The 72,089-nt window shown below is 46.2% G+C and overlaps 2 protein-coding genes and 1 pseudogene across 4 annotated transcripts; 1 reads left to right on the top strand and 2 right to left on the bottom strand.

The window, feature by feature from the left end:
• Positions 1-12,880: 12,880 nt before the first annotated feature.
• Positions 12,881-15,337, bottom strand: LOC146178101 (uncharacterized; annotated as a pseudogene).
• Positions 15,338-21,643: 6,306 nt separating this feature from the next.
• On the bottom strand, positions 21,644-22,920 carry LOC146178100 (uncharacterized). Its single transcript, XM_084579633.1, has 2 exons — positions 21,820-22,920; positions 21,644-21,758 (listed from the first exon to the last, which is right to left on the bottom strand). The coding sequence occupies exons 1-2, from the start codon at positions 22,752-22,754 to the stop codon at positions 21,644-21,646; spliced, it is 1,050 nt and encodes a 349-aa protein (XP_084435759.1). The 5' UTR covers positions 22,755-22,920.
• A 7,836-nt stretch (positions 22,921-30,756) lies between these two features.
• Positions 30,757-66,337, top strand: LOC146178099 (calcium-activated chloride channel regulator 4A-like). Of its 3 annotated transcripts, XM_084577933.1 has the most exons (14): positions 30,757-31,009; positions 31,156-31,232; positions 34,241-34,541; positions 36,929-37,035; positions 38,127-38,300; positions 41,198-41,325; positions 42,942-43,050; positions 45,175-45,402; positions 52,487-52,786; positions 58,475-58,687; positions 62,360-62,630; positions 63,301-63,477; positions 64,474-64,761; positions 65,598-66,337. In XM_084577933.1, exons 1-14 carry the CDS (start codon positions 30,961-30,963, stop codon positions 66,023-66,025), a joined length of 2,850 nt encoding a protein of 949 aa, XP_084434059.1. In that variant the 5' UTR covers positions 30,757-30,960; the 3' UTR covers positions 66,026-66,337. The 3 variants fall into 3 exon arrangements, with proteins under 3 accessions (XP_084434059.1, XP_084434058.1, XP_084434060.1); XM_084577932.1 differs by having other exon boundaries at positions 30,758-31,232; XM_084577934.1 differs by lacking the exon at positions 65,598-66,337 and having other exon boundaries at positions 30,758-31,232; positions 64,451-64,594.
• The last annotated feature ends 5,752 nt before the right edge of the window (positions 66,338-72,089 follow it).

Genomic DNA, 72,089 nt, shown 5'->3' with positions numbered 1-72,089 from the left:
GGGCACTATCTTCGGCGTCGATCGCGAGGTCCGGGAACAGGACATTGCCGAGGGCATTGAGGCTGATGTTGAGATACTCGGCGTCCGTCGTCGAGGCCACCCTGTCTCCGTCCGCTTCGCTGCCCCTCCACCTAACCATGTCTACATCAACGGGATGAAGTTTGCTGTTCGACCACTGAAAGCTCGTCCCCTCCAGTGCGCCCGCTGCGGAGCCTTTAATCATGTCTCCGCCGCTTGCACCAGGCCTGATCGCTGCTCCATCTGCGGCGGATCACACCACACTCGGAAGTGCACTTCTAGCACTCCCAAGTGTTTTCATTGCGGAGGTCGGCACCGGGCTGCTGATCCCTCGTGTCCCAAGTGGCGACACCAACAGCAGCTAACCACGGCTCTCCGCAAGACAACAACACCTGAAGATCGGCGGCAAGTGCTCAACGAGCTCCGCCCTCTTCAGCCCACTGGGTCTGGGTCTACCCAGTTCGAATCCTACTCAAAGGCCCTCCAGTCACGGAGTCCCAAGCACCCCAGTGTACCAGCTAGGGAGCCCCCTCAGCAACCTGTGGCGGTGGATATCCAAGCCACACTCACTTCGGTAACCGAAGCGCTACGACTTGCTGTCCAAGCGCTCATGACCCAGCTCCCACCCAACTCTGGCGCTCGCCGATTGGGAGAAGCTGCTGCTCTCATTACTGGGAGCCCTACCACTCGCCATCATGGCCAGACGTAGGAACAGACGCAACCCTGTTCCCAGGAGACCGCGTGTCTTGCAGTGGAATACCAACTCCCTGCGAGTACGACACGCGGACCTCAAAGATCTAATCCTCCAGAAATCTCTGGAGTTTGATGTCTTTGCTTTACAGGAGACCCGAGTCCCAGCGGAGAACCTCCGACTACCAGGATTCACCGGGTACTCTGGCCGTTCATGCTGCTCCAACCAGGACTGCAATGATGCCCCCTGCCTGGATCCTTCGCATCCACAACACAGGCCCCGCACAGCCATCTATGTGAGGAGTGACATACCCCACACACTGATGGATGTTGCCCAACCTGACCTAGGACAACTGGAGATCTGTGCCGTGCGCGTCCGTATGGGTGACACGGACACTACAGTTGCTTCAGTATATGTCCCTCCAGGAGTTCCTTGGGACCCCTCCTGCCTCATTGCCCTTCATTCCCGTCTAGGTAAGGATGTCCTTATCTGCGGGGATTTCAACTCCCACCACAGGGCATGGGGCAACCAGTCCAGCACCACCCGAGGCAAAAAGCTCTTGGACGCCATCAACGCGGCTGGCCTTCGTTTCCTACAGCCTACCTCCCCAACCTTCATTCGGCCAGGACGATCTTCTTTCATCGCCCTGGCTCTCATCTCTGATGCCTGCCACTATTCGTGGGCCAGAGCTCCTGACTCTTTGGGCTCGGATCATTTTCCCATCTTCCTTAACCCCTCTATGAGGGGTAGGAGGAGGGAAAAGCTCTACCCCATTACCAAATGGGCCGAGTTCAGAGAACGAGTGAAAGACATCCCACTTGCAGGTGACTTCCTGGATTTTCTTGGACGCTGCGCCAGGAACTCCACAATCACCTGCGCAGTACCACTACATGCACCAGTCCCGGACCTACGTCTACTCGGACTTAGGGCCTCCAGACGAAGGGCTGAGCGAGTGGCCGAGCGCACCCACCATCCAGAACATTGGAAGGCCTTCCGCAGGATCGATGCTTGCTGCCGTCGGCAGGCCAATCGTCGTTCCCGGGAAAGCTGGGCCAGCATTTGCCAGTCCATACAGTCAGCCAGACAGTCCTCTGCTGCCTGGCGCATCCTCAAATCCCTTTTGCAGGTTGCCTCCAATCGACAACCTGTCCTGGGAGCAGCCATCGCAAGAGGCATTTCCTTTCAAGACTTGGCAGAGCAACTTGCCGACTTCCTTTCCAAGTCAGCCACGCCCCCCCCCCCATCCGCTGGACTTCCAGTGGCGAATCCCCCTTCGCCCCTTCGGTCTACCCCTTCACCACCAGCAGCTTTGGCACAGACCATCTCTGCCCTCTGCAATGAACCCATTGCCCCTCATGAGCTTCAACGTGCCCTCAACCGCTCGAAGAAGAAATCAGCTCCTGGCGCTGACGGACTTACACTCCAGATGCTCCGTAATCTGGATGCCCCGGAGAAGAAGCGCCTCCTCGCAGTCTTCAACGACACATGGGACAGCAGCATACTACCGGACAACTGGAGAAATGCCATCGTTGTTCCCATCCTTAAGCCCCGTAAGCCGGCTAAACAACTATCCTCCTACCGTCCTGTATCTCTCACATCTGCTGCCTGCAAGACCATGGAGTTCATTGCCCTGGAACGACTCACATGGATCGCCAGAGCAACCAACTTCCTTCCAGAGATGCAGACAGGATTTCGGAAGCACCGCTGTACTGCAGACTCTATAGCAGATGTGGTCTCCACCCTTGAGGAAGCCAAATATGCGGGCGATGTTGTCTTCCTGGTCCTTCTGGATGTCCAGTCCGCTTTTGACAACCTGCCCCATACCATCATTGAGCAGGCTCTGGATGCCCTTGGAGTGACTGGGAAACTGCGTGGCTTTGTCTCGGCATTCCTCTCCAATCGCACCTTCCAAGTTCGAGTTGGGCAAACACTTAGCTCTCCTCGTCCTGTCACATCTGGGGTTCCCCAAGGATCAGTCCTCAGTCCTTGGCTGTTCAACCTCGTCCTAGCTGGCCTGCCAAAGTTCGTTCAGCAGATCAGAATCCACAAAGTTTCCTGCTCCATCTATGCAGATGACATAGCCCTCTGGATCCGAGCTCCAAAGAGACGTATTGTCTCCGCTAGAAAGGCTATGCAACAGGCACTGGACGGCGTCCAGTACTTCCTATCATCTAAGGGATTGGCCCTCTCGGCTACTAAGTCTGAGGCCCTCGTCTACCATCCCAGAGGAGCACGGAGTTCCCGCCGTCTTGCAACTTTGCATATCGAAGGAACCCCTCTTCCATGGAAACGCCAGGTGAAATACCTAGGTCTCACAATTGACGACCGTCTCACCTGGATCCCAGCTGACAAAGCCCTCATTCCCCATCTTGATCGTGTGGGAAGAGCAGTCCAGCGTCTCCTTGCAAATGGCAATGGTTGCTCCTCCACTTGGGCAATCAAGCTCTTCGAGGCAGCGGCGACTTCGGTCATCCTATATGCCCTTCCCTTCGTCTCCCTTCGGTCGACTCGAGTCATTCGTCTCGACACGATTCGAAGGCGTTGGATTAGAAGATTCCTCGGAGTCCCTCAATCCTCACAGATTCCCGCTACCCTTGCGGAAGCTGGTATCTACCCTCTGGATCTTCTCCTCGCCCAGAGGGGACTGACTCACATTGATCGTCTCAGCCATGCTCCAGATGGTGCCTCACTCCTAGCACGGCTGCACAGCAAATCCCATTCTCGTATGGGTAAGCTGTATACAGTGTACAGAGAAATCATCGGTCCTGTCCCAGGTTTCTCAGTCCTACCTCCTCCACCCAATCGACCCCCAATTCCTGTCTTTTTGGATACGGATGGTCACACCAAGCGTCACACCCCTGTAGCTGCCTTCCAGCAGACAACTGCAGCCCTCCTTGAGGAGTGTAGAGAATCTACACTCCTCTTTACGGATGGCTCGGTTCGACCCGCTACCTTGCAAGCAGCTGCTGCCATGACAGCACCGCAGCTAGACCAGTCTAGGTCCTGCCGCCTGTCATTCCCTGCCAGTTCAACAGCTGCTGAGCTGGCCGGTCTACACCTAGCCGCACAGTTCATCGCTTCCAGTGTCCCTCCTGGACCTGTGAATGTTCTGTGCGACTCCAGATCTGCTCTGCAGCTCCTGACTATCTACCACGGCACCAACCTCTCGGCGAACATTCTCCGAGCCCGTCTCCTAGCACTTCAGGACTCGGGGTATCAACTGGCCCTACATTGGGTTCCAGGACATACTGGAGTCCAGGGCAATGAAGAGGCGGATGTCTTGGCCAAAGCGGCGCACGACAACGGCGCCCCAGTCACTGAGGCTGTCACACCTTTTGACTTTTCAAGACCCCTCTTGAGAAGGTCGATAAGGTCTTTCCATCCTGACCGTCGTATTGCCGCTGGTGAGCATCTCCAACGGCTCTCTGACAAACTTTCACGGAAGGACAAATCCCTCCTCCTACGACTTCGAATAGGCTGCACGTGGACTCCGACCCGCATGTATGCCTGTGGCCGAGCTCCCAGCCCAGCCTGTCCCTCTTGCGGCAATACTGGCACACTGGGACACTTGCTCCTCGTGTGTCCAGCCTCCGCTGGCCATCGCCAGAAACTTCTGAATGGCTATCGGAATCTTGGTCTCCCTGCTGATACGGAAGGGCAATTGCTCTTCCCAGCTCGGAACCAACTTTCTGCTCACCGGCTCCTCCTGATTTTTCTGGAGGAGTCTGGCCTCAGCTCTGTTCTGTAGGCCTGCATGGGCCCATAGTGCTTCGTGCGGAAATGGCGGCGACATAGGCGGCGCCAGCAACCTTCCCCTCCCCAACCTTCCCCTAATCCCAACTTCCCCTTCCCCCTGGTCACCAAGAGTGATGCCACAAAGATGGCTAACATAAGACGTGACCAGTACCCCCTCCCCAAAAATAAACCATGGTCACCACCACCACCACTGAGTAGTTGTACAAGGCGTCGGTGGAGTGGTGTGCTGCGCGCAAACGCCGGCGCGCTGCCGAGGAGACAGATGAAGAAAAACAAGAGCGGTTGGCTAAACAACGCGCCTATGCCGCAGAATGGCGAGCCCGGCGGCGTTCTACAAGTTCAGTGAGCGAGCCAGTGTTCAGACCAAGAGTCACTACTTTACGGACTACCAAAGTGTGTTCATTGGAATAAACAAACAGCAAAAACCACGTTGTGTCCAGAGTAAATCCTTTAGCTGCACAAAAGGTGAAGCCCTGCCAAACCACCAGCATAGCCAAGCGCAGCCAGGGAGGTATTGTTTTCACAATCTTTCAGGCTTAACCAGAGCTAAGCCACAGCTAATTCTTTACTTTCTTCTGTCCGCACAGGGCCCCGCCGGGGTGGTGCAGTGGTAAGACGCTCGACTACTGTGCCGGAGTACCCGGGTTCGAACCCGCCCTCGGCGGCTGCGTTTCGATGGAGGCGAAACGAAGAGGCGTCCGTGGGCTGTGCAATATTGTTGCTGTGGCTGTAGGAAGAAGGAATAGAAAATGCACGGGCCTGCTACTGGCTCGCTGAGCTACCTGATTTATTTATAGGAAGGGAAAGGCGCGGTAACTGTCTCACTTGTTTTCTTTGGACACCGCAACCGCGCCGTAAGGGAAGGGAGGAAGGTGGGAGTGAAAGTGGAAAGAGAGAAAGAGGAGCCGTAGTGGAGGGCTACGGAGTAATTTCGACCACCTGGGGATCTTTAACGTGCGCTGACATCGCACAGCACACGGACGCCTCTTCGTTTCGCCTCCATCGAAACGCAGCCGCCGAGGTCGGGTTCGAACCCGGGTACTCCGGCACAGTAGTCGGGCGTCTCACCACTGCACCACCCCGGCTGAGCTACCTCAGTTGCCTCGTGCGGACAGAAAAGAAAATAAGAAAGAAAAGGAAGAGGGAGAGAAAGGAAGAAAGAAAGAGGAACGCGCCGCAACAACAGCCGTCTTCCACCACCGGAGCGGGGGCGGGTGCAAAGACGGCCTACAATAGATAAAAATTCTGTGGCAGGCAAGCCCCCGCGGCGCACTTTAAAGATCCCCAGGTGGTAGAAATTACTCCGCAGCTCTTCACTACGACTCCGCTTTCTCTCTTTTCACTTTCACTACCGCCTTCCTCCCTTCCCTTAAGGCGCGGTTGAGGTGTCCACATGAAACAAGTGAGACAGTTACCGTGCTTTTCCCTTCCTGTAGCAGTAGCAGTAGCCAGTAGCAGGTCCGTGCATTTTTTTTCCTTCTTCTTACAGCCACAACAACAACAACGGACACAGCACAGCATATGGACGCCTCCGTTTTATCCTCATCGAAACGAAACGAAGAGGCGTCCGAGTGCTGAGCTGTGTCAGTGCACGTTACAGATCCCCAGGTGGCCGAAATTACTTTGAAGCCCTCCACGATGGCACCCCTTTTTCTCTTTCCGCTTTCACTACAACCTTCCTCCATTCGCTTACGGCGCGGTTCAGGTATCCACAGAGCAATTGCAACAGATACGGCGCCTTTCCTTTCCTGTGAATCATTTATTAATATTATTATTATTAGTATTTTTATTACCTTCGTTAAAACGAAGCAGCCGGAAGATTGAACTCTTGTACTAAGGTACTGTAGTCGCTGTAGTCGGGCATCTTAACCACTGTTCCACCGCACCCGAGCAAAGAAAACGAAAATTAAAGAGCACTGCAGAGTCTGCGTTGGAGTACTGCAAAAGCACGGATGCTGCTGTTGGTTGCATTTGGTTGTTTCTAGTTGCTTAATTCACTTCTTGTTCGCCCATTTTAGTCTTCGATACTTTAAAATTGCGCGCCAATCCCTTCCTATGTCCTATTCCGTCTTGACTTCCGCTTGCGTGACGTCACATCCTCTACCTCACAATAATTCACTTGTTTACCCAATTTAGTCTTTGGTACTTTCAAATTGCGCGCCAATCCCTTCCTATGCCTTTGTTGGGTTCTAGGTCCGGTTGTGTGACGTCACATCCTTGAGGGCATATCCACTACGGTACCCCTTACTTTCCAGTTTCACTCCCACCTTCCTCCCTTCCCTTACGGTTCGGTTCAGGTGTCCACAAAACAAGTGTGGCAGATACTGCATCTTTCCTTTTTGTGAACCAGTTGTTCCAAATAATTACCTAACTTATCGGCCTAAATATGTTTTCGGACACATTACGTCACCCTCTACAATTGACACCACTCATTAACCTCTATAACTTTTCAATTACGTAACTGTTGCGGACACGTTCTACGGACACGGTCCGCGGACGCGGTCTGCGGACAGAAATCTGTGAACATAGCGAAGTATGTATGTATGTATGTATGTATGTATGTATGTATGTATGTATGTATGTATGTATGTATGTATGTATGTATGTATGTATGTATGTATGTATGTATGTATGTATGTATGTATGTATGTATGTATGCATGCATGCATGCATGCATGCATGCATGCATGTATGTATGTATGTATGTATGTATGTATGTATGTATGTATGTATGTATGTATGTATGTATGTATGTATGTATGTATGTATGTATGTACGTACGTACGTACGTACGTACGTACGTACGTACGTACGTATGTATGTATGTATGTATGTATGTATGTATGTATGTATGTATGTATGTATGTATGTATGTATGTATGTATGTATGTATGTATGTATGTATGTATGTATGTATGTATGTATGTATGAACTCTATTCGGGAGTGGCAAACTTAAAGCGTCGTGACGCTGGCCAAGCGTCGACCCGGGGTTATGCCCTACTCTGCACTACCTCCTTTGGCCCGTTTGTGGTGGGTTGTGAGGCTTGTGCTTTTCGAGCGCACCCCGGACCTGCTTTACGGTCCATAGTTGAATGTCCTTGTCTGTATTTTGCTCAGCACTTTGAAGTTCCGGCGGGTATGTCCTGGATGCAGCTTCGGTCGGGAACCTGGCACAGTCCCACATGATGTGCCATTGGTCCGCCTGACCCACTTGACATACACTGCACATATCACTCGTGTAGATGTCTGGGTGGAGAACGTGTAGCACTGCCAGGGCTATGAGTGACCCGGTTTGCATTTGCCTTAGAATGACCGCCTCCTCCCGACTAAGAGCCGGGTTAGGCGGTGGCATTGTCCGTCGAGCTAGGCGGTAAAATTTAGTCACTTCCTTGTAACTGGTCATTTGGTCTTTTGTTTCAAATCAATACTCGGAACGGTCCCTCTCGGGGGCGCGGAAGGTAAGCGCTCGCGCCGCCGAATGGGTCGTGTCGTTGTGATTTGCTGAGGAGGCACAATCTCCCGCGTGCGCCGGGAACCACTTAATGCGGATAGTGTTGCCGTGGTCTTGGAGCTGGAGCTTACTGTTGATGGTGGCCGCCGGCGCGCACACTCGCCTTTTGGCAAAGTTGCGCACAGCGTTCCTCGAAATGCTGAGCACGGTGCGACACTCGGCCTCCGAGATCGCCAGAGCGATGGCAGCCTCCTTGGCGTCTGTGGCGTCCGTGCACGGCACGCTCGCTGCCGTTGTCTCGATGCCGGTAGTCGCCGCAACGTCCACTGCCACGAATCCTCGCTTTTATTCTGCTGCGTCCACGAACCGGGAGTGCGCGCCCTGGGCGTGTTGCTCGACGAGGACTTTGGCCTGCGCCTGCCGCCGTTCTTGGTTGTACTCGGTGTGCATGTTTTTCGGGATGGGGTCCACGTGGATGTGGGCCCACGCCTCATCGCTGATCTCGCACGATTGCCGACTGGGAGCTCGGGGGCGAAGTAATGCCTTCGAATTAAATCGAATGCTTGCTCCGCGTCTGCGCAGACACGAAGTTGGCGGTAGCTCACCTTGTCTGCACGTGACTGCTTGCTACTAACATAAATGTTTGAGTAGGTCCGTTCGTTTCACCTGCACTACGTGAACTAGTTCACGTGGTGCTGCACTTCACGATTCGTTTCAGTGATGCATGATGGCGCCCTCTGCACCACGCCGCTCGTTTCATAAAGTGCAGACGTCGTTCAGGTCCAGTTCACGAAAAGTTCAGCAAAACTCTGCACCTCCTCAGCGGTCCGTGCCGAAATGGTGCAGCTGCAGTGGCCGCATGAAAACAGACGACAGCTTGCGCGACGATGGCTTGCGTGTTGTGATAAACAGTGAAGCGACCCTTATTATACCACACGTCAACGAGAACGGTGCCCGTGTTTGCCAAACGACGACACGTGCTTCAAAACAAGTAAGCACGTGCATGCTGACTTCAATCGTGATCGAAGTTTGCGCTTCGTGCCAGCTACCACATGGTGCATGCGCATACGTATATATTGAGGCTGGCTCGTGTCAACGCTTCATTGCGATGTGCTGTTTGAAAATTGATCTTATTCGGCATGTTGGTGCCGGTTGATGTGAGTGGAAATTTAATTCACAGATAGCCGACAACATGCTGTCAGCGTTTGTACATATATGCATCGCATATTCATGAATGAATGAATCCTATCGCCTGTGTACATGCCGGTCAGATCAACGGCGCTAATCATCCCAAACATGAAGATTTGCAAATAGATCACATTAACTGTGCAAATATATATATATATATATATATATATATATATATATATATATATATATATATATATATATATATATATATATATCTATATATATATAGGGAGGGGGTTGAAGCTCGAATGGGTCCGGTAGGCCATAAACTTGAAGTAGGTGACACACGGTGGAAAAAACAACACTTTAATCCGACGTTTCAGCCGGGGTCCGGCCTTTGTCAAGGAATGTGACATTCCTTTGCAAAGGCCGGACCCCGGCCGAAACGTCGGATTAAAGTGTTGTTTTTTCCACCGTGTGTCACCTACTTCAAGCTTATATATATATATATATATAGCATAAGTAAATAGACGTACTTGGTTGCTAGAGGGTACATACAAGTGAAAAATTGCTTCATACTGTTTCCAAGTTTATTTATAGTCGACGTTTCGGCAGGAGCCCTACCTTTCTCAAGACTGAGGGTACATGATTCTTGTTCGTCTTCTTATATAAGAAGACGAACAAGAATCATGTACCCTCAGTCTTGAGAAAGGCAGGGCCCCTCAAACTTACGCCCGGGGCAGGCTCAGAGTCCAGAAACAGCGTTAGAGCTCAGTCTTGGTGCTAGTGAACTTCTTCGTTCTGTAACACCACTGCGCGTCTTTTTCGTCAGCGCATGAAACATTAGCACTTTCCCTCCTCCGTTAGAGGAAAGCATCGGCCCGATGCTAAATTGAAGTGGAGGCAGAATTAGTATAGTCACTGTTGTCTGGCATGAAAAGGCTTCAGGCGGGCCTCGTGGACCACCTCAGAACGCTTGGGACGTCGTGGTTCTGATTCCTCATGAGGAACGACTCCATAGTCCAGATCACCAACGCGTCGAAGAACGCGGTAGGGACCGAAATAACGGCGCAAGAGTTTTTAACTCAGTCCGCTTCGTCGAATAGGGTACCAAAGCCAGACAAGGTCACCTGGAAGATAATCTTCCGTCTGTAATCAGGACCTGTGGTTCTCCATGTTACAGGAGAATTTGAAGAACGAAAAATTTCCCAACTTCAAAGGCGGTAGCACAAGGAATAGCAGCGGTTTCCGCGTAGCGGATCAGTAGCTATTATAATGCTCTTGTTCCCACAGGTGGAAGTAGGGAACGGTCTAAGAAAGTCCATCCCTATTAGCTGGAATGGTCTGAACGGTGGTGTAATGGGTTTTAAACGACCGGCTGGCTTCAGAGGAGGAACCTTTCGGCGCTCGTAGTCATGGTAAGTTCGAACATAATGTGTGACATCGCTTGACAAACGAGGCCAATAATACCGTGCTTTAATTCTGGATAGCTTCCGAGTGACTTCCAGGTGGCCGGATGTGGGTTCATTGTGACAGACTTGAAAAATTTCGTCCGATAAGCTTGCTGGTACAACAAGTAGGTATTGGCGACTGTTGGTGGTAAAATGTTTCTTGACGAGAACGCCGTCGCGTAAACACAGAGAGGACAAAGTGCGATAAAAAGATTTAGGGACCATGCTACCGCTACCCTGAAGAAAGTCAATTACCTGGCGAAGTTCAGGATTATTGCGTTGACTATCGGCGAAGTTGGCTGAACTGATTGCATTCAGAAATGCGTCGCCATCATCACTTGCGTCTGAAGCTGGTTGCACAGGAGCACGAGACCGGCAATCCGCGTCTAAATGCTTACGACCTGACTTGTAGGTTACAGTGATGTCATACTCTTGAAGTTGTAGGCTCCATCTTGCGAGACATGCAGAAGGGTCTTTGAGGGTTGTCAGCCAACAAAGCGTGTGATGGTCGGTCACCACTTTAAAGGGTCTGCCGTATAGGTATGGTCGGAACTTCGAAATAGACCATACGATGGCAACGCATTCTTTCTCAGTGGCAGAGTAGTTTGCTTCGGCCTTAGACAAAGCCCGACTAGCGTAGCGATCACACGCTATTGACTGTGCTGTATCTGTACTAGGACAGCGCCCAAACCGACATTGCTTGCATCGGTGTGCAGTTCGGTGTCTGCCGTTTCATCAAAATGTGCTAGAACTGGAGGTGAGTGCAGATGACGTTGAAGCTCGTTGAAAGGCCTGCATTTGTTGTTCTCCCCACGTGAAGGAGAGTTGCTCTAGCGCGCGTAGCGAGCGGACGCATTGAACATCGGCTCCGGCGATTTTCGACCGTAGCAGTAGAACAACGCGTCGAATCCCAAAACTACTGGACCTTGAAGAGCCATCAAGTCATCCGGAACTCAGGGAGACCACTCTCAACCCGGTGGACCGAGTTTTCGACTTTTTGGCGCACTTTTGCTCCCATCCGTTGTGGAGCCGTGGCTCAGCCTATCGGCTGAACACCGGCGTCCCACGGCGGGAAGGCCGCTCCTGGCGAACATGGCAAACGCCAACCAGCAACGCGGCTACGACCCGGAAGGCATGTCATGGACAACCTTGCCGCAGACCAGCCGAGAGCAAGCCTGCAGTGAAAATGTGATCCGGGTTTTTGAAAAGCGAGCCCAGAAACTCCAAGCCAGAGCACAAAGGAAGGCCACGTCAGCACACGGAGGCCGCCACGCGCAACCCGACTCAGAACCCGGTGAGCGCGCAACCGGAGTCAGAGCTGCATGGAAGCCCAAGTTTCTGTGCAGATTCAGACCAGACGACGTGGTGCTGATCATCAAACCACTAACGGCCACAAACTTGAAGAACTTGCAACACGGCGAGTTGGGCCTAGCTCTAGACAGCGAGTCGGGGAGGCCGAAGCAGACAATTTTTACTTCACAGTGTCCCCGGACCAAAACCTGATCATTATGGGCACGTCGAGCATCCATGCGGCAGACAGACTGGTCGGTGATTTTGCAATCCGAACGCAAGGGCAAGACCTCTATCTGCGTGGACATGTAAAGCAAAGTGAGGACAACGTGGTACACGGAGTCATCACTGTGGCCAATCAGGAGATCACCGAATCCCTGCGAGTGAAGGTGAGACGCTTTCGCGGAGAGAGCAAAATCCTGGAGATCCGAAAGTTCGGCATTTCGAACAAAGCAAGGGTCACCTTCGAAGGGAAGTACAAGCCCAGAGCTGTGCTGTATAACGCGGAAGTTATACCGGTAGCCACTTGCCGTCGCACCATACTAGCGTGTAACTTGTGTGGCACGGTGGGACATAGGGAAGACGCCTGCCCGACACCGAGGCAAGAAAACTGTGGTCTCTGCGGAATGCAAGCTCCGTTTGTGGAGGGGGTGCGGGCCCCTCACGAGTGCAATCCAAAATGTGCGGTATGTGGCGGCGAACACGCCACGAACTGTAAAGACTGCACTGCGAAATTCCAAAGGAACGAGCAGCAACAATCCAGTAACAAGAACAAGAAAAAGAAGAAAACAAGAGAAAGAAAAGAAGGAGCGAGAATTTCCCGCCCCCTTTGATTAACATGGAGCCAAATTCTAAACAAAACAATCAAGAGAGGAACTGGGCCAGCATGGTCAAGAACGGGAAGCAGCCGGTGAGTGGGGTCGCCCCTTTTACTCCCAATACTACCTCTCCACCTACACCCAATTTGGTAGAAATTGAATTAGGAAAACAGATAGCAGCCCTAAAAGCTCAAATAGAGCTATTAACGTCGAACCGGATACTCCAAGGTCTGGGTATGACGAACTCGTTCGAGGAGCTGAGAGAAGCCCACCTCACGAGTCAATACATGCGACTATCGCAAACACCGTCAGGGCGTAGCCTATTAACCCGTCTACACATACAACACACGACTGTAACCGAGGAAAGAGTAAGGCTTCCCCAGGTGTGGCGATACGCCTTGCACATAAAATCACTCCCCACTAATATGTCCAAAGACGACCACGAGGGTAGGCGCATGGCCAGGGCAGAGGCCTTAGTTCATCACTACGAAGGGAAACCCGGAGTGTACTATGTGGACGCGTCCGGCCCGCACCAAGGCAGGTGGTACACGGCGGCAGTGATCCACGAGTCCAAAACGGTAAACTGGCTCACATTTAAAGCCCGAAGTGTAACGCAGGCAGAGTAGGTCGCCATCGCGTTAGCAGCAACACACTCTGATTCCAAAACAATCATAACGGACTCGCGAGGGGCGTGTAGGAACTTTCAACAGGGCTGGGCCCCGTACCTGGCCTACCGGCTACTAAAAAGCAGCTCGGACCTGGCGTACCGATTGCTGCAAAACAGCTCGTACGTGGAAAGTCCATCCCACCGCTTCATAGTATGGGCTCCGGCCCATTATGGGCTAGGAGGAAACGAGGCAGCAGATGCCGCCGCCCGCGCGCTTTCTAACCGGGCAACCTCATCTCCTTCCTCCTCAGACGAATTCACACCAGCCTACACTTTCACAGAAATTACGCAGCTGTACCAAAACAGACACAATATTTACCCCCACCCGTGTAAAGGGTTAACAAGAGCGGAGGAACGCGTGTTTCTTCTCCTCCTTACGAATACCATGATGTGCCCGGCGTCACTTAAACACTTTGACAGTGCCTTCTCCGGGGAGTGCCCGCACTGCGCGGATGCGGGGAAATGTCCTCGGACCTTTTCCACATGGTGTGGGCGTGCCCCTCCAACCCTGCCTTTGCACCTAACCAAACCACCACCCGGGAGGACTGCGAGGCGACCCTACTCGCCTGCGCCGACCTGAAAGCCCAAAAGGCCTTGGTGAAAAGAGCAAAGAGCTATTTTGGAGAAGTGTTTCACGAAACTCCGATAATATGCACATAATCCAAGAAAGCGTCGAACTTCTTTCTGGTCCCGGGGAGTTGGAAAATTGGCTATGGCAACAGTTTTTTCAGGATCGAGCAGAACTCTTACCTGGTTCACGACATGGCCTAAAAACTTGAGCTCTTCGTAACCGGAATGATATTTTTGGGCTTTCAGAGTCAGGCCCGACGATTGGATGGCTTCTAGTACTGCGTCTAGGCGACGAAGGTGCTCCTCGAAATTCGGAGCAAATATAATTACGTCGTCCACTTCAGATCTGCAAGAACGCTGTCCATGAGTCGCTGAAAGGTTGCGGGCGCGGAGCAAAGGCAGACGGGTATAACTTGGAATTCGTATAGACCATCAGGTGTAATGAAAGCCGCGTTTCCGCGGTCCTTCTCATCGACCTCTATCTGCCAGTATCCAGACTTAAAATTCCTGTAGGGACAGCGGCTAAACATGTGTCCAGCTTCCCCGCAATGATAGCACAACGGTCGGTTGTCGGGTGTTCGCCAGACTTCGGTCCTTCGAACGCCGCGACGGCGTACGTTTGGTCCGAAAGGCCCACGGGTGACCGGTGCGCTTGACTCGTAGGACGGCGTCGAAGGCGGCAGGTAGCGGCTGGTTACCGCGGCGTAACTCAAGGTCTGGGGTGGCAGTGTAGCTGCAACGGGTGCGGGCACAACGGGAGCGGGCACGCCCAGCGCTTGTTGTACTTCTTCTCGAACAATGTCAGAAACTGTTGCAACCTTTGGCTGCGGTGGAATTGGCAGGTATTTAGCCACCTCTTCCCGGACTATCGCTCGGATCGTATCACGCAACGATTCCGTCGAAAACTGTATGGCTTCAATTGTATTGGCGGTGGTCATGGATACAGTAGTACGTTGATATTGCCGGGAACGCATGTCAAGTGCCTTTTAGATGGTGGTCGCTTCCCTAGTGAATTCGCCTGCTATTGTTGGTGGATTTCGCACTAGGCCGGCAAATAACTGCTCTTTAACACCCTTCATCAAAAGGCGCACTTTCTTATCTTCCGACATGGTCGGGTCTGCACGTCAAAAAAGTCGCTTCATCTGTTCGGTGTATACCGTCTCACTTTCATTCGGACGTTGTATTCGGCTATTTAAAAGAAGTTCCGCTCTTTCCTTGCAAAATGTGCTGGTGAACGTACGCAAGAATTCCGCCTTGAATGTGTCCCATGTGCGGAGTCCGGCTTCGTGATTTTCAAACCATGTTCTCGCAGAATCTTCCAGCTCGAAGTAGGCATGGCGCAGCTTGGAGTCAGCGTTCCAGGCGTTGAAGACAGCCACTCGGTCAAACGGCTCCAGCTAGTCTTCGGCGTCCTCATGGGGCAGGCCGTAGAAACGTGGTGGATCTCGCTGCTGATGGAGCAGGACCGGAGAGGTCGATACTGGCGGATTCATCGCGCTTACACCAATTTTTCTTGTTGGTTTGTGGTCAGAGAGAGGACCGCACTCGGGAGGAAGACCTTACAGTCGGCTACTGCTCTGATGTACTGAGATCTCTACCTGAGGCGTGCGTCCTGGGCTTGGGTCCCGGCTTGTAGGGGGTGTCCGGTGCATGAAAGTTGCACCCACCACCTCCACCAAATGTCGCGTAAACGAGGCCCCCCACAGTTACGCCCGGGGCAGGTCAGAGTCCAGAAACAGCATTAGAGCTCTGTCTTGGAGCAAGCGCACATGCTACATAATATATGCACCTTTTGCGGCGTCAGCTGGCGATTGAATCACACATAGTGATGATTGGAGTATATAATCAGCATGCATCACACCGCATGCGTGTCTACTTCTTGAGTACAATAGCCGTTACCTTGGCGAACTCGATCGTGTTCTCGTTGATAAGTGCTGTTTATTAAAACGCACGGGGCAAAAGCATCGCGGTTGGTTAATGGCAAAGCTTCGTTGTCATGTAATATTTGAAAATTCATCAAGTTAACCGGGACGTTAGCGTCGGCTAACGCGATGTTGCACACAGCCGGCCGCAGCTTGTTGGCGACGCCAAGGCTAGCAGACGGCCCGGCCAGCCCTCTACCATTCGTTTGGAAGCAGCTGGTGCCGACGCTGCACCTGAACTGCTGGAACTGACACTGCACGCTTGTGGCACTGCCGCAGAACTTTACGGAACTGGTGCAAAGAGTGCAGCTGAATCGAACGGACCTGAATGCTTGCTCCGTGTCTGCGCAGACATGAAGTTGGCGGTAGGTCACCTTGTCTGCACGTGACTGCTTGTTACTAGCATAAAGGTTTGTCTGGAGACGCTACCGGCCATGTATAAATAAACAAGATATTGGATAATGAGCACAATTAACCTTCGCATAATCTCGCTTCCAAATTTCCAGACTACAGATCGAGACCCGAAATCCCGTTTAGGCGCGCTGGTATGTAAATCTGTGCTCATTCGTTAGACTTTCACGTTCCGATACATGACGGTCTACTGCAGACTGGTTACTCCTCTACTTAGCGAAGAGAGAAGAGAGGCGAAGTGACTCCAATGGAAGACGACACCACCTGTTAGACCACAGCGCACCTAGTGGGAGAAGAGCGAAACTCCCGGCGTGGCTACGAGCCACACTACGCTGAAGAGCCGACTTGGTAGCCCATCTTCGCCTCGCTTATGACGTCACATCACCTGTTAACTACAGCTCCTTTTCGGTGGAAATAAAGTTTTCATTCATTCATTCATTACAGCGCACTTAGTAGGAGAAGCGCAAACCGCCTGACGTGGCTACGAGCCACGCTATGCTGAAGAGCCGACTTGGTAGCCCAGCTCTCGCGATCGTATGACGTCAGTAGTCACGTGGTGTAAAGCGTAACTACCGGACCACGCTACGCTGAAGGCTCGAAACCAGGCGTAGTATTGCTTTCGCGATAAAACGCGCACTACAACAGTCGTCGTCCACCACCGAAGCGGTGGCGGGTGCAATGACGGCCTACAACATATAAAATACGGTGGCAGGCTAACCCCCGCCTCAAGCTGCGTTGACCTACCTGTCCCAGCCCAATTAGGGCCCGGATCAGCCACCCTTCACCTTCAAGTCAGGGACTATTTTAAAGATTCCCCATGGTCGAAATAATTCTGCAGCCCTCCACTATGGCATCTTTCTTTCCGTTTTCACGCCAGTTTGCTTCCCTTCCCTTACTGCACGGTTTAGATATCTAGAGTACGTGTGACAGATACTTCGTCTCCCCTTTCCTGTGAACCAATTTATTTTTAAGCAGCAAAGCGCCGACCACTAAGTGACCGCCACGCGCCCTTTTTCCTACAGCCACAACAACAACGCGCCAAGGTTTGTCAAAAGCTTCAATGGCACAAGGCCTGTTTTTCAGCACTACAATCAGGTATTCGCACAACACCCCAAATGCTCTAAGCCTCTTAGGGGCAGGGTACAAGGACCATAATTCAAATCATTTAAGAATCTCATAGCTTTTAGCATCGCTTGTGACGAGCATCAGACCTTGATAAAAATTAGCAGTGGCTTAGCTCAGCTGCGCCAGGATATAGTAGCGAGAGCTACTTTCCTCTGGTTTCGGCCTGTTGCCGAACCTATTGTTGAACTTATGTGATTAGCAATGAAGAGACATTGGTGGCCAAACATCATTTATTTTTTTATTTCATGCATAGACGCCCGGTGATCAGTATAGTAACACTTGGCCATTTCAATTGAATGTATGCAGAATTTTGAATGTACAGATCGGCGTTCTTATCTTTCATTGTCTTCCGTGATATCGCTCGGGCTTCTCTTCGCTTAAGCTCTCGCGCGATAGCCTCCTTATCGTTCCCAGGTACAAATTTCTTTCTAATCTTTTCTCTGCACTCACCCTGAGGGGCGTATTTTCTTCCTAAGTCATCCATAAGGTCCGCCGCCTTCATCTCATCCAGTGCCTCGCGCCCGGCAGCAGTCTCGGACGCCATCGGCGCCTCGCATCAGACTGGAGAAGGAGGAGGAGGAGGAGGAAGATGAGGAGGAAAGGCAGGGAGGTTAACCAGTAAAAGCAACCTGTTTGCTACCCTGCACTGGGGGAAGGGGATGGGTGGATATAAAAGTTGTGAGAGAGGGATAGTTGAAGTTAATACAGTCACATAACATACACGCCACATCACATCATGTTACAGTCATGTCATAGCAAACTCATAGTCTTTCGATTAGGCCTGTGCTTCTCATAAAGCGGAGCAATGCCTGGGAGGCCTTCGCCGCAGACGATCGCCGTGGCCATGGACCTAAAATCTTAGTTTCTGGAGAAAATTAAAAACAAACCTATTCTTTCCACCTTATCTATACGGGAAGGGAGAGGAACCTCCAAAGTTCTGCACCAAATGCGGGATAATAGCCAATAAGGATCAGCTCATTTGGGATTGCCCCGATTCTCCCGGGCATATTGATGCAATCAGAGAGAAAGGAACCTGGGATGCCCTCTTCCGGAGCCGGGCTCCGGAGCAGCAAGCTCGAGTAATCCGTCTGGCACGGGACGCTTTGCGAAAGACGTCACCTGCGGGGCTCCCTCTCCTTTAGAGGCCCCCTAGGGTCTTCCTGAGGGAGCGGAGGGGCCTCCACATCGACGGAAATAAAGCTATCTTGAATTTGAACTTGAACTTTGAATGTACAGATTCTCTTTGACATATGAGATCAATAGCAGTACCCCCCACTATGTGGTTGGCACTTTGGGATTTCATGCAAAAATGAAGTCGAATTTTTGTTTCATATTATGATGAAACGGGTCCTGCTCCTTGTTAAGTCCCCCAAAGTCACACACAACTCTGAAACTGTTCCGTAAGTTGGTGCACAGGAGGCAATAACATTAATCGAATGTTCGACAGATGTTCGCGGCGCCACGTAAACTTCTTGTACGACAACGCCGCTCTCCTAACATAGTTGGCTTCTCCATTGGTCACTGCGATCGAAGGTAGATGTCCGACAGCAGCGGCACTTTGTTTTGTCGTAGATGCAGACTTCGGTTTTCTTATTAGGTTGAAGACGACTGGCATCAGCAACCAAGATTTAGCCGGGGATTGGGAGAGATTGACATTCCGGTGCAAGACCAGTCTCTGCAACCACAAGGATATCAACTATGGTTAGCTGTTGTTCTGAACACACGTCCGTTATGTGAGCTTTCAGCGAAGTAACGTTTAGTAGCGCAATCCTGTATGCTGTGGCGGGGTTTGGGAGCAGCGCTTCACAGCGTGCATAGACCGTGTCAAGGGCGGGCTGTTCGATATGCTGCAATTCCGTGGCCAACGACTTGTCTGGATTATTAAGATTGTGGTAGAAGCAATGATCTTCTTCGTTTGTAATATATAATCCTTGGATGCTAGTGACGTGGCTAGGCGCTAAAGAAACCAGCTTCTGGGGTGGTCCTTGCAGTATTTGTAGGCCACCGTGTCGAAGGTTCCACCTTGTGATTTATGGATGGTCATGGCACTGGCCGGTACCAAAGGAAACGGCGTCTTCTTCACCGAAACGTGCCTCAATGCCTTATTCTTAACTGCAAAGCTCATTGACATAGGATCGATGGGAACCCATTGTCCCTATCGTCATGCGCCCACCGGCAACTAATGTTTGCTTTATTTTGACTGCCTACTTCGTCAGGGCAGGCCGACCACATCACGTCTCGTTCGATCTCCACAAGTGTGCCGACTATGCCGTTGACCAATGCATCTAGTGTAGTTTAAAAAAAAAATTCATCTATGACATCAATGTTCTTGATGAGCATATAATGCCGGTTGACACAGAACATTACGACCGACGGCATGTTCCCACTTTCAACAAGACTGAATTCTTCAATCTACTCGAGGGCCTGGTATTTCTCGTCTCTATTCTGATGGCCGATCACAACGTTCCTAGCACTGATGACAACATTATGCGCAGCTATGCGCACAGGTAGCACGTGGCATCCGCGCGCGGCAGCGGCGGCCCACACCCGGCAGCGTATTTGGCTTTTTTTACTGCTCGCAGTTTGAGCCGTCAGCGTGGCCCGGCGGTGACCACCAAGTTGGCAGGAAGTGCCAACTTGGGTCTCTCGTTTCATATGGGACGGTTATGTCAGAATAAGCCTGCCAGGACCCTAGTATTCAATTTACTCCTATAGCCCAATAAGGCAAGTTCATACGACTTGGTTACAGAGGGGCTTTATATGTGGGCTGGGGAAGAAGAATTAGAAGAATGCTCGGTCACCCGCAGCTATTGCTTTCGCTCAATATTCGGTTCAGCAGCGTTGAACTCTTCTAATTTCTTCCCGGGACATGCGTAAGTGTAAACGAGTACCGCATAAGACGCATCTTGAACCTTTGAATTCTAGGTGGAAGAGAGTCGAGAGGACCACGACCCAGTAGCGGAACCGGAGGCTTATGATCAGTTTCAAACAAAACCGTGAGACCTCGCAGAAAATCGTCGAAGCGTTCTGCTGCCCACGTCAAAGCCAACGCTTCCTTCTCCATCTGCGACTGTCTCTGCTCGGTTTTCGTGAGTGATCTGGAGGCATATGCTATAGGCCTTCTTTTGCCTGACGGCTGGTTCTGGAGTAGACTGCTCCAAGCCCTTGCGAAGACGCGTCTGCTGACACTATTGTCGGGTACCCGAGGTTGTATTTTGTCAGGCACCTGCTCGAGCTCAGAGCTGCCTTGATTCTCAAAGGCTTCCTTCTGTTGTGTTCCCCAAGACCAGTCGCTGTCTTTGTTGAGGAGGCTGCGCAGAGGTGCCATTAGCGACGCAGCGTCGGGAAGGAACCGTGCGAGGTGGTTCATTATGCCCAATAATGAGCGAAATTCCGCGGCATTTTCAGGTTGGGGCAACTCTTTGATTGCCCTAACTTTCTCGGGGTCTGGGCGCACACCACTGGCGTCAAAAATAATGCCCAGGAATTTCGCCTGCTCGACAGAGAAACAACATTTTTCTTTGTTCAGGGTCACGCCCATCTTTTGCAGTCGGTCAAGCACGTTACGTAGGCGGCTGTCGTGCTCCACCTTGTTCTTGCCGTACATCAGAATGTCATCCATATTGTTCAGCACACCGTCTAGACCTTCTAGGACTTTGCGAGACAACATTTTCCTTTGTTCAGGGTCACGCCCATCTTTTGCAGTCGGTCAAGCACGTTACGTAGGCGGTTGTCGTGCTCCACCTTGTACTTGCCGTACATCAGAATGTCATCCATATTGTTCAGCACACCGTCTAGACCTTCTAGGACTTTGCGAGAACTTCCTCAGGAAACGTTCTGGTGCTGATGTGATTCCAAATGGTAGTCTGCAGTAGCAGTGTCGCCCAAACGGCGAAATAAATGTGTTTAGCTTTTGACACTCTTTGGAAAGCTGTACTTGGTAGAAACTGGAATTGGCGTCCAGATTAGAGAAGACTTCGCCTTCCTGAAAGCTACACATGACCTGCTCTACTGTTGGCAGCCGAAGGCGCTCCCTTCTTACAAACTGGTTCAGGTGCGTGAAGTAGACGCATATTCTAACCGCTCCACACGGCTTCACTACGGGAACAATAGGCGCGCACCATTCTGTCGGCTCTTCGACCTTCTCCATCATTCCTTCTAGCTCTAGCCTGTCGAGCTCTTCCTTGACCTTTGTTTTCATGGGTATAGGAATCCGTCGTGGCGTAGACGCAGCATAAGGGACTGCATTTGGCACAAGGCGTATTGTATGTTCCCCGGCTATGGAGCCTGTCCCCAGGAACACTGGAATATTTGCGTACCATGTCATCAGCAGCCGACAACTCATCCAGAAAATGCACAATTCCTAGAGCTTTGATAGCTGGCAGTCCCAACAGGGGCGTGCGCAAGTTGTGTACGACGTAAATAGTTTGGTGTGAACGGCTGTCTTTCCAACCAATTTCAGCGACAAACTTTGATTGTACGGATGCTTGCATTGCTCGGGCCGATGTTATTGCCCGCTTGGTCCAAGGAACGCGGAAAGAAAATTTTCACCTACGACTGTCACTTCCGCTCCAGTATCCCCTATCATGGAAACCTCGTGGTCATTTATCAGCACCTTGACGAAGTGCGCAGAAGCACTTTTATGTGACGGCTCGACCATGCCGAGAAATTTCTTATCGGGTTCGGAAACGCCGTCAAGATTCCCGTCTTCTTGCTTCTTTTTTCGGCACGATTTTTCAAAGTGGCCTAAATTTCGACAGAACCTACACCTTTCTTGTTGCGCTGGGCAACTGCTTCTTGGATGAGACGCAGAAACGACAGCTGTTTTGGCAGTCTTCTGTCTGCGTGTAAACGTGTTTCTACACGCCATTTTCTTAGACTTTACCGCGGCGACGCAAGCGTCTGGAATCGAACTGTCGTCCCCTTTTAGCTCAGCTTGCTGTTTCTTTACCGCTTCGCTCTTACGCGCTTTTGCAAAAGCAATGTTCAGCGTGAGATTCGGATCCATCTGCAGTTCTTCCGATAACGCATGGTCCCGTAGACCGACTACGAACCGGTCTCTAATTAGGCATTTCTTCATGTCCTTAAACTCGCATCTGTCTGCGAGCCTGTTAAGCTCGGTTGCGAACTCGTCTGCTGTTTTGCGCAGCTGCTGGCTGCGCTGATTAAAGCGAGCACTCTCGTAGACTCTATTCTTGGTGTTGATGAAGTAGCTATGAAGCTTCGACTTTATGAAGCTGAGGTCCTTCATTTCTTCGTCTGTGAGGCTTAACGATCGAAGAATCTCCCGCGATTTTTTGCCCATTGTATAGAGAAGAGTCCTTACTTGAACTTCGTCTGGCTTCTCGTGTAGTTTGGACGCGATCCTGTAGTCATCAAATTCATCTATGCAGGCGGGCCAGTCCGCGGCATTATGGAAGTCGAAAGGCCTCGGAGGCTTGATTCCCGCCATTCCGAAGCGTTGCTTGTCGCTTGCCTCCGGAACGCTTTGATGCAGTTGCTGGACCGCTTTGATGCAGTTGCTGGTCGTTCGCCGGTTGACGGGGCTGCAGCGCTGTTACGCACGGGGTCGGCTTTGACCCCACTTCTGACACCATGTCAGATAAGCAGACAGCATTTTTTTTCCTGACCAAGAATGACCTCCGTTAATGCTCAGCCATCAAATATATATACAGCTAGAACGGTCACATGACGTCCGTGAGAGCGGGGTGAGGGAAAAGAAAGGGAAAGGACGGGCGCGCACATTGCGTCTCAGGATGCCGCCACAGTCACCAACGCACCTTGTTTCTGTAGTGGCTGCTGCTACCGCCAGCCAGGCTTCCCCACGTCGCTACCTTAGCCGCAATCCTTCAGAGTGGCGCAGCTCAGACGACATGCCAATTTGCTTCATTTGCTATCACGCCGGCCACACATCGTATTATTGCCATAGCTTACATCGTATTATTGCCATAGCTTACATCGTATTATTGCCATCGTATTATTATTGCCACAGATAAGCCTTGCAACGAAACCGTCCCCGCTGCCCGTCGCTCCAGCCGATCTCCATCCCCACTGGCTCGTCGATCCCGTTCACTGGTGCCTCGTCGCAGCTCCTCCCCATCATACGCCGGCACCTACTCGGGAAACTAACGAGTGCAGCACCCGGGAGTGACGCTTTATTACCGACCCAGACTGTCAGCTCGGAACTGACCCCCAGACCCAGACGTAACCTCATTGACATTCTTGTGGACAGAGTCTCAGTTTTTGCCCTTATTGACAATGGAGCCCATATTTCAGTCCTTACTTCGTCGTTCTGCCAGCGCCCCAAAAAAGTTCTTACGCCCGCAAACACCTCTACATTTCGTGTCGCTGATGGAAACACTGCTACCATAATCGGAATATACACTGCGCGCGTCAGCATCGCCGGCCACCACGTCCCAGTGCTCTTCGCCGTCTTACTACTAGTCCCGAAGACGTGATTTTAGGCCTAGACTTTTTAACAGCCTATTTCGCTCTCATTGACTGTTCCTTCGGACTTCTGCGCCTAGCCCTGCCCCATTGTGTTCACGACCCTAGTTCTGACCATTCCCAGCCTCGTCTCCGCTCTAGTACATTTACTCGCCTACCTCCCGAGGTAGCAGTATACGTGTCCATGTCATCTTTTCCCTCCCTTCCTGACGGCGACTACGTTGTCAACCCCATCACCGACGTCACTCTACAGCGCAACATCGTCCTACCTCATAACATTGTACACGTCGAGAATAACCTCCCCCACATTCCCGTACTCAACTTCAGCATGTCTTCGCAAGTTCTCCCAGAAGGCATTTTCCTTGCCGAGCTGTCACCTTTGTCTAGCTTTACTATTTCTGCAGTGCTGTCCGACCGTCACGCCGAGGGACCTGCACAACCGGTCCCGTCACATAGTCCGGAGGACCGCATCTCAGCCATGGTTGCCTCTGACCTGCGTCCTGATAATGCCAGCGCACTTTCCGGCCTTTTGCGGTCTTACAGCGACATTTTTGATTTCGGTCACGGATCCCTGGGCCAAACGTCCGTCGTCACACATCGCATCGATACTGGAGATGCCCGCCCTATTCACGACGGCCTTACAGAGGTACTCTTTCCGAACGCCGGATCATTAAGGAAGAAGTGGAGAAAATGTTGGCCAGCAACATTATTGAGCCGTCGAGCATCCTCTGGGCGTCTCCGGTAGTACTCGTCAAAAAGAAAGAAAACAGCTGGAGGTTTTGCGTAGATTATCGACACCTAAACGAGATAACAAAGAAAGACGTGTACCCTCTTCCAAGGATCGATGACGCCCTCGACTGCCTGCATGAAGCCAACTACTTCAACTCTATAAATCTTAGTTCTGGATATTGGCAGATCTCTGCTGACGGAAGAGATTGTGAAAAGACGGCTTTTGTCACCCTGGATGGCCTCTACCAATTCACGGTGATGCCTTTTGGCTTATGTAATGCCCTTGCGATCTTCGAGCGCATGATTGACTCCTTACTACGCGGGTTCAAATGGACCACATGTCTGTGCTACCTCGATGACGACACCATATTTTCATCAACCTTTGAGGGCCACTTCCATCATGCTTCGGCTATTCTTGGCGTCTTCCGACGAACTGGCCTTCAGTTGAACTCCAAGAAGTGTGACTTTAGGCGCCGGCAACTCAAGGTCCTCGAACACTTAGTCAACACCCATGGCATCCAGTCGGACCCCGACAATAGTCGCGCTGTAAGTGATTTTCCTATACCGAAATCTAGCAGCGAAGTGTATAGCTTCCTGCGACTTTGCTCATATTTCCGGCAATTTGTACTAAACTTTGCGAAAATTGCCCGTCCACTCACGTAGCTCATAAAAATGAGGTCTCATTTTCCTAGGGCCACGAAATTTCGGCCGCCTTTGTCGCTCTTATTGTTCACCTCACCGATCTGCCAGTATTGGCTCAATTCAATCCGTCAGCGGCCACAGAAGTACGCACCGACGCAAGTGGTCATGGAATTGGGGCCGTTCTCGCACAACGTCAGCTCGGTTCCCTTCGCGTCATCGACTATGCCAGCCGACTCCTCTCTGCAGAATTATTCCATGACTGAACGTGAGTGCTTAGGCCTAGTTTGGGACATTACGAAGTTTCGCCCTTACTTGTATAGGCGGCCATTCACAGTAATCGCTGACCACCACGCATTGTGCTGGCTTTCCACATTCAAAGACTCTACTGGCCGCCTTGGACGTTAGACCTTGCGCCTTCAGGAGTACAACTTTCAGTAGTTTATAAGGCTGGCCAGTTGCATCGAGACGCCGATTGCCTGTCCCGTCATCCAGTCGACCCGCCAAGCCAACCTGAATGTGACAATGACGCTTGCGTGCTCTCTATTTCTAACTTTTCCAACATTCGCCATAAGCAACGCCAGGACCCTCAGCTTCGCGAAATTATCAATCGCCTCAATGCCTATCGCCATGACCCTTCCCTTCGTTTGTTTGTGCTCCACGACGGCACCTTATACCGGCACAATATGCGACCTGATGGCCTCGACCTTCTATTAGTAGTCCCTCAGCACCTACGTACAGCCGTCCTTGAACAGCTTCACGACGTTGCCACAGCGGGTCATCTAGGCGTTTCTCGCACATACGACAGTGTGCGCCGTCGGTTCTTTTTGCCAGGCCTATATCGAGCAGTCCGCCGCTACGTGGTTGCTTGTGACCGTTGTCAACGCCGGAAAAAGCCATCAGTTTTACTAGCTGGACTTCTGCAGCCGATCGATATCCCTATAGACCCATTTTCTCGAGTGGGTCTGGATATTCGAGGGCCGTTTCCACTGTCCGCATCGGGGAACAAATGGATTCCGGTGGCCACTGATTACACCACACGCTACGCGGTCACACGAACAATACCAACCAGTTGTGCAACTGATGTCGCTGCTTTACTGCTCAACGACGTTATACTCATCCATGGAGCTCCACGCCAACTGCTAACCGACCGTGGCCGTTGCTTTGTTGCACGTATAGTCGACGAGATCCTACGATTGTGCAACGTTCGTCATTCTTTCACGACTGCCTACCATCCACAGACGAACGGGCTTACTGAACGCCTTAACCGGACAATAATTGATATGCTGTCTATGTACGTTTCTGATGACCACCGCGACTGGGACATAACGCTGCCATTTGTGATATTTGCATACAATTCGTTGCGCCACGACACTACCGGCTACTCCCCCTTCTATCTTCTATACGGCCGTGAACCTCTGCTTCCTTTTCACAGCCTGCTCCCTTCGGTCGCCACTGCCAGCTCATGTGCTCGTGACGCCGTAGCCCGAGCTGATGCTGCCCGCGTTGTTGCTCGCAACCGACTCGCAGCCTCCCAGCACTCCCAGAAACGTCGGAGTGATTCCTGTCATCGCAACACCCAGTATTCTTGCGGCTCTCTCGCGGTACTTTGGACCCCAGCTCGCCACGTTGGCCTCTCGAAAATACTTTTGCCCTGTTATACAGGACCCTACCGTATTTTACGACAAGTGACTCCAGACACATACGAAATTGCGCCCTTGCATCCTTAAACGCATACCTCTACACCACGCACCGAGACGGTCCATGTTGCACGCCGCAAGCCGTACTACACGGACCCTGGTTTGGACGTAAGTACGCACCAGGACGGTGCCTTTCAGCCGACGGGGTAGTGTTACATTAGGCGGTGCATGCACTGATATGCGCATAAGGAAGGAAGAAGAAGAAATTGGTGAGGTTTGGAGACGACAACGTTCGACCAGTGTCGGCTGGTATCTGACTGACGCTGCTGTGTTTCTTTGTGCTGTGTCATCTTGGACTAATTTCTTGGCCTTACCTTGCCACGTATCAATATTATTATTATTATTATTATTATTATTATTATTATTATTATTATTATTATTATTATTATTATTATTATTATTATTATTATTATTAGTATTATTGAATCACTGGACCGCTAGGCACTCTCAAGCTAGTGCCGCGGCCAACATGACGCCCTTTGAAAAAGCATGCGCCTTGAATCGCTAGGCCGCTCGTCTCCCTCAAGCTTCCTCTGGGGGACGGTAGATGCTAGTCGTAACAGCCCGCTTTCTTCGACTCTTCTGTTGTTTGCTCTCTCGCGGACCACCGCCCCGTGTAAAGCCAAATACGCCACACGGCAGCCAAGCTCTGATGCCACGCCATTTCGCACGTGCTCCTTCTTTCCGCGGCACATTCCAGAGCGGTTCACTTCGAAATGCTTGAGTGGTAGCTCAATGTAGCTCTCGCTAGAAAAGGATGAGGCAATGGAAACACGAGCGCCACAGAACGCTTTGGAACCTATACGCCTCTGCCGGACGTTGCCGCAGATTCTACTCCGACCGACAACACTAAAAAATGTGGCTGCGATTTCAGTGTAATGTCACCTTCACAAGCTTGACTGAGATCATGAATGCTAAAATATACACCTTAGAAGCGGATACTGTGGCACCTGTGCATGCATGCTAGAGCGTTTGTTGCGCTGATTGCATATGCAATGAGGTTATTTCTGATTTAATTGCGGTGCAGGAAACATGTTTAACAATTACTTTTGTTTATGTCAAACATTTCGTTCATTCGGGCATGATCAGCCAAAAGAGTGCGGTGGTTGGTATCACGTAGCGGACCAATACCTATTGCCAATTGGACCGATTCATAATTGTAATAATCCTATCGCGACCAAATAAGACCAAATATCGAAATATTGGTCCAATAGAATCAATAAATGTTCTGTATCGACTTATAAACAGTTGTGTTGGAATTTTTCTAAGGATATTGTTAAATTCGTCGATTTTGACACAGGGTCCCCATTACTTTTCGGTATACGGATAATCAGTTGGGCATTCTTGCAGTTAATTTGTATATTCTAGGCCAGCAGTCCTTACTCTAGCTAATGTATGGTTTCCATCAGGCCTGCATGTCACTGCCTATTGATTCACTTATGTGTATAATAGCGGATATCAGGCTTTGATCAGGCTAAAGATTTCACTTGGCACCATCTGGCATGGGGGTTCAGGCCTGGTCGTGTCACTACTTTTTATTGCGAAAGCAATGCTACTCGCACTTTCAAGCCGTCAGCGTGGTCCCGGCGGTAACCACGTTTGACCTTTGACCTTTAGACGACCCCTGTAGACGACCCCAAGCTGGCAGGAGCTGCCAACTTGGGCCTCTCGTTTCACATGGGACGGTTATGTCAGAATCAGCCTGATAGGACCCTGGCATTCACGTTACCCCTATAGGCCACTAAGGCACGTTCATATCGGTTGGTTAAAGCGAGGCTTTATATTTGGGCTGAGGAAGAAGAAAAAGAGAAGAAGAAGAATGCTCGACCACCCGCAGCTAATGCTTTCGCTCAATATTTGGTTCAGCAGCGTTGAACCCTTGTAATGTTTTGACCGCGGCTTATGAGAACACTGCAAAAAAAGTTACGATTCCCTACATCTGTACGTTGTCAATGCCGCTCTTTATGAGACAACTCTTTCCTCCCCTGCAGTGTCTGTTACATATTGGGCACCTGTTGGTTGTGCGGCAAAGAGGGATCACTTACCGATTAATTTCAAGGTAGCGTGAAAATTACAAAAACCTCTAAAGGACAACAGCAGTCCTTCATAATTAGCAGTTAGTGCGAATATAGCAGAAAATTAGATGTCTCAATTGTTCCGAATTCAAGTACTGAGCGCAAGGCTGCGCAGATATGGTCGCTGTTGGTATGCACAATACAAAAGTCTGATCTTTTTGTGCTCATGTAAGTGAGGGTGCATTTGCCGATGATTGGTGGAATTGTGAGTGTGCACGTGCCTATACGCTTTGAAAGCAGTCTGAAAAAAAGTAGTGAATCAGTACCCAATATATTAGTTGGATTATAAGTTAGGTTTAAGCGCAAAGCCTCGAACGTCAAGGAGAATAATAAGGTACATTATGAATTTCTTTTTATTTCATGAGAAGAAAAGTGATTCCTCCGGCTGTTATTATAGGATGACTAGCAAGACACCTGCTTAAATTGCTGAAGCCTTAGGTGGCACCGTGTCTGGCCTAGAATGATGATTACATCTGCTCCTTCCTCTACAACTATACAGTCTCAACCTCAAATGATTTTATCGAGATTTGTTCACCCGAGGAGTCGCAAACAGTTTTACGTCTTTCCCTGGCTGCTTTAGGCCTTGATAAGATTGCTACTTCTAAAATCAAAGTTTTGTATAGCGTAGCTGCTGAAGATCAATTAGCTCCAGTTGACCATTCTATTTAAGGCCCTTGGATGCCGCATACCGAATGAGTGGTGTCTTGCGAAAATAGTTCCATTGCCTAGCATCGAATCAGGGGAAACTTGTGGTCTTGCACAGTTGTCATTACGATTCGTTTGTTCAATCCACTTTAAAATAGTTTCAGGCGATCTGTTTAGTGTGCACATACTGACCTCGAGACTCGCATAAGTTAGGTTGCGACAACAAACAGTTTGCCGCACTTGTGACTCTGGATATCAGTAAAGCCTAAGCCATTGTTGAGCTCTCGATGTTGTTGCAGAGACTGCAAGACCTTAGGTTCTCAAACTTTTTTTTTGTAGTCTGTGCCCTTGCTTTCTTGAAAGACAGATAATTTTATTGTTGCCAAAATGAAGTTTGCTGTGAGAAAAAAAATAGTTAGAAAAGGGCGTACCTTAACGGTAAGTCCTATGCCCGGTACTCCTTAACATGTTACGCTAATGACATGTATTTTCTGCCATATTACGCACACTTTTTTAAAACTTCTTCTTTTTTTCAGTTGGAAGAATTAGTTTAATGTACTGGTCAAGGAGGATTCTCTCAGTTTGAATAAATGCGCATTGTTATCCCCGTTATTCACGCTCCCGAGTAATGAAAGTTAGAAGCAGGGCACACCTTTAATGTGGAAGGCTTTTGATTTAGCAATATAATATTGCCCCTTAAAATCCATACTAGATAAGATTATTCCGTCATTTCAATTATTTCATCATCTAATCACCAAGTTCTACTAAGCACGTGATGTCCACCTTGATGTAAACGCACCTGCAAAGCGAGCAGTCATATATTGTTTTTGCCAAAGTTTATAGCCCCAGAGGGTTGATTTTGAGCTGCATCTTATGGCTTGTAATGCTTTCCTTCCTAGCTTTCCAAATCTCAGGAAAGTAAGATTCTTTGTCTTACCATCTCCAAGGGGAAGGATTTATATGAATTCTGAGGGAGCGCCACTACACAGCCTAATAGCAGACTCCCTGGGATATAAACTTTTGACAAAGGCTGTACCTTTTAAAAACTTCGCTTTTCGAATGCAAATTTGTAAAGGGTAGAAATAATTACCCGGTATATGTGGCGCCACTAAACGGACAGCAAGACTATGAGAAAAGTAAAACCGCTTCGATGACGTCGTGCAGAAAGAAACAGTGAATAATTTTTTTCCAGCTGAAAAACAACGCAATAACATATTGCACTTTCCTTTTAGCTCATGTTGCTGGCTAGAACCAGCCATTCCTACTCACTGTCTCTGACTCACATTCCCGCTTACCTTTCGCTTAACGCCCGTGCCGCCGTGTTATGGCTGCTGCTGTTTGTAATGGACACGGTTAGGACACGCCCTGAGCTCACGAGTACGACAAACAGCGGTGGAGAAGGCTGAGGGAGGGCTTTAAACATATGTACTTTTCGTTCAATTGTTGCTTCTTGGCTTTGTTGGCCATGCAAGGTTTGTAACTTCAGTTTTCGAATAACAATGTTCGCACTCATTCTGCCGTTTCGCTGTGGGTAGGATGGAGGTGAACTCGCTTCCAGTGACTGTCACGTTGCTTGTCCTACTGCATATGGTGACGCCTTTAGATATTGACTTGACAGATGGAGGCTACAGAAACGTGGTGGTGGCTATCAGCAAGGATCTTCTTTACAACGATTCAATTGTCGAGGACATAAAGGTAAGTGACGCAGAATACTTACATGCCAATCCTTCGGCACCGACTCCGCCTTAAGAATGACTTCAGTTTCTGCTGGGATAAAGACTGCAGCCTAAATCGGGTGTTATGCCCTTCGTTCTTAAACATGTGTATTGCGGTAGTGCCTTGGTAATTATGCCGACGTTTTGGGTATATTATTATTTCTTACTTTAGGACGCTGAGATTTACTTCTACAGAAGATCGCTTACCTATAATTGTTTATATATCCGTAGATGCAAAATTAACTGACCACTGTGATGTGAAAGGGTATAACATGAAAATCGACGAAGCTGTTGTTTACGCTTTGTGGAGGTGGCAGTGAGTTCAATCCTTAAACTTTTAAACCTGACATCTAGACCTTATCGCATAAGTTATCGAAGCGATGTAGATTAAAGAAAAACTATAGCAGCGTCTCCTTTATTTCCAATGCCGGGCTAATCAGGCGCTTCGCAATGGCAGCGATTTGCACGCTTTATTTCAGCTTTTTTGACGCTGGGCGGCGCTACTTACGTCACACATCGGAGATCTGGAATGATATTGTTACGGACGACAAGGAAGAAGAGGCGCCTCCTGTCTTCATCGGCTTACCGCTTCGTAACAATATACTGACAGTAACGGGAAATGAATGACAGAGATTTGCGAGCAGTTTAACCTAGGCATTATTATTAGACAAACGAAATGTGAAAGGGAGATCACGTAGGAATTGCAGAACAGAGAAACGACCATTGATTATTGCCTAATGGGACAAGGAATCTGTAGCAAGCCCGCAAAAACGGAAATAGACGAAGAGGGGGCATACAGATTGAAAAGCGGCCATAAACATAGTAGCTTGCAGATGGGTTGCCTGATCAGAAAAGAAAAAGGCAGTATAAAAGCAAGCCTGTCGATAGAGAAACACAGCGTAGACAAGTGATGATATAGCAAGCTAACACGACACATTAGTATGAAAATACAAGTAAAATAACAATTAAATGCATGGAAAAGAAACAAGAAGCGTCGAAGCTGGCGGGATAAGATTTGGAAGGTCATCGAACTGACACAGGTGGCTTCCAGAAAACAGAGAGGCAAAGAAGGCCTAGCTTTCTAAAGGAGAAGTAGACGCAAAATGAAAACCTTATCGGAAGAACATACTGGTAGTAGATATCCTTCTGCAGAGTAAAATAAAACAGCGCACCAAGTGACGGATGACTGAAGTGCGCGACACTACAAAAGGGGACCAAGTAAATTCCGAAGGCATGTAAGCGGTCTGGGTAGAAAGAAACATAGAGAGCAGGGGCAGATTGAGTGCGGCGAGGAAAAATGTATCGAGGGGCACAACGCTGCAAAATACATTACGGCAGTTATAACCCAATCGTTCAGGGGAATATCATGTGACAATATCCTTGAATGCAAATGCAGTATGTGAAAGCATGATGAAAACCAGCCTAGAACTGGCTAATTTAAATTGGAATAAGGCGGAGAAAACTAATATTTTGTGGTGAGCCTTAGGAATTGACGAAATTCCGATCATGATAATTAATAAACTTGGTCTAAGAAGCAAGAAATTGCTGTTAAAATCCTTTGGGGACAGTCATAAAAAATAAACTAATTCCGTTCACGTTTCTGTAGGGTATTATCGAATTATTTTGATAGATGAAATAAAAGAAACGGAGATACGACGAACATACCCTAGTGATGCCCTGATGCAATGAATGTCAATTAAAAAAATAAATTATTGATGCCGATCGCGATACCATCAGTTAGATACAGGGTGCCAATGCAGACATGGAGAAAAAGTAATAATGTACTGAGATAACTTCACAGCGGGTTCAGAAGCGGTAGGTGCCTAGATGATAGCATCTTCGCGCTAACGCGGTGCATCTAAAAAGCAAGGATGGAAAGCAGACAGCCTTTCTGGACATGGTACTCGAAAAAAAAATAAATAAACAGTGGCAAGGGCGCATTCACAAGGAGAAGTACACAGGACGACTCCGCTAGGCTTGAGTCTTGACCGTTTTCCGATGTGCGACGCCTTTCAGATGGAACTCTCCCCGACAGACGTAGGGGAGGCGAGAACGCTAGCCGACGGGGAAAGGTATGAACGGATGATAGGAGATGATTTTGGATGGTGAGATTAGCGGTTTTTGGTTGACGCTTTGGAATAGAGGAGGCGCTGTCTCAAGAACTCTTTCGGCCCTCCTTGACTTCGATCTGCATTCAACGTAATGTATATTGTGGTTGTCACACGACAAGTTTCAAGTGCAATCGAGCCCGAGCCCACATGGCTCGGAGGCTCTTCTTGAAGTGCTCTTGTTTTCAAGCACATTCGAGAGTAGGCGTCCACACCTTCGAGGTCAACTTAATGCACACGGTGAAAACCTCTGAATGGTAATTCAAAGCGCCCGTGTAATACCGGATACTTCGACCCTTCTTGAAAACCTCAATGTAGATCGAGTTCAATGAGGATTGAAGTGTTCGTGTGACAGAGGTATTAGTCTCACGTATACAAATACGAGAACACAAATAAGCCAAATATTGTGTACACGCCTCCTAAAAAGTATATGGAATCTCCCCAGGAGGTTACTGTACATAACGTGCCATCTAGGGTAATTGCATTCTTCAAAAAATATTCTAAGCAAAGTTGCTCCAGAAGCAAAGACAGCGCTAACGTGAAAGCATCTGTGCCTCTTAGATGACCTATCTTTATGTGAATGTGCGCATTCTGCAATTTCTTTCGCCTTTCTAAGCAGCGACACCTGATACTAGTATGCGGAATCAAATGCTAAGGTTACCTCACATAAATACGGCTGAAAAAAGAAACAAATATGCTTGCAGAAGTACAAAGCGTAGGAAGACGCATAAGATTCGATGAGAGCGACATTTGCTCTGCGGAGGGTATAGTGCGGCTGATGATGATGAATAAAAATAAAGTTGCTTAAGTGTATGTATAAAGTCATGCCCGTGCTGATATTTGTGAGTAACGTTAAGCACTATGCCGGGCCACCACGCAGTCGCTGTTCCAGTCTTCGTCCGAGTTCCTGAACAGGGCCACCAATGGACGCGTCTATTTCAAGCATGTCATCATCGACGTGCCGCACGCGTGGCCCAATGGAGGCAGATACAGACATGTGTCTGCCAGAGACTACCGGGAAAGCGACGTCAGCATCGGCCCAGAGGCGCCTCCTTACGGCGACCAGCCTTTCACGAAACAAGTCAAGGGTTGCGGGGCTCGAGGAGAATACATTCATCTCACTCCCCGGTTTCTCGCCCAAATCAGAGTGGCCAAGCAGCGGCAGCATTATGAAAATCCAGGTAAGTTGAAAAGTGAAAATGTTGTTGGTTGGTTGGTTTGTTGGGTTTAACGTCCCAAAGCGACTCAGGCTATGAGAGACGCCGTAGTGGAAGACTCAGGAAATTTCGACCACCTGGGGTTCTTTAACGTGCACTGACATCGCACAGCACACGGGCGCATTGCTTTTCGCCTCCATCGAAAAGCGGCCGCCGAGCAGTTTACGGCGTCGTAATGACAATGTTTATAGCCGCAGAAGTAGTAAGGATAGTGCAGTCAAACCCATGACTTTGGATTTGACAGCAGCGGCGCAAATGCGTGAATTAAGTGATTGTGCAGTTATAGGGCTGGGGGCCTGATCACAAACCATAACAAACTAACACTTATAACTACTACTTTTATTCCCTGAAGTAATTTGTTACCATAGTGTGCTTGATACGAGAAAGGTATGCAGCAGTAATTACTTCTTTTGCAATCTCTAAGTGGTGTAGCCCATGTGCGTTGTAAAATTGACAAAATATATGTGCCCTTATAGTGACCCTGAAGCAATATTTTACAGTACTTTAGTGCAACACATAGGTCTATATTTTGGTTTGACACCAGAGCCACTCGTTCCATAGTGGCAGCATTTCTGAATACCTCCAGCGGTCGTCGTCGTCGTCGTCATCATCATCATCATCATCATCATCATCATCATCATCATCATCATCATCATCATCATCATCATCATCATCATCTCACTTGCAGTTACTGTGGACGTGCGAGGTTCGCCGCCTGTCGGAGTTGACGAAAGCGTCACTAAATTCTTACAAACTGGCGGGTCTCACAGCATAGAAGAGTTGTTAAGCTTGATGGTACCAGATGCGGTATGCGATTTATCTATTCCCGAAATAACAGAACTCGAATATCAGGGCTTTAGTGCAGTGTTCTAGTAAATATGTGACTGATAACCACAGGACGCTTACACCGTGAATATAGTTATAAAGGCAAACGGCTCTAATGACTACTAAACTACTATTTTAAGGATATTATTTGGTATTACAAAAGACGCTTCTTTTATAATTTGAAGAAGTAACGAGAAAAGAGTGTTACGAGATTCCAAAAGTGATCACAAACGTGAGTCAGATGGACGATTGTATTCGCAACATCAGAGACTAGTGCAACTTCGTCATGTAGCACTATGAGAGCGAGGGAGCTATGTTACTTATTATAAGGGCAAAAGAATAAAACAGAGTTTCGGGCGAGTTGGGCCTCCTTATTCTGTCAACAAATGAAAAGACTAGAACGAGAAAGAAAGGGGGGCACGAGAAACGACCAGACTGGCGCACACTTTTAAACTAGAGATTTTTCAGAATGGCTCCCTTGAACGAGCTACTAATACACACGCACCCACTAGTAACGTAGTTTATCCTCCTTTCGTTTTTGCGTTTTTATTTTTGGAGACCCTGTGTCATGCGCTATGGTTTCTTAGGACGGTAGATGTTGGGAATTGGAGAGGAGAGTCTGACGTATTTACATTTGAAGCTAGTGCTTCTCCTATCGTCCCCATCGTATTTTGTCCCTTATATCTGCTCCAACGTTTTTAGTTACAGACGGGCAGTAGTTTGTAAGTAAAAAGCTCGCGTATTTTGTGCCGAAGGCGACTAGGCAGATTAATGTTCACGGCTCGGCCGTGATTCCTCTGAATGCGTACTGCCTGATGGAAAGAAAACTTTACATCATGGTCTCGCAGCTCCCTATCCCAGGGTGCACTGTGAGTTCATCTGTAACAGCGATAAAACTGGTTAGGATTGATTCATCAGGTTTGCGCCAAAAAGCAACTCAGGCTATGATAGGCGCCGTAGGGTAGGGCTCTGCAAATGTTTGCTGGCTAGGGTTCCTTAACGGGCAATGACATCGCACAGCACACGGGCGCCTTAATTTTCTCCTCCATCGAAAAGTGGCCCCGCATCCTCGGGTAGACCAGTCGAGCATCTTAACCACTGTGACAGCACGGCGGGAAGCAATAAAAATGGCCGTGTTCCTTTGCAAATTAGGGTTTTGATAAACACAACAGAAACAAGTTCGTAACGAAGGGACAAGGACAAGTGTCCTTGAACACCTTTAATGCCCACAAACCCGCATTTGTTAATTATGCAAGAAAAGTGAGAACGACAACTATGCGACACTAATTTCGCAATAAGAGGGAAGCACCGGAATAGTACCGATAGTTGCACAACTACTTCCCGATGTAGTGTTAGAGACGATATAGACATAACGGGCAAGAGATGTGGGTTTCCTTACTCCCGAAGTCAAGTCTTCGCAAAGCACTACTTACATATAAGAAAAGCCGCATCCTTCTGTGCGATGTGACAGTATAGAGAATAAGGCTTGCTTTTATACATTTCTCTTTTTTTTTTTCCATCCACAGTATACACATTCGTGCACGAATGGGCCCACTTTCGGTATGGAGTGTTTGACGAATACGGTTGCAAGGGGGACGATCAGTTCCCGCTCACCTACTGCCACGATCACCAGGTGCGTGCGACATCGACATGTCCTTTGAGACGGCGTGGCTGATGCCTTGTCTCTGATAGCTTCGTATATCCATCAGATCCCGTGGATTGTGCGTTATTTTCTACTAAAGATGTACTATCGTGTCCATGTCCATTCCATTCTTTAATTATGCATAATTATTTAGTCCCTTGCCGTTCTTCATTTCTGCAGTACGTTCCTTTGTATGTAACGCGCGTGCGGCAGATTGTGCTGTCTACTTTCTCGTTAATTGGCTCGCAGTGTAGTTTACGCTCTTGAAGATTAAAAATGTGAGGCTGTCGGGAGATAAAGTTCTCACTGTTTGGAAAAAAAAACGTACAAAAAGAAACCAATTCATAACCTGAAGGATGACAAATTATACAGTTTATTCCTTTACCTGACAAAAAAAAAAAAAACAAAAACAAAAACGGTGCGTAGTTCTAACGAACGAAAAATTGCTAAAGAACGAGGAGCTACTCTCCTCTTGAACACACAGGTTTTAAGGACGATGTGACAATTATGTACTCCATCTGGAGGAGTTGCCCTGGAGTCCTCTTGGCTCCTTTTGTTCACCCTGAAACTGAACAATGGTCAAACTGCGACTTAGCGTGTGTAGGGACAAGACTCGTTCATTGTCCTATGCTATGGTAAGATGGTGCATGACCTCATGGCCTTTGACCTTGACGTTTGACTTTGAAACGTGATTGATTATCATTAATGTCAGAAATGACGTGATAGGCTTGAGATTGCAGCTGAACGCGTGTTGTTAGTAAAACCCATAAAACAAAGATATCGCTCGCCAAACTTAGTATAACTGCGTATAGCCACTGCTGTTTTTTTATTGCTCCCGTATTGCATACCATACCGGATGTGCTGACAGAACCACGCAAAAATATTGCGCATAATCGGTTTTTCTTTTTATCTGCATTTTAACTACATTCCTAGTTCGTTTGGTTAAAATCAACGGGTTATAGCCCACTTTTTCTCTGTTCCTCATGACCCTACACAAAATACAGCAAACACTGGCATGAACGTTAAATGCTCTGAAATATATCAATCAATGTACATATCTCTCTTTTTTTTTATTGTTGCAGGTCAAGCTCAACTCTTGTTCAGCAAGAATTCGCTTCACTGCCACACGGCCTAACGGAGACAAATGTTTGATCAAGAAAGACTGCCAGTTCACCGATGAGTGCGAAATTAGTGTCTTTCAGCCGAGTAACACACTCGCGGAGTCGTCCATCATGTTCATGCCCTATCTGGCCAATGTAAGACCTACCTGAAATCTTGCTCCACAGTTGACTTTATAGTGCAGCTAGAAGGGCATCGAGAATTTGTGTAGCTGCTAATACAATTTTTTTTTTTCACTTAGGGGTGCAAATGCGATTTCTTACTTTAACATGACAATTATTAGACTAAAACACCAAAGGCTCTGAGTGACTATGCGCTGGGCAACACTAGAAACGAATGGAAGAAACAGAATCTCAACACCCAAAATAGTCACTTGACGATCGAACTCGTTACTGAGCGATGCGAATTTGTAGCGCAGCTGTAAGAATAATTTATTTCTGCTACATACGATTATGGAGACATGGGAACATGCATATGTGTAAAGCGCATAGAATACTTATGTTTTCCTTCCCTGCTAGCAATGCGGTCGCTGTGTTCCCTGCAAATTGGGGGGGGGGGGGGGGGGGTTGCTTGGCCTTTGAATGAAGTGTAGGTCACACTGTGAATCACTTGCATAACTTATTCGGGGACGTTTTGCGCTACAACGCGAGTGTATGCAGCGACGAAGCACCGAAGCTCGATCGCGTTCGCAGCACACATGCCCTGAAGGTAGCCCCTCCCCCTTCCCTCTCCCACCTATTAGGCTGCGATGCCGCTAGACTCTCAAGCGCAACGCAGTTCCAACTAAGCGCAAAACATTGGAGGAACGGGGGGACAGGACGCGAGGAGGGGGGGGAGGGTTAGGCTGAATTTGATTGTGACAACTTTACCGTCGTCTATACGGTAGTACTTCTGAGTGAACTACCCACCGTGACTACCCCATGGTTACGCCACCGGTAGCCAACGTCACTCGACCCAGGGATGGTCTCTTGACAGCTGGGCTGTAGCGCGACTGTATCCATCGGAATATAAATTAAACGGTCAGTGGGCAGATGAGCCTCATGGTGGTCTCTTCGATTGACCTCTTCCGAGGATTAAACGCCAAATAGAACTATGTAGACAAAGAAATTTGCTTGTAACCAAGCAAAGTTTGTTTCGGGAGTAGTTGGCTCATGTTTTCTAAGTGGAATTCGTAGCGCTACTGTCCTTATGTGTAGCTTTAAAAAAACGATTCCACTTTGAAAGTCGGTTGTAATCACACACAAATTTGTTCGCTAATTAAAACAGATATTTACCTAAAAATTTCTGGTGCGAATGAAGCTTACATATGGTTCCATACGAGGCATTGTGATGGAAGCAGGACATCTGCACAATTATACGCTCGTTAAGAATTTAGTAAATGCGCACGGGCCGGAACTCAAACCAACAGCTCGTCATGTAAGCACCTTTTCAGTTGTTCTCATTGAAAAACCTGAGAATTTTACGACGAATACACTGGTCAATATTTTCTACAAACTATATATATTACAAGAAGATGAAGACGACAGCATCAGAAGCGCAATGTGACAAAATAAAACTTTAAACAAAATAGTGCAGTATTTTAGCGCCAAGGGTGGCAAAGCTGATTTATTTGCCTTTTCCTGCGTTCGATTTAGTCTGGCGGTGCGTTTTCGAGCTTGAAACGTTTTTATGTCAGTACGCCGCCATGAACTCGGCGCCTGAACGAAGGTGAAGACGAAAATGAACCTAAGCGACGTTTCGAAGTTTCGTGTATCCCCAACTGGTGCCGAGATGCTGCATTGCCGCTCTTAGTATTCCTGTGATTGGTGGCACCAGCGCGTGGAGCGAATGAGTCTATGCTTTAACCTCTGAGATCGAGCGGAGTATGTCAATTCCTGGTGGTTACATGAGTAGCGAGGTGAAATTTACACAGGAATACTTAAATCTCCTTACATATGAAAATGTGAAAATTTTGTGTGTTCTATGCCTTCCGGAGCCCTCCACTATGACGTCTCTCATAGCCTGAGTCGTTTTGGACGTTAAATCCCACAAACCAAGCCAAGCCAATACGTCTACTTAGGACAGGTAGTAACCGCAGATCCGGACCACGAAAAGGAAATAACAAGAAGAATACGACTGGGATGGAGCGCATTTGGCAAGCACTCGCAGATTATGACTAGCAGCTTACCGGTATCGCTCTAGAGGAAAGTATACAACAGTTGCATCTTGCCTGTACTCACCTATGGGGCTGAAACGTGGAGGCTAACCAAGAGAGTTCTACTTAAGTTGAGGACAACCCAGAGGGCTATGGAACGAAAAATGGTAGGGGTAACATTAAGATATAGAAAGCGTGCAGAGTGGGTCAGAGAAATAACTCAAGTTACCGACATTCTAGTAGAAATTAAGAAGAAGAAATGGACATGGGCAGGACATGTAGTGCGAAGAGAGGATAACCGATGGTCGCTGAGGGTAACAAACTGGATTCCAAGGGAAGGAAACCGTAGCAGGGGGCGGCAGAAAGTTAGGTGGGCGGATGAGATTATGAAGTTCGCAGGGGTCAAGTGGATGCAGCTAGCACAGAACCGGGTTAAGTGGAGAAATATGGGAGAGGCCTTCGCCCTGCAGTGGGTATAATCAGGCTAATGATAATGATGATGATGAAGCCAAGCCATATCAATGAAAGGTGGGAATTTGGCTATTAGCGCTAATGCCTTAAAAGAAAATGCATTTCGCTTCAACTACGTTGACATATTCAGTCGTCCTAGTGCGCTGGCCGCAGTCTTGTAGCCTTGCTGCTGATTAACGCCTACATATCGTTGCAGAGCATGGGCAGGGTATGTGATGGGAGTGCAGATAATCGATGATCATGAAGTGTAACGGACTGAATTCCACTAGAGCGCAGGCGCAACTGAGGTGCAGTGGAAAGGTATGTGGGCCCTAGAGCTTAGAAAGTAAAATTAGTGGGAGAGGGCACAACAGAGAGTTACTTGAAAGGATATGAGAAAGGCCTTTTTCTGCAATGCACCTAACCATATTGATGCTGATGATTTTTCAGGTCACTCATTTCTGCGAGGCTGGAACAGGACGCCGGGAGCACGATCCCCATGCTCCTAACAAGCAAAACTATATGTGCAAACAAAAATCTACTTGGGAAGTCATCAGCACGAACAAGGACTTCCAGACGTACGTGAGCACCTCCACAGCTTTTATTAAATTAATGTGCTTGACGCCGTTTCCTTTGCCGCATTTACCCACACACTTAATTTTCTTAGCTTGCGTGTCGTACACTAATGGCTGTGGTGGGCCAAACGTTACTGTTACCATGTTCGACGTCTTCAATTTTGCGAATTTGAGTCTGTGTCCTCGTTGCGAACGTATCTGCTGTCTAGATGGAGTTGTATCTGCCCCTTTAATATTGTTACGGACGAGGAAGGAGGAAGAAGCGGGCAGTGGCGCGGGCAGGAGCGGTCGCGCTAGTCCCACCATGTCATAAAACGTCATCTCACGGTCATCGAACATCATCTCTCAGTTTTCTTTTTCCTGTGTTCACCGGCTTGCCGCCACGTAACAATATCAAGTCAACAATCTGCACACAGGGTATGTCGGCTTCATGACGCACATGTGCTATAAGAGATTCCGTATAATGGAGGGCTCCGGAGCAGCTTAGACCACCAGAACTTCCTAAATTTAGTGCCCTACTTGTGACGCCGATATTCATTCAGTGAGTCTCGCCGCAGGGGATTAGAGGCTCGAGTGCAGATCCTGAGGACGCAGGTTCGATCCCCGCCATGGCGGAAGCGTTTTGATGAAAGCGAAACGTAAGGTGCCCGTGTACTGTGTGACGTCCGTTCGGTTTAGGAAGCCCAAGGTGGCCAGGAGCATCCGGAGCACTCCATTACGGCATCCCTCACAGCCAGTGTAGCATTGGTGCATAAACTATGCAAATCAAACTATTAAGAAACTATTATGACGTGTTTTATTATGTGCGCGTGGTGTTTAATGTCCCGAAGGTACATGCGGCCTATGAGAAGTACCATTGTGGAGGGTTCCTACTCAGTGCGCCCACCTGCTATTATTCTTTGTCATCCCTTGAGATCTCACAGAACACAGCCTGTACTCAATTCGACAGCTCCAGACAAATGAAGAGCAACCGGGCGATGCCATTCTAGTGAACACATGTTCGTCTTGCTTCGCGTTCTGCGGGAACGTTAACAGCGTTCAGAACTTCGAAACAAGGCTTAGGCATTAAGGTTACACAATGATTGAAATAGCGCAAAAAAGAAAAAGGTTTTGCCACTGAAATTGAAGCGAACAGCTTGTAATTACGTGGCCAGCCTGAAAGTGCAACTAATAATAGCGGAACATCGAACAGCTTATAGTTAAATGACCAGCCTGAACGTGCGACGAATAATAGCAGAACACCTTTGTCCTGGTGACAAGTAAAATGATTTTCCCGAGTTCTGATTAATCTGCAGGCTTTGCATTCGACATAAGACAGTTTTTTGTTTGATCTAAGGGTATTAGATTGTGAATTTGTTTGTCTGTTTCTTTTTATTTATACATGTAAATTGCAGACCAAAAACCTCACAGATTTTATAAGGCCAAATCTAGGGGGTCAAAATTAGTGCTGATGAAATTTTAGCCTGATGCGGCTCTGTACACTGAGGAGGTAGATGGTTCGGAAAATATTAAGAATCTTCATCGTCCGCCAAGAAGTCTGTCGCTTGTGTTGACAGCGTTACTTAGCACTTTACCGTACGCTCCGTTTGTTTTTTTTTTACTTCTGAAAAAATGTGCAGGCTACCACAACCGGACATGGCAAAACGAATTTCGGTCTCTTTTGAAGAGAGGATTCGTGATCTGCCTCCGCGGGTGGTGCTAGTCCTGGACGTCTCCTCGAGTATGAGCGTAAGCATCACTAAATACTGTTTTTGAAGAGGTAGAAAAACACGGGCTCTCACTTTTAATCGTTGCGAGATATGTTTCTACCGAGATGCGAAAGCGAGAGTTATGAGCTATTGTGACGCGCGAAAGCTTGCATCAGTCGTATTACGATGAACACCAGTCCACCTACGGCAGGAGAAACGCCTCATTGTGCACTTGAGCCACGAAGACCTAACTCCGCAAGCAGATGCATGACATGCCAACGCGCATTTGCCTCTGGTGGGACCAATGGTGACGCTCAGATTGGACCAAGTGATATCTATATGCGTTTTGCTGGCTTGTTTTACATAGACTCTTTCTTGTGAGGAGATTTTCAATTTTAGACAAAAAGACTGGTTGAAAACAGTAAAGCTTCCTATCACGACTGATGTGTCAAAAAAGCGCAGAGGAGCTGGTTAAGTCTGACAAACGTTGCTGTTGCCTGAGGGTGCACTGCGATAAATAATTGCAATAAAAAGACTAAGGCCCTTTTCAGCCGTTAGTAGCCAAATATGTTTGCAAGTGCAGGGCTTTTAGTGGCGCGTTTTTTTTCTTCAGGATACACTTTTTAAAAGCTGCCACAGTGTGGCGAGATATTATAGATAGAAACAATTGGACTCGCGACTTTAATATGTCTTGGTTACAGTCATTTTAGTTCAGTTTTATTCTTGAACTGAAATGCATATCTATAACTTTGGCAAACTGAACCTCTCCTTTGTTCAGCAGAAGGTATATTGAGTGATCTTTTTTTTGGAATCCGGGATTCTTATTCAAGATTCTTATTAAAAAAGCAACCTAGATCCATTCTACGAACTGCGCAGCAGTATTTTACATCACGGCTCACATTGCGTACGCGATAGAACTTAATAAATACAAGTTTAATTACTTAATCTACCCACTAAGCTTGCTTATTTATATTTAATGGACAAAGGCATATATATTGAATGTTATCGAAATCGAAGAAGTGCCTACTTCCGAAAATGTCTTCATCAGCTTTGCGATTTGAAATAATAAATGTATTACTACGCATTCGACATGTCGTTCAGTTAGTTTTCACGCTTGGCATAATTATGAAGTAGCGCCGCGGCGCGTGATACTGCTGGCGAGACGCAGTTAACTTTTTCTGCGTCATAAAATACGCAAAAGTCGTCAGTATGTGAGGCATAAGAAATGCGAGAGAAACAGCTTTGTACACATTAAATTCAGGAAGTAATGTGGACATTCTTTAATTTCCTAATACAATCTCGTGCCCTGAAGATGGTTTGGTTGGTTTGTGGGGTTTAACGTCCCAAAGCGACTCAGGCTATGAGAGACGCCGTAGTGGAGGACTCCGGAAATTTCGACCACCTGGGGTTCTTTAACGTGCACTGACATCGCACAGCACACGGGCGCCTTGCTTTTCGCCTCCATCGAAAAGCGGCCGCCGAGGCCGGGATTCGATCCCGCATCCTTGGGAACAGTAGTCGAACGCCGTAACCACTGCGCCACCCCGGCGGGGCCGTGCCCTGAAGAGAAAAAATAAAAGTTTATTAGTCAATTTCAGTCAATTATTTCTTAAGCTCTATCCTGTACATAGCGTTCGCCGTGTTGTACAAACCGCCTACGTGCCCTCGCCCGGCACAGATAAATCTACCAGAGGACCTGAAAAGAAAAACAAAAATCTGTAAATAACAAAAAAGTAGTCCTATATAACACCTACATTTCTGGGCACTTTGTCATCGCAACCGCTATAGTAATTAAAATAATGAGTCCCTACGAAAGAAGTAGTACTATAAGTAAAAAAATATAATAAACGCAAGAAAGAATCCTACATTGTAGCATTATCAAAAATGCCTCTCTTCCTAAATTCCTGACCATCGCTTTAATTGAAATCCCTGCCTATAATTCTGTTTCTTGCCGTTACCGTGCCCCCTTCTTTTTCTACGTTTTTTCTTTGTCTCAATTCCTCTGCTGCATAGTAATAAGTAAATTCGCAATAATAAAACTTCGCTATGAAGTGTGTACTATTGTCATTCCCTGTATGCCAGAAGGTGTCGGCATTACAAAATAACTTGATTACTCTCACTGCCTGTGTTTGCTGTGTTTGTCTCATTAGTATTCGTATTTCAGGGTGAAGGCCGGATAGGCTTCCTGAAGGAGGCTACGTCCCGCTACATTCGGGAAATACCGGACGACTCCCAGCGATTGGCCATTGTGACTTTCAGCTCGAGGGCTGAAATCCGCCACAGATTGCAGGTGGTGAACAGCTCTTCGCAAGGAGGCTTCCTGAACGTTGTGGAGAAGCTGAGTAACGGCGGATATACATGCATCGGTTGCGGTCTCGAACTCGCTCTGCAGGTATGCATTAATCGTACCAGACGTTCATTTATATATTTGTGCATAAATTGAACTTTAGAGATGAAATAAATTTTAATTTTTTGGGCAAAAAAAAAAACATAGTGCATATTTTCAAAACAGAACTGAATCCCACCGAAGTTCAAATCTGTACATAATAACCACGGAATAGAATACAGTACATGCAGACGCATGCAGTCTCAAAGAAGGTATACAAACTAAAGACTACCACCAATGTTGAAGGATAATCTTATTAGCCGCTTAAGCTAAAATAAGGTCAATTACCGATGCAATTGAGTAAGAAAGGTCATTCTTTTTCGCGAGACAGTGCCGAGGAATTGAAATCTCGTGCGCGTCCAAAGATCCACGAAAAACTATGATAGTTGTGTAAGCCCTAGATATTCAGTGGAGTGGCAGCGGCGAAGGCGTGTCGGTGTGTACATACTTGCGCAACAAATACAAAAGTGAAACTGAGCAGCGAATGTCTAATGGCGGGAGAACATGTTCTTTTTTCATTTCAGATACACTAGATTGTAGGCTATCGTTGTTGGCGATAAAGCACGCTACTATTATTTGTAATAATTCTAATTTTGTGTTTGGATAGTTTTGGTGTGGTGATCATATTGAAGATAAAATTCTGGTTGAGGGCGTACGCTGGTTATATAAACAAGTTTTCTGAAATGAGCAGGCGCCATTTTAGGTTTCTGAAGGAGGAAAATGAATGGGATGCTTTAACACAGATGGAAGTGATGTGCTGGACCAGGAAATGTTTTATGTGAAATGAGTTCCCAGGCATTTGCAGGATGAGGCTTGGCACGTAGGAACATTACTGAAAAGGTAACAAGACTTGGAACAAGTACGTTTACGGCTGAAAGTCATTATTTTGAATTTGAGGACTTGGTGGGACTAAGCTTCACAAGACAAATCTCACACCACCTCTAAATAATTTTAAGTTGCTCTCGAGGGACGTGATGATTATTTTACAATGAACTGCAACAGTCAGCAAACAAACGCACGCGTTACGAAAACTAAAAAGTAAGCTCAAATCGGAAACGAACAGCAGTTTGCGACAGGTAGCGATGTACTGGACGTGGGCAGGAAATATTTGTGCTTATGACATGTAGTCGCTGTAGATCCGGACCATGAAAAGGAAATAAAAGAATAAAATTAGAATGGAGTGCATTTCCGAAACACTCATACCATGATTGGCAGCCTACAAGTAGCCCTCAAGAGCAAAGTACAAAACAAGTGCAACTTTATACTGACACTAACCTATGGAGACCGAAACGTGAATTCTAGCGAAAAGAGTTCAATGCAGTTAAATTGAAGACGACGCACAGAACCATGGAACGAAAAATGATAAGTATAACGTTATACACTATGCGTGCAGAGTGTCTAAGGGAATAAATGCGGATACCACACATCCGAGAGCCCTGAAAACCCTAGTATTCAATCTAAATTTTCTGAATTACTGAAAAATCAGAAAGAAATCGCGCAGGACATAGGTGACTTTAGGCAACAGTTTCATGCTAGATTCGAGGCTCTGGAGTTGAGAGTGTTCGCCCTTGAACCATCTCGTGATCCCAACCCCGCATGTGTAGACACGCAATCCCAAGTCTCGTCAACCGCGAGTGCTGTGTATGTTTTAATGAATAAGGTCGATGATCTAGAAAACAGGTCCTGGCGAAACAACATTATTCTCTACGGCCTTTCGGAGGAGGTTGAAGAAACCAATGACTCCCTGTTGACTGTCGTCTCTCAACCAATTGTTGACAAATTAAAATTCCCATGTCCTCAGATAGAACGTTGTCATAGGTTAGGCAGAAGTCGTGACGGGCAACAACGGCCAGTTATTCTTAAACTCTTGAACTTTCGGGAAAAGAGTATAATAATGAACAATGTCTCTAAGCTTAAAAACTTACAATTATATATCAAAAAGGACTATACTTTTAGAGTTCGCTCTATCCATCAAAACCTTTGGATTGCGTCGACTTCTTTCCGCAACAGTGGCTCATCTGTCCGCTTGTATTATGACAATGCTATCATTGATAACGTTCGCTACACATGGGATGCTGTCCAAACCTTTAGTACCGGCAAATTATAAAGCCACAAACCATGCTCGTACAGCTCCGGTACCTTCAACGAACTCTGCATTTCCGCCGCATAACCTTAATCCTCCAACTGATACTCCTCATTGACAGAGTTCCAATCCCGAGAAGAACCTCACCCTTTTAAATATCAGAGCAAGAAGCATTGTTAATAAATCTTCGTACCTTCTTGCTCTCGTTTCTATATACTCTCCCCATGTGCTCTGCATCACCAAGGCGTGGGTGGTTACATGAGGGTTTTCAAGATACGGAATTCGCTCTCCCTGGCTATCTTGCATTTAGAGCTGATAGGCAAACTGGTAAAGGCGGATGCGTAGCTCTACTCTTCCGAGCCGATTTTAAAGTCACTCTTTTACCTAGACCTCCTGATACCGAGTCTGTATGGTGAAACTCAGATTGTCTAAATTTTCCATAGTAATTTGTGCCGATTGGTGCATAGCGCTAAAAAGACAAGGACACAGCGAGACACACAGGACGGGCGCTCCTGTGCGCCCGTCCTGTGTGTCTCGCTGTGTCCTTGTCTTTTTAGCGCTATGCACCAATCGAACCATCACCAACTCGCCCACGCTTCCACTCTTGCTAATTTGTGCCTTTTACAGACCTCCTGGCTCCAGTATCGATAACATACTTAGCCTCAACCGATTCATGTTCGAAAATAACTTTAGCGCATATAATTTTATCTGTAAGGGAGATTTCAATACGCCAATATTCATTGGCAGTCCATGCAGCCTTCTGGGAAAGAATCGAGTGTATATAGGGAATTGCTGAACTTTTCGTTAAGCTTCGGACTCACCCAGGTTGTTACTGAAGCTACTTGCAATATTGCTCTCCGAGATTAGGTTTTTCTTTTTTCTTTCTACAGATATAATTACTAAAGTTTGCTCTCGAAGGACGTAAGGATGATTTTACAATGAACTGCAACTGTTCTTGTGTGTATTTCATGCGCCATTTATAAACCGCAGTTTCATGTTGCTTCTTTTTGTGATTTTAACAAAGCAGATGATCTATCCATTACTTAGTATCTGTCTAATTGTTTTGATGAATTTTTCATGTTCAGCAATGCAAATGATATCGATGATGTTGTGAGTTGTTTTGAGGGCATTGTTAACACATGTATTGATCGCTTTATTCCTCTTAAAACTAAAAAGAAAAGTACCAAGCTGCCATGGATGAATCGCAATATTTTGCACTTATCCCGTCGGGTGAAAAGGCTTAGGCGTCTGAAATCAGTAAGCAATCCAGGCAGTATCACTCGTTTTAAGCAAGCAAAAGACGAACTCCATGTTGCTACCAAATCAGCGAATGACTTCTTTTTTCGTGTTGAATTAAAGAACTCTCTAACCACTAATCCTAGAAAGTTCTGGTCTAGTATTTTTCCTAAGGCCACTCCATCCAATACATTCCTAGACAATAACGAGATAATCCAATGCCCTAAAAAAATTTCAGACGCTTTCAACACCTTTTTTTTCAGGCCGTTTTTACTCATGATAACCGAGTGTTGCCATCATTCACTAGTACTTCTCCTGCAATTTCTAACATTGTAGTTTCTCAAGAGGGTATTCTGAACCTAATACCTTGACTAGACACTAAAAAATGTGGTGGTCGTGACGCTATTCCAAATGCATTTTTAGCGCGGTATTCATTATGGACAGTTCGCTATCTTCACATCATATTAAAAACATCCTTCACCTCGAGCACTGGTCCTGCTTCTTGGAAGCTGGCGAAAGTTCTTCCTCTCTTTAAATCTGGTGGCGATAAACAGCTTCTATGCAATTACAGGCCCATTTTACTCACATCCTCATCATGTAAAATGTTAGAACATATTATTCATAAACATATTACAGAGTATTTAGAAACTAATAACATCTTGTGTAATTTTCAACATGGTTTTAGACGGGTCTTTAGAACAATAACACAACTGTCCGAATTTGCACATATTTCTTCTCACTTAGATTGTGGTAATCAAATTGATGCAATATTTATTGACTTTTCTAAGGCTTTTGACACTGTTATTCATTCTAAACTCCTGTTCAAGTTAAATCTTATTTTATAAAATCCGTGTTTGGTTAATTGGATATCTATTTTCTTTCAGCCCGCTACCAGTACGTAACACATAATTCAGGTTAATCCTATGTGGCCCCGATTTCAACTGTTGTGCCGCAAGGCTCCGTTTTAGGGCCCTTACTCTTTTCACTCTATATTAACGACCTACCAAATGATATCAGATGTAAGATTCTCATGTATGCCGACGATTGTGTTATTCATGACATTATTAATTGCTCTAAGGGTCATTATCAACTGAACAGTTCATTAACTACATTTTCTGAATGGTGCAATAACTGGCAAATGAGTATTAATTTTCGTAAATCTGTAGTCATGACATTTTCTAACAGCTCCTCCCCTTCGTTTTTCGTTTGCTCATATAATAGCATGTCACTGGAAAGGGTCTTTAATTATAAATGTTTGGGAGTTATTTTCAGTACCAATTTATCTTGGTGCAAGGATATTTGATTACACTTGTAGCAAAGCCCTCATGAAATTAGGATATTTAAGACGTACTCTAGCTCAAGCTCCAAGTGATGTGAAGTTACTAATGTACAAATCATTATTCCGTCCCGTAATAGACTATGCATGCGTTGTATGGAACCCTCACAAACTAACTGATATCACCAAGATCGAAAGATTTCAAAAGGAAGCCATTCGTTCCATTTGTCACTAGTATCACCGTGATGTTTCGCCTACTTCTGCCCTCCTTTCCTTACAGCTTACTACACTATCACGTCGCGGGCATTTGGAATCGTTGAAATTCTTTTATTGTATCATTCATGCTCATTATCGACTTTTATCTAACAGTTACATTACTCCAGCCCGGCCTACTACCTCCAGATACTACCATGAGCTTAATATTGTCCCCTACATTGCTCTGCGTAATCCATTTAAAAACAACTTCTTCCCTCGCACCATCGCAGCTTGGAATAAGCTTCCTGGCTCACTTCGCTCCCTTCCTTTACAAAATGTTACTGACGCCATCGCACATTGACTATTTCACACAGTTAAGCAACCTCTAGCCGTTATTAGTGTTGTTGCTTTGCTTAAATTCTGTCTTGTTACTGCTCTACTGACTGTATTGTATAATTATTTTATTTATATCCTGTTCACCTCCCACTCCTGCTATAGCGGATGAAGCTGCAGTATGTAAAAATGAATAAAATAAAAAAAATTCAAGGCAAGATGACCGGTGGTCTTGCACGTAAAACGGTGCCAATTCCAGAACTCAAAAGGAAGGGTCTTGAAAGTAGTTCATAACAGAAAGCTGGCGGGTGATCTCCTCGCGGACGAAGGCCTTTTGAACTGCGCGCAGTAGCAGATACCGGTAAAAGGCTCAGCCGCCATGTTCCAACCCAGCAAGAGCTCCATCGAGCACACCATAAAGCTGCGCAGAATCATATTGCTCCTGAAGTTCGAATAGCTTCGGCCGAGGGGCTTAAAACCATCTTAAATGGTGGTGCAGTTCTTTTTCAGTACCGTCCCGCCACGGTGGCTCAGTGGTTAGGGTCCTCGACTGCTGTGCCCAAGGATGCGGGATCGAACCCTGTCCACGGTGGCCGCTTTTTGATAGAGGCGAAAAGCAACATGCCCGTGTGTTGTGCGATGTCAGTGTACAATAAACTTGAATCGAAGGGGGCAGAAACTTCCGGAGTCCTCCACTACGGCGTCTCCGGTAACCCGAATCGCCTTGAGATGTTGAATAATAATAATAATAATAATAATAATAATAATAATAATAATAATAATAATAATAATAATAATAATAATAATAATAATAATAATAATAATAATAATAATAATAATAATAATAATAATAATAATATTAATAATAATAATAATAATAATTGGTTCACAGGAAGGAAAAGGCGCTGTATCGGACCCACGGTGTGGCATAGCGGAGATGTTAAACCCCGTAAACTAGTCTAAACTTTGCCAATATCATTTTCAATGCGCCATGATCGGCCCTGTCACGAGATATGGATCTTTTCTTTGTAAGCATGGATGAATTAAACCTCTCAGAGTTCGACAGGGTCTTGAATACAGCTTGTAAATACTGCTCCAACTGCTGAGCTCGCGCACAGAGAAGTTCTTACTCGCGAATTGCAACGTGCTAGGGCTACTGACGTCTACGGCGAACATTTTGTTTTTGAACAAATACCAAATCAGCATGCCGGCTTTGTAATACCGATACTGCATTTTAACGATGTTGGTGAGGTAAAATCTTACACTGGTGAGCTTGACGAAGTCGTCCCAATCGCTGCAGCCGCTGACGCACTCGTACTGCATGATACAATCACCATCATGTTCATTACACCACTGTTCTGTTTTTCCTTGATCGTGCGGTTGACGTTGTGGTCTTCCCATTAAAAAGAGATAGCCGGCATCATCATAATCCCTGACGATGGACGGAGCATGATGTTCCTGTACACAGTAGCATGGTTTGTTCGAGGGTTACGCTGAGTTCTGACCTGCGCTTTCAGGCATTGTGGCTGGCGAGGGCAATGCATGGCTCTGGAGTTCCGTGAGGAGCAGTTGGCTCGCACGGCACTTCCTGCTGTTTACAAACCGCTTCGAATAAACGCAGTTATATATCAAACATTACCGCGGGTTAAATTGCAGATAAAAACACACCATAAAAAAAAATTCCATTCATCAGAATACTGGCACAGCAATGATTCCTGAACGAAATTCATGTTTCCAGCTTGGCGCGCTGCCACAAACTACAGCCAGAATAAATGGAAACTGCCAGTTCGCAACTTCGCCTGAATCGGTGCCTCTCAAATAGGGGTCCGCGGACCAAAGATATTTTCGGGGTCCGCAAAACCCACGCTCATGTCTACGGAGATGTCTACGGACTGCATGCCTCATTGCCGAGAAATTGCGTGGAGAGTGCTAAGATCATTAACAGCATCTTCACTGTCTTTTCGCAGGTGCTGAACACTACCGACGAAGGGACTGAAGGGGCCGTCGTTGTGCTCATGAGCGACGGAGAGGAAAATCGCCTCCCTAAAGTAAAAGATGTCCTGAAATCGGTGCTCGAGGCCAGTATAAAGGTCACTACGTTGGCACTTGGGCCCACAGCTTATAACAACCTTGAGGAGCTGGCTCTTGCCACTGGGGGCAGAGCGTACTCTTTCACGGACCTCAGAGAGGGAGTTGCTCTAGACATGCAGCTGGCGTTCGTTGAATCCAGCACAGCCCAAATCGAAACCGGTCTAAGGCCAGTCCTGGTAGGTTCTCAGCGCTTCTTTACAGCTCAGCGTTAACAAGCTTCACATTTACTTCGGCCTTCTAGAAGGGCTTATTTGGTGCGCATTTAACCACTATATGCATACAGCTTTATTGTAAACCGAAAAGGAAAGAAAAACAACGTTTACAAACAAAAGTGAAGCACAAGGGGAAGTCAGTCCAGTTCTAGCCAAGCTTACATGATTTATGATGAGTTTTTCTGCATCGTTCATTGACTGTAATTGAGACGCGCCCATAATGTGCTTCACACATATACACTCTGCTAAGTTCTTTAATGTTTGGAACAGATACCCCATATGTCACCCTATATGTTTTTCATTTTATTTATTTGAATTCTGGCGCTGACTGGTACTCAAACTTCGTACGCGCTTTCAGTGTTTCTTCCATGGCGCTCATGGACGCAAACGCTAGGATTATTTCTGGATGGTCTTTCATGCAATTAGGATTAACCATACAGTTAATGAGTTCTAGTTTGGCATGTGCTTCTGCATGGAAAAGTGTTTTGTCTTTGTAGGTTTTAACTTATAGCCTGCTCTTCACTGCCGGCTTGTGTGACCGTGTGTTATTAGCAAAACAAGTTTTGTGTACAAAGCTTTCTTGCTTTTCTATAAGCGCGAAACTCCAACTATGAGCAGATGATTATTTCTGTTGGCGATCGGGAGCGCGGCGAGCTCGTCTCGCGCCTCACCGGCTCGCCGCAACTGCATCATCGGGCTGAGCAATCACGAAGCAACTTTAGCGTGGCTGATGCTTTGACTATAATAGTTATGCGCCACTTCTACCGAGGCTCTATCGAGGCCACGGCCAAGACACAGCAGAAGACACTAGAGGCGACAGCAGGGCGCGAATCTCGATATGGATACAAACAAGCAACTTTTGTTAATGGTTGGAGCGCCTAGTGGACAGGAAGATCAATATCGGTAGAGAACTCTATCAGAGGCTGTCGCTTTGGGTGGATGCAGGAAAACACTCAAACTTTGCATTTGAGACACTTAGCGGACGATAGGTATATTCGCTCTTTCTCAAACAATGCATGTACTCATAATCGGAGTTCGGCCTGGTCTGGTCCGCCCAAGACAAATATACCCTTGCCCGGGCCCGGCCCGAGCCTGAAACAGAAGGCTTCCGAGCAGCTCGAGCCAGGCCCGTAGGTCGGCCCGTGCCTGTGCATACCTGTACGACAGCGCTTCAAGATTGATTGATTGATTGATTTAATGTCCTTTATTGAATGGGAAGGCTCATGGCCATGGATGGGGATAAAGGGGAGTAGACATAATCTTCATTGTTTAGGTCGTCACTCGAATCACATTGCTCTAACCAGGCCACTAAGCGAGCCATACTTGGCAAATATCATCTGTATGTTAGCATCAGTTTCTAGAAGGGAACGGTAGTTCAGGCGGTAGGGTTCGATCTCGGGGCGTCCAGTAGAAAAAGCAGGGCAATCCCAAAGTAAATGATAAATGAGATATGCCGCCGCAGGTTAGAGTCGCACAGTGGGGGCACGTAATCATTTTCTCCGTATACTGACGCCAGCGGGCCATAATACGTGACGTGTAAGCCGCATGGGCGATGAGCTTATTAAAAAATACTTCTTGACTTCGGGTGAGGTGGGTTCTTCTCGTAAAAGGTGGGTCTGGTGTGGCCACCTGCATGCGATGCTGACTGAGGCTACGGAGACTGGTCCGAGTCACAGACGCGTCATCGAATACGTCTAGAAAACACTCCAGGGGCGTCGCCTGCTGGCCTGGGATGAACAGCGTAACGACAAAACACCAGCCCTATATGCATCACTTCCCCCTTGGGAGATGCCAGTAGTCACACGCGTCCATCGCCGACCTATAAACTGCGATTTTGTCATTCCTCGGGAGCTCCTCGCTTCCATCACCGACAAGAGCGAATCCCTGATACGACTGACATATACACCGACGCATCGATTGCAAGCGAATTCGCATCTATGGCCTGGGTATGCGATGACAACCCTTCCCTTTCAGGCGCTTATGCCTGCCATCTACCTCAAGGTACCCCTCTTCATGCTGAACAATTCGCGATTTGGAGAGCCTTGTCAGGAGTGCCTTGCACCGGAACTGGGTCAATACGTATTCTTACTGATTCCTTTGAAGCTTACAAGGAAATCGCTACTCCGGGTTCACAAGACGCAACAGCTACGGCCATACAGCGCCTCCTTAAACGCCACCAACTCGCGACCAGAACTGTCGCTATTCACTGGACCCCAGGTCACTCGGACGAATCAGGGGGCAATGCGGCGGCACACGCCGCGGCTGCCTTGGCAGATAGGATGTCCACATTTACTTCCCCACCCCCCTTGCTTCATCCTTATTCGACCTTGGGCGGGCAACTCACAGCGCTTCAAGAAACATCTTTTTATCCAGGACACTACTCGAAGCAGGCCACAGCTCACTGCTATAGATGGCAATGGCATGTTGTATTGAGGTGCAGGATAGTATCTGGTGTACTAATTCCCTAATTACCCAAACAGCGGCCGAGAGCCATCCCTTCAATCAAATAAAGGCTTTTTTTTCATTCATTCAGGATAACCTGGCACACAGCGCGTGATTTTCCGAAGAGGCGAGCGATTATGATGATAAGTATACACAGATGAAAGAGGTGAAAGTTCACGCACAGCGCTCACAATGTACACATAGTGCATACATACATACATACATACATACATACATACATACATACATACATACATACATACATACATACATACATACATGCATGCATGCATGCATGCATGCATGCATACATACATACATACATACATACATACATACATACATACATACATACATACATACATACATACATACATACATACGTACGTACGTACGTACGTACCGTCTTTGCCAAAAGTAACCAGGCTGCAATGGTTTGCTTCTTGCTTGTATTTTAAAGCGAACAATGAATACCAAATGATAAGAACTTGTTAACAAGTGAGTACAGGAGCTCGTCTTTACTTTGCACAGATTTACAGCTTCAAAAGTGGTACGAATTCTCTGCTAACTCATTGAGAAGCTTAACACACAGCCTGGTTACTTTTGGCAAAGACGGTACGTACATACATAATTACATACATACATACATACATACATACATACATACATACATACATACATACATACATACATACATACATACATACATACATACATACATACATACATACATACATACATACATACATACATACATACATACGTACATACATACGTACATACATACGTACATACATACGTACATACATACGTACATACGTACGTACATACATACATACGTACGTACGTACATACATACATACATACATACATACATACATACATACATACATACATACATACATACATACATACATACATACATACATACATACATACATACATACATACATACATACATACATACATACATACATACATACATACATACATACATACATACATACATACATACATACATACATACATACATACATACATACATACATACATACATACATACATACATACATACACACACATACACACACATACATACATACATACATACATACATACATACATACATACATACATACATACATACATACATACATACATACATACATACATACATACATACATACATACATACATACATACATACGTACGTACGTACCGTCTTTGCCAAAAGTAACCAGGCTGCAATGGTTTGCTTCTTGCTTGCATTTTAAAGCGAACAATGAATACCAAATGATAAGAACTTGTTAACAAGTGAGTACAGGAGCTCGTCTTTACTTTGCACAGATTTACAGCTTCAAAAGTGGTACGAATTCTCTGCTAACTCATTGAGAAGCTTAACACACAGCCTGGTTACTTTTGGCAAAGACGGTACATACATACATACATACATACATACATACATACATACATACATACATACATACATACATACATACATACATACATACATACATACATACATACATACATACATACATACATACATACATACATACATACATACATACATACATACATACATACATACATACGGACGTACGTACGTACGTTCATACATATATACATACATACATACATACATACATACATACATACATACATACATACATACATACATACATACATACATACATACATACATACATACATACATACATACATACATACATACATACATACATACATACATACATACATACATACATACATACATACATACATACATACATATTGTTAGCATGCGACGCTCTGTCGCTGCGGGGTGTAGTGCTAGTATAAAGTCGCCATAATGAATTAGGGATGACATGCTTTTAAGTAAGCGCGCACTCGCGAAACGCTATTTGAAACGAACTTTACCGTAAATGTGATTTAAATGCGTTAGTTCTCGAGTTTGGCGTACGCGAACCTTGCGACATGCTGAAATGTTGTTTTCAACAAGGCGGCCCGCTTCGAAGCAGGTCGTCTCATTTCGCAGTCAACTCTTCGTTGTTACTGGAGTTCTGGCAGTGTTCATGGTCATAAATGCAGCATTCGGAGTTCATTATTATTATTATTATTATTATTATTATTATTATTATTATTATTATTATTATTATTATTATTATTATTATTATTATTATTATTATTATTATATAACCTCACTTCACCTACATCAATATTCATGAGCGCTAAAATACTTTTAGTTTTTATGTCTGGCGCTGACATTGCCTCTCCCAGGCCTAAAGGAGAAAGTTACAAAATGGTTACGATTGAAAAACCAGATGGCGCCTCTGTGATGCAGTTGCCACTGCGGTTTCGTTTGAGTGTAATGAACTACAATCGAGGATGTGAAAAACAAAGTAATGTTACCCAAACGCCTAATCTAAAGCTTACGAATGTTTTTCAATGTTGTACACGTAGAATCGATTTATACTGTTGTATTGTCACATCTGCATACGCCACGAAGAAAGGACATGCTGACGACGCGGCGCGAAGGAGCACGCTTAACGGTTCCTCGTGATTGGATGAACAGGGCTCCTAGCTTCTACAGTGCTGCAAACAAGTGACGAGATAGAGTGTAAGTTATGATGTACGAGCAACTAGCCAGGTGTAAAGCTTTGCTGATATGAACAGTGTGGCATTGCAGGCCAGGGTCTCTACCGCCGGCCGACCTATCCACTTTTCATTTATTAAATGAATTTCTCTTTTTCTCTACAGAATGCGCCACCGTATAGTTTATTGGGAAGGCCACGCTGCTACATTCCATGTTACTAATTCGTGATTACAAGATTAGGCAGCCTTATCTTTAATCCCGAGAGCTAGTGAGTCAGAGATGTTAAAGCCTCACTTGCGCTTTGGAACTTTCCTCCCATTTACTACTTCACTGACAGCTTTCATTTCTATTTAGATGTTACTCCACGCCGGAAATGTGTTGCTTGTGAGACGCAATCCTAATGTAGTCAACGATTTACCTGACGAAGTGCCGTTGCCGAAACTCTACAGGAGCTTAACTGTAGTTATTTTACTTTTCCGCTGTTCGCTTATTCTTTGTTCTTTCAGTAGGCGTGGCTTATTAGCAACGCTAGGAAAACTTATTTTCCACTGTAGCTTTAATTACCATTGCGGTTCAGCGTCTTCTTTAACAATGATTCGACATTGTGTCCTCAGGTAACCAGGAGTGAACAAACTGTCTCAAGGACATCAGAATTACCATTCATGTTGGACGCTACTGTCGGAAAGAACACGATTGTGTACGCCGAGCACGATGCGGCTGCTCGCATCGATCTATGGCTTGTCGACCCAGCATGCAACCGTTGCCAGCAATGCTACCAAAACAAGACTGGCACAATTTCATCTGTCTCTATACCTGGCCATGCGATGGTAAGTAATTTTTATAAGATACCGTCTCTATCCGAATACAGCCTATACATTACGTTTGAGTGAAGACACGCTGACGCTTGTTTTGTTCAATGCTACTTTCTCCTCTGAGCTTAAAAAACTGCTTTGTTTGTAACTGTTAGCTTCAAAAAGCCCCCTCTTTAAAGAAACGCACTGCTCGTGCTATCGTTCTGCAAGCATTCAATTGATCAAACATGGTAAACACGGAACTCTGACATACAACTCGCTCTGTTGTCTAAGTTGCCTCGTACAGATTCTTGTATATGTGTTGTGACATTACTACCCTGTCATAGTCCACAGCTCTCACTTCATGCAAATACTCGAGCTCCCTTCGAGCCTTCTATTTGAATGAATCAGCCCTTATATTAAGCATATGATTTCTATGACCACTCTTTGGCACGCAAAGCGCTGCTGAAAATGCTGCCCAAATAAGACTTCTCTATAGTGACCTTCGCCACGCAAGCGCGGCACCTGTCAGCCTCAACGGAGACGGGAGTTCTTTTCGCTGTCGCGTCATTACTTTAAAGGCGGAGCTTAAGTGTCCTCGAATGTTTTCTTCAATACAATAAAGGCAAGCTGGATGAGTGGGTTTTGATCATGAAACAAAACATCAAGAAATGAGGACCGCGTAAAGGAATAGAGAAGCGTTGGGCATATGTGAAGCAGTAAGCATGGCTGATTATACTTTCAATCAGATTCTGTAAACTGCTGCAGTTTTTGGCGGTTTAAGGGCGAATGGAGTCAATAGATAAGGGGGCTTTGTTCCCGTCTACTCACCTTGCACTCAATCTGTAGTCTTTTATTTGCTCCTCTATTATCTCGCACATGACGTGAAAGGCCACCCGACGTCGTAGATATTGATACGGAGGAGAAAGAAGAAGCGGGCAGGAGCGCTATGGCGGCGACATTCATTAAAAGTAATTTAATCGCTATTCGTTATGGTCTATCTTCACTGGCATGCCACCCTACAACACTAAAAAATAAGCCCCGCATAAACCAAGCCGTGTGAGCCTGCCAACGTGATTGAAAGGCAACGTGCCCAACTCGCTCCTGGAAAGTTACTTTCCAGTCACAATCACTTATCGCATATGCGAAGACAGAGTTGTCAGCGCCTGACATATCGGCCAAGTCTTGTGGTCTTGTGACGTCGAGTAGCCAATGACCAGTCAGTGCAAGGCTGTATCACCTGCCATATGCGCCCTGCCTGCCATGCCTGTGATTTGTATCTCACAACATCGATTCCAGATTTTCTGGTGAATAGGATCTTTACAGTCAAAGCAGAAAGCTGGGCTAGTTGGTGTGTCATCATAAATAAAAATACTAGCGCAAATAACACAAACACAGACATAGGAGAAGACAGGACTTAGCGCTCGTCCTGTCTTCTCCTATGTCTGTGTCTGTGTTGTTTGCGCTAGTCTTTTTATTTATGAGGATGTTTACTGCTATAGCGTTGATAAGTCAGTCAAGAAGACAGCAGCAAAATCTTTCACGATAAACGTAAAACAAAGTTGGTCTTTCGTAGATCATAACACGGATTGTAGCTGTGTTCACCGAGTACCAACCTACGTATCACTACTTAGCATTACAGAAGAGTTAGACCAGACATGCCACGTCCTTGCTAAATACGAACCCGTAGTTCGTTTACGCGCAATGAGATCTGTCGCTGCCAAGGGCATACATCTGTTTCACTGGGAATTAAAGACATAATTAGCGAGCTGGCAGTTAAACTGTCCACTATAACAAAAAAATAACGACGCCTGATCTGATCTGCGCTACACCAGGAAAATTTACAACTGGAATGCATGCGTGTCGTCCCATGCGTATACAAAGAACAACACGAAGAACGCTATCAAAAAAGAAACCTTAATGCATTTTTTTATTAGGGGGCAAGACCTAGTCAATGCAAAAGATATGAATTGATTCTGACCGTCGCAGCGACCTTGAGCTCTACCTTCAGGGTCAAACTAAGACTTAGCTTTGCATAGCAAAAAGTTATATATGCTGGTGTACTAGGCTACGCTGGTATATGGCCGCATGACTGCCTGACCGGATTATTATTGACGCATCGCGAATACAGTTGTTTACTAAATAACCATTAACAATTTCACTGTGAGCTACACTGTCGTCATATATCATTTAAAAGGCCCAGACGAGTAGTATACAAAATCAAGCGGTACTCCGCGCGAAGCCATGCGAAAAAAGGTTAAAGTTGGCCAAACTTGGTTTAACCGTGGTTTAACCGCTGCCAGCTTTTACTCGACTCGAAAGCACCAGGGTGTTAGCAGCGATTACATATCGTGTACAACACAGAATCCTCATGTACGGATCGTGTACAACGCAGAAACAAGGACGCATAGGTGTTCTTGTAGACATTTTATGTGCGCAGCGACACAACCAGACACGCAAAGACAATCGCACACGAAGAAAACCAACAATGATTAGATCGAAGTGTTCTTACCGGTGCCTGTGCATCCTCCTCTGCATAATTTGGCCAGTGAGCGCGATGTTCTTAAAAGAGTTAATGCCAGCTAGATTGCCTATTAGATTGGTCTTATTCAGTTATAATATAGCTCTCTACCAGGGGCGCATTTGCTGGAAAGCAGCGACCCCCTCGTGCCTTGGTTCGTTGAATGCATCATCTACAGTAATGCACAGACAGTGGGAAACGTTTTTATTGAGTGCCTAAACGCAGTCTTTTTATGAGATTTTCTGCAGAGCACTAAAAACCGATCTACTGTTAACGCCATTCGGCATTCACTTCATGTCATACACCGAACCACGCTGTGTGCCGTATATCTTGATCGGATGCATGCATAATATGTGAAAGCACGCACGTAGCACGAGCATAACGTTATGTGCCCTGCTCGGCAATAGTTAATGGAGGGGAGGGTATTTGCACGTAAGTTAAGCTTTTTTCATGTACAAAGTAAGCCTCCAGGCTGCTTAAGTGTCCTTAATGTGCTGCCTTGTATGCAGGGATAATGACTGCAGCGCACTAGACAGCATGCGTCTAAGATTTTCAGCTCCATAAAGTTTTGGTACTTCATTGTTTTGTTTGCAGATACCAAGCCAATAATAAAGTAGAAGTCCTTCATAGCCAACGGATAGCGTGCCAGTTTCGCAACCTGAAGGTCCTTGGTGCGATTAGCATTGCGTTGAAGTTAACTCAATCATTTTTTACTCGAATTTTTTTCTTCTGGTTATAGAAACCCTTCCCCTTCCTATCGGGAAATTAGGCTTAAAGCAGGGTATTTTCACCTGTCTCTTAATTATAACCCCTCGTTGAGATACCAGCTGTATTGCGATGTGGTCGGATGGAAGGATAGATGAAGATGAAAATGCGGTCATCAGATCCTGCGCTAAAAACAGCATGACGTGCATTCAAGTCAATAGCAATAAATATTTTTGCGTGGATTGTTTTCCTGCGTAGTGTGAATTTACTACGGCGAAAAGCGCCATTCCGACCGTTCACATCACGCAGAGAGTTTGATCGGCTAATACTGTGAGGAAATTTATTATTAGCTCAGTGGCTGGCTCATTGATTGAATAAGTTCCTGAATAAATAGTTGACTGTTTTGGTAGAGTCTGACTTATTGATGTAATACTGAATTTTGGGTTTATCAGGGCTTGAGTGACGGCTGATCGATTTTATAGGCTGGGACCTGGACGCTTCATGTGAAAAGCTCTACTCCTGGCGACGTAAGCATCAACGTCCAAATCAAGTCACAAGCCAGCAATGCCAGCGACGAGCCCGTTCGTCTTTCGTGTAGAGTCGACGAGCCCCTGGTCGCATCGTGCAAAGCGAAAATATTCGCCGATGTGACCATGGGCAGGAAGGTGGTGCTGGACGCTGAAGTCGTTGCCGAAGTCAGCGGGCCAAACCCGCCTCAGAAGTCAACGGTGCGGCTTCGTGACGACGGTCATGGTACGAATCGCTTTGCACTGCAGCGCCGCCTTGATTTAAATGCTTTCCAGGAAGGACGCTTTCGTCGAATTGAGCTTTCGTTTACCTTAATTTCTTAGTTTTTGTCATTTGATAGCGTTGCGTGCTTGTTCTGCGCATGTAATTAGTTAATATATTGTGAGCCTTCCATGGATCTCCTTCACAATATTTACATTTTTTTTTTTGTGTTCTCAGACTCGACGTTTTATAAACAACGTTCAGCAGCAGAGTCGGAATTTTTGTTTCGTAACTGATGCCGTAGCAACAAAAGTGTACGAGCAGAGGTGTACGAAGTAGCTCCAGGTCGAAGCGAGGAACCCAATCGTCTCTTTTTGCCTTAGAAAAATATTGTTTACGGTACCTCTTCCGCACAACTTGATCTACGCAAACACCATAACTCAAAAATGTTCGAGTTGTATCTGCACAGTCATGTTGAGGTTGTGAGCAAGTGCCGAGATAAGTTTCACAACTTTTTGCCGGGGCTGGCTTCGAAACGACCCTTGCAGTTCAACTGAGATCTAAAATGTGAGGCTCAGATCTCTGACTTAGCTGATCTACGTCGCCTTGCACACAATCCTCCCAAGAGTTGCAACTATGGTCGTAACCACTGCTGCTTTTCCATAAATGCTATGTCACCATTTCTTTTCCTCAGATCCCGATGCTCATAGAAACGACGGCACGTACAGCGGCTACTTCACAGGGTTCTCAGGGACAGGGAGATACGCCATCGTGTGTCACGTCTCAAGTCAAAACGAGACTCGCCTTTCGTACCCTGCTTCGTGTGGCTCTGGCAGCTCGTTCACTCGAAAGACACGCAGCCTCTCTGACTGTGAGTTTGGTAACCGCACTGTTCAGCTTTCTAGAATCAAAACATTGCACGCGTCTTACAAGGTTTAAATCATTCTAGTGTGGCAACGATGCGTCTCTTCTTTTGGAAGAAACAAATTGTTTGAGCGCAGGAGGCGCTACATTATCAGAATAGTAATGCTATTTATCTATATTTGCACATGTTAATTACGTCGACAACTGACGCCCTTAAGCGCCAGACTTTGCTATCGTGCTTAATGGATTACTTCAGATTAGTTGCGGTTATAGCTCGAGTGCATGTTTAGTTTTTTCCGGAGCAGCAAACCCTCTTGACTAAGTAAAATGATCAACATGAAAACGCTTTCTTCAAGAAGTTGCTGATGGTAGTTTGCTTTAATCACCTTTCCTTTTCCTTAGTTTTTTTTAGTTTAGGGTTTACATGTTTTGAAATTAGTTGAATTCTCGCTTTCAAGAAAAGGGAGTGCATTGTATATGTCATCCAAGTGGGTGTGCAGTTTGCAAAGTGTTTGTACTGATGTCGGCTAAGCTTGAAGCTCAAAAAGGACAGGGGCGTGAAAGAGACACAGGACACTACTCTTTTTGCACTTCAGGCTTCGCCAGCATGCGAAAACTCCCCCAACTAGTCCAAGAAACAGCCTTGCTAAAGTGTTTTTAAATTTGTTTCTTCATAATTATTCACAAGGAGAAATAATAGTCAAATTTGTCAATAACAGTTCTTCTCTCGTTTAGTATGAAAGCAAAGGTGAAGTTTTAAAATTTATATTTTCACAGACAATTTCTTCACAGCGACGTTTTCATCGTACAGTTGATTTGATGTTGGCACCAGTTTTGTTGCCACTTTTTGTTTCTTCGAAGCCAACGCTTCTATTTTGAAGCTCCCGAGGCAGTCGTAAATTTCAAATATATGAGTATCTAACGCCACAGTAGACACATTAGAGTGTATTTTTGAAATACGTGTGCTTCCGATGTTGCAGTGCGTAACATAGAAACCTCATAGGGCCAGGTGCTGATCCGTCGGCGGAGTATCCATTCAGCGACTTCATCCTTGCCGAAAAAGGCGTTGAAGCCATGAGCGCGGAGTCCTTCCCTGTGAAAACACTGGGCCTCCTTCAGAGGTCGGCGACTGGAGGGGCGTTCAGAGTAACCAGGAACATCCTTGAGACAGACGTGCCACCAGGGGACATCCGGGATCTGTCCATTACCAATACTCGCCTTAGCGCTAACAACAAACTTCTGGTGCAACTCGCCTGGACCTGGCCGGGGGCACACTTGACCAACGGGCAAGGTAGGCGTTTGGTGTATCATTTAATCTTATCATCATGGCTGAAAGTTCCACGTCCCCCATTAAAATAAGCAAATGGAGAGGCAACGCGAGCTTCTGTCGGTGGATCTAGAATTCTGATATATTTTCATGTCCTATGCTCGCAGGTTTGTTAGTTCTGCAGTGACGCACTGTGATATACACAGTATGCTGGATTTTATATTGCTAACTCCACAAATTTATTTTGCTGGCAATATCAATAAACTCATACCTCAGTCTACTGTGCTATGAATGTTTCGTAATGAACAAAAAGGATTCCAATATTCTGGGTGTTAATATTATGAATTTCATTATGTTACCATTAAGGTTTCTAAATATTTTGATGGCTTGTAGCCACTTATTTAGAGTCTACCAAAAATTGTACATCCTACATACTACTCGTTCTTTTTGTAACTATTTATGTCCTTTCAAAATGGGCACAAAATACCGCAGTTTTGTGATTATTTCTGCGTCTTGAGTTCCGTGTTCAGGAAATTGTTGTCTGCGTAATCTACAGACCGGCGTCTACAATAACTTTAGCTGTCCAGGAAATCCGATAAATACAAGCCTTGCAGGAAACATAACCGCATGTACGGATATTTACAAATTTGTATATTCTCACGCGCTTCAAAGTAAGCGTTCCGCTTGAATTGACGCTAAACATTTAGTCCGGGACCAAACAGCAAAGTGCCCCAATTTTAGTTTAGACGAATATCCCCCCTCTGGCAAATACTTGCTATAAAATCAAAACTCGTAGCCGATGTCTACCCGTAAATAAAAAAAAACCCTCTTTCTAATTTCGACCGTTCATTTGTTTACAGCCTCAGGGGTGGTGATTCGAGCCAGTAAAGAATACAAACGACTCATGGCGGACTTCGACAACCAAGTGGAAATAACGGAAGCTGACGTTGTGGAAGGGAACCTCAACCCTCTTGCGTCAGGTTCGAAGCATACCTTGACCCTGTCTGTGCCAACCTACCTGGTATATCCACAGGAGAGCATTTCCTTTGACTCGACTGCATACCTGGCTGCTCGGGTCGCCAACAGTTACGGTCTCCTCTCAGATGTGTCTAACATCGTGTTGGTGCTTCACACCTTAACTCCCTGGCCTCAGTTGAGGAGAGCTGTCTTATCGCTCTGGATGTGGACAGTGGTTGCCGCAGTAGCTTTGTTTATTGTCATTATTATCGCAATTGTCGTACTATCGTTTGTTAGAAAATCTCGGCGTGCAAGCGATGAGTCAAGTTAGCACCTAAATGTAAGTTTGATTGAAATAGCAGCGCAGTTGTTTATTCACCGTTTATATAACGACCACAACATTACTCAATGAGTCAGTCTTTTCAAGTCTCTCAGCATAGAACAGATTTCATTATTACTCAATAAGTGGAATTTCTAGCATCATGAGGCGTGAATGTTTTCATGTAGGCTGATGTTGGCCTCTAGAAATATTGCTCGGGAAATCCCTCTTGAATTGGCCTTCAAATTAATGGCAGTAGAAAAGGCCAAATCGTCTTTCCTGATATGACTTTAAGCGATGAAAAAAAAAAAAAAGTGGAGGGACCTTGTCTGAAGTAGGCCTCCAATGGAAAACTTCTTACTGTGCGCAGGAATACAATGACGCGAGAATCTTTACATTTAGTGTTTCTAATATTTACATATATTCGTAGTGAACTGTATATGTTAGAGCATTACAAGTTTCGTAAATACGAGTCCCAACAAGTAGAGATAAACGACAGGGAATTCCGAAAGCAACGATGTAACCTCAGATACTCTTTCCTCGCTTTCATTTTGCATTTCTTGCTAGCCATCAATGCTGAGCGAATCAACACTCTTAAATGTTCTGCTTCAGTAGATTTCTTACCCAGAACTCGATTCCATTTCCCTCTGCACCCCTCTGCGTGCGTGGATGTGCGCTTGATTTTATTATGCCTTCTGTTTTATTTGTTTCATTTTTGTACTATACAACATGCGTTTTCGATGTATTTTTGAACAATATGATTGCATAAAGAACACTGGCAATTATTTTAGTTATATTTTTATTTCACTTTGAATAGGTGGCAGAATCAACGCTAATAAAAGAAAAGTTGTTTGCTTTTATTACACTATGCACGTTTGTTGGAGTTGTTTTTATGAAAGTCTTTGTTTTGACTTCTCAAGGAGAGGCGTCAACTATGACGTCACAAGACAGCGGTTGAGCGTTTTAACCTCAACTACACACTTTAATGAAACAAAACTTTCACAATGTGTTCTCGTTCCAGCTTTCTAAGCTGCAATTCGAGTTTGCTTTGTCTTGAACCGACCGCATTAGTCTACGTTTTTGCTGGCCTTATGTTTTGAAGATTTGACAAAGTAATTCAACACATTAGGAAACTGAATGAGAGCTGCAAAGAAGTATTACATTTTTGTGCGTATTCTGACGTGTCTTCAGCAGTCCACATTGTATACAAACACCAGGTGAAGTTTAGCAAAAAATAAAAAATAAAAAAATCTTTCGCCTATTTTCAGCCTTCAGATTTGAACGCAGGAAGGGACTACTAAGCCTGAACATTTCTCAATAAAGCATTTTCAGTTGAATAATGCCAGCAAGCTTAACGCAGTAGACCGTGAAACAACACAAAAACAACAACAACAACAACAACATTAGGTGGCCTGAATTCAGTTGCACGCTCTTACAGAATATTAGCTATGAAAGTAATAGAGCGCTTGTCTGTTTCTTGCCTTAAAGGCATAATCACGAGAATGCTACAATTAAAATGGCGACAGAGTTCGGCTCGTATTGTGCGCCGTACATATCGATCTCTCCAGCCTGTTTCTTTAATTTGTTAAAAATGAACGATGAACCGAAGCAGCGCGATTTTCGAGCCCGGAAAGTTCAAACGAAGAAAACGTACCGGGGATGTCGTCGCAAGCCTCGACGGAAAACGACAGCTGAAGGCAGTCACCCGACGCCAGCTAGCCCTAACCAGGGCAATGGCCACTTGGGCGAAATTGAAGCCTCGGTGAAATTTGTAAGCGCCTCGGAGGTCAAGATTCGACTTTTTGAAAATGACACAGCAGGGAGCTGTCGCCATCCCATAAGTGTAGCGATATGTGACATCATTGCGCTTATGTTACTGTCAAGCGGGGCTGCTTGCCCAACGTGCGCCCTTGCGGTATGCGAGCCGCCCGAAAAACGGAAGGGCCTTTCGGTATTTCTTGAGCTCCGTTGCGAAAATAGCGAGTGCCCTGCATCGCTACTTTCCTCTACGTACATGTCATGCCGTGTTGTGTCTGGTGGACTTGCGGATGGGGCCAGCGAGAACCTCAGCCATCGGAGTGGCAGCTCTCGCGACAGCTTCGCTGTGAGAATCAAGGTGGTCCTAGCTGCGCGCGCGATAGGTATCTGGCATGAACTTGGTTTTGTGGCATTCTCGGCTTGCCGACGCCGTTGCATCATAAAATCATTGTAGCGATCAGGGAAAAAAGTTCATGCTGCAGCCATGAGAGCTGCTGCTGAAAACGTGACCGCCAAACAGCCGAAGCTCGAGCGCACCGCCGCAACATGGTGAAGAGGGCATGTCTGACGGACTCCATTCGGGAAGACCGGGAGGGGCCAGTGTAGGGGCAGGAGAATTCTAACAACATGGCTGTATTTCAGACACATTTTTGTATTTAGTAAAGACATTTCATGTGCTTGTATCGTGTTCTTTAAGAATACAGGCGTTTCAAACTTTCAGATGCATTTTTCTTCATTTGCAGTTTTCAATATTTTTGCCATTTTGTGCACAAACTTTCAAGTACTTATAATTGTCGGATTTAAATAAAATTTTGTACACAGCTGCTTCAAAGCGTGGGAAATGAGGATATATATCTGAGTTATCGCTAGCTCTTCTACATTTTGTTGCAAAATTTCAGACCTTTGACTAACAACACCTAGAATATACACTTTTAGTGTTCTTGAATATGTTTTGGTATAAAGGATATTGTGCATAAATTTCAACTAGCTGTGCTCTCACTACTTTACCTAAGCAGCAATATGAGCTACAGCAGGCTGCTTTAAATGTGATTTTACTCCCTAAAAAGTGTGCACAAAAAGCCCTATATTTTACTTAGAGACCCATATTACACAAAAACTATTTAAGATATATAAAAACTAAGACCATATTTGGAATCAACATAAAAAACACTATCAATGATCCAAGTGTCAGGATTGTAGGTCTAATATTAAAAAAAAAATTGAGGAGCATCTCCGAGCACTTCGCACTACGAAGATATCACTGACCCCTTACTGGAATGTTACTGCCGTCTCTGAACACTTCGTGTAGACGTGTTCGCCTTATCACAGACGTGTGTCGATAAAAAGAGAACAAGCTTGCTTCTTGTTTTCTGTTTTACTCAAAAGGTTTTTGTATTGAGACACGACAACCTTATCCTCCCGATATCTCGCTGCTGAGAGTTCTTTGTTTCAACGTGCTGGAACGGAGGGCCCTACTAATAGAGCTCCACTCAGACCATTTCTATTTATTGAATTTTCTAAAAGAAAAACACGATCACAGACGGCCTAGTTCGCATCTCTGCAGAAGCTACCGAGTCCTCACTAAAAAAAAAAAAAAATCAAGGAAAGAATAGCTCTTGCAGCTCTTATTTTGCCTCCTCCAATGATCGTCAACTCCTTGGAAAAGTTTCGCGGTGTTCCCTGTCTGCGATGTATTGCAGATAGCGTCCCCCCCCCCCCCCCCCTCCCATCAGCCGGTTGTGATGGTGATGCTCTCCCACATGATTAAAATTTGTTCGAGGGATCACCTAACGACACACGGGAAAATGTCAGGGGCTATATTAAAGGGCAGTGGATTTCAAAGGTTGCCACCTAAAACAAAATTGGATGAAGGATATGTTCTATCCTATAAAGTTAGTTTCATTACCCTGGAATCTAGTGAAGCTAGTTGAGATGTTGCATGCCTCATAATTTCAATCAATTCCTGACAGGGGTCATTGATTCCACGGGAAACAGGTTCTTGCCACATGGCTCTATGGCTCTCCGCGCCGACAAGAACGTCGCCTGTGTGGGTGCCGCGGGTGCCGCCGGCAGGGAACTCCATCGATCTGTCACAGTTCTCAGTGCAGCTCACTATTTTCTCATTTGCTTACGTTACTATAGGTCCGAGTTAAAAACAAAAGAACACTGGCTTTCTGTGGTGCGCAACATGTAATACAGTAATTCTCCAGACACTAAGTTGTTCAGTTCTTTTCTAGTCTGCTTCGTGGAAAACGCAGTGTACGTCGGGGTGGACAAATTGAACAGCAGCGAAGAAGGGCTAAACGGGAGGAGGACTTGGAAAACACTCCGTTTTCTAGCTTTTTCCCGCATCCTCTCTCGACGTTTTCCTCTGGCAAGTGACAAGCGTCTCGAAGTAAAAGGAAATGAGAGTTTAAAAAAAAAAGTAGGTACTGGGGAAACATGCAGAATCAGTGAAGGAAATCGTTTAGCGAGAACGGTATAAATCTTTACTATAGCAAGCTGAAGGACATAGCAAATCATTGCTAAGCCAAGCGAAACTACGCCCAGAAGGGTTAGGGGTCCTATTTTGCTTTTATACTAATCCTGTTAAGTCATTCTTTAAATGTTTTAGCCCAGCACAGTGATACAGACAAATCATCAATTTACTATGATCACAAAAATTGGCGTTTAGTTCTGCGACCACTTTGACCTGATCAATTAGAAAAGAAGAAACATGTATTTCGAACTCTAGGGTATATGTAGTCAATATACAGGCTTCTAGCAATTGAAAAAAAATGGCGTATTTGAATTAGAAGATCACTTTCTTCGACATAGCTTGTAAGCGGGGGTGGGCATTATTATTCTGCGTGTCAAACAGCCGGCTGTTGGTTAATAATGAGTATTTATTACTTTCGGGTTCAGTCTTGAGAAATTTGCAGCCAACCGCACGTAAGGGTTTATATGTGAAAAACGCCGTGTTTCGCTGCAGCGAGCGAAATTTCGAGTGGACTGAAGCGATAGCAGCACTAAGCGGCCGGATGCTAGCCACGGCTGTAGTCGCGTGACATTGCAGCGTTACAAATCATGGAGCAAGTAACCTATCCTTTTTTAAAATCTATATACCTTTGTAAGGGTTGCATCAGCTCCAAAACATGTAGGCTACGTACGGAAGAAAGCGTTATAATTTGTAATATTTACGCAGGCTCAAACCGCGATGGTTACGTTCACATTACCTATAAATTATAGGAGCACAAAGTGCGCAACTTTGTGTTAAGGGACGGAGATGGCAAAAAATGATATCCATGGCCTCTTTTCGCAGTACCCGGGTGTGAGCGCTTTGGGGGTGCGACGTTGAGTGACGTTAGTTAGCGTGGTTGATGCTGACTCCGGCAGTTTCATCCCAACGCGGCTCCAAAACTTACCTGCAATGAGAATGGTAGCTTTGAAGCCCTGAAAATCGTAGATGAATATTATTTGCGGCTTGCTATAAACATTTGTAGCGACCTACATGCGCGCGCTGCGCCGGTCGATACGCGTGCCGCGCGATTAAACGGCGCAGCACAGACGCGCCTAGCGGCCAGAAGACAAAGATCAGTCTAGGTTTGGGATTCACGGCTCGCGGTTACTCATTCCTGGCCTGTGCTAGCGTCCCAACACATTTAGGTAAATACTTAACAAAACATTGAGAGTTAAAAACGTAAATATTTGGTATTACCTATTGAAGATGCCAGCTGCATTACGCAACGCAACAGCAACGCTGATTTGCAATGATGTGCACAAGAAAGTGGTCCGCTAGTTCAAAGATCCTATCTTTAAAATTTGCGGGAAAGGTTAGGAGAAACAGCTTGCATGCCATTATCACTGCCGGGGCTGAAAAGCAACAAATACCACAGCACAAGGAACAACGGTCTAGGCGAAGAGTATCAATACGGCCTATTGGTTCAATACTAAAAGCAAACATTTTGGTCTAGGCTTCTTTTACGCTTGGTTTGGGTTTTCGCAAAAACGCACTAACTGCAAATTGCAGCCTTTCGGGCTTGGGTTGCGTGTTTCCTCTGTTGAAGCCTTTCATTTACTGCCACGAAGAAAAGGATCCAACGCAACCCCAATGAAGGCAGAAATTCAAAGATGCTGCTGTATGTAAAATAATATATTTTGGGCATATCCAATGACAGTTTTTTTTAATGAAGTGCACAGAACCACCAGCTTAGTACTGAAATAGAAATAAAAAAGAAAGAGGTTAATCAAAAACAAGCACTAGATTTTAGAGCAACCGAGAGAGAGCAAATTAAGTTAAAATTAAGTCCGACATTATGGCTCCAAAAGGAGTTGTCGA

Source organism: Amblyomma maculatum, chromosome 9 (assembly GCF_055883805.1).
Source record: "Amblyomma maculatum isolate TAMU_Amacu chromosome 9, ASM5588380v1, whole genome shotgun sequence".
In the NCBI taxonomy this organism is placed as follows: domain Eukaryota; kingdom Metazoa; phylum Arthropoda; class Arachnida; order Ixodida; family Ixodidae; genus Amblyomma; species Amblyomma maculatum.
Note: the sequence above shows the minus strand (reverse complement) of the source record. Positions and strands in the feature narration are given on the sequence as shown.

Coding starts and splice junctions, on each gene's coding strand:
- LOC146178100 (XM_084579633.1), bottom strand. CDS start 22,754: ATGGCGGGAATCAAGCCTCCGAGGCCTTTCGACTTCCATAATGCCGCG. Junction 21,759..21,819: donor TCCGCGTTCCTTGGACCAAG/CGGGCAATAACA, acceptor TTGTCGCTGAAA/TTGGTTGGAAAGACAGCCGT.
- LOC146178099 (XM_084577932.1), top strand. CDS start 31,074: ATGGAGGTGAACTCGCTTCCAGTGACTGTCACGTTGCTTGTCCTACTG. Junction 31,233..34,240: donor CAATTGTCGAGGACATAAAG/GTAAGTGACGCA, acceptor GCCACCACGCAG/TCGCTGTTCCAGTCTTCGTC. Junction 43,051..45,174: donor ACGTCTCCTCGAGTATGAGC/GTAAGCATCACT, acceptor TTCGTATTTCAG/GGTGAAGGCCGGATAGGCTT.